Source organism: Saccopteryx leptura, chromosome 2 (genome assembly GCF_036850995.1).
Source record: "Saccopteryx leptura isolate mSacLep1 chromosome 2, mSacLep1_pri_phased_curated, whole genome shotgun sequence".
NCBI classification, from domain to species: domain Eukaryota; kingdom Metazoa; phylum Chordata; class Mammalia; order Chiroptera; family Emballonuridae; genus Saccopteryx; species Saccopteryx leptura.
Genome location: NC_089504.1, coordinates 368831881 through 368903511, shown reverse-complemented (window position 1 = coordinate 368903511; position 71631 = coordinate 368831881). Strand labels below are relative to the sequence as shown.

The window sequence follows — 71631 nt, the reverse complement described above, 5'->3', positions numbered from 1 at the left end:
TTTATCCACTGTGCCACCGCAGGTCAGGTGAGATAGTTCTTTTTTTTAACTTTTGAGGAACCTCTGTTTTCCATAGTGGCAGCATCAATCTACATTCCCACCAACTGTGAATGAGGGTTCTCCTTTTTCCACATCCTCGCCAACAATCATTGTTTATTGATTTATTGAGAAGAGCCATTTTGACAGGTGTGAGGTGATATCTCATTGTGGTTTTAATTTGCATTTCTCTGACAATTAGTGATGATGAGTTTTTTTTCACATCTATTGGCCATCTGTATGTCCTCTTTGGAGAAATGTCCATTCAGATCCTCTGCCCATTTTTTTAATTGGATTTTTTTTGGTGTTAAGTTATATGAGTTTTTTTTATGAATTTTGGATATTAATCTCTTATCAGATGTATCATTGGCAAATATCTTCCTTTGCTATGCAGAAAGTTTTTAGTTTTATGTAGTCTCATTTGTTTATTTTTACTTTTGTTTCCCTGGCCCAAGGAGCTATATCCAAAAAAAATATTATTAAGAGCAATGTCAAAGAGTTTGCTGCCTATGTTTTTTTCTAGTTTTATGGTTTCAGGTCTTATATTTAATCCATCTTGAGTGTTCTTTATGTGGTATAAGAAGGTGGTCTAGTTTTTTTTTTTGCATGCATTTGTCCAGTTTTGTGGGAGGCATACTTTAAATCATAATGTCCTTTTGACTCTTCTATGTTTATATAACATAAAACTGATTTTAAAAATTAGTAACATTAAAAATTTAAATGTTAGAAAAACAGAAAAGGAGACACACAGGGAGAGAAATTCCTCAAGCTTTCCTAACTATTGAACCTCAAGGTTTTAGCAAAGGGCTAACTGTGAGCAGTTCTTCAGCAGAGAAAGAGATGTGGGGACTTGGGGGTGCCAGGTCCAGGGCCATGGGAGGTCATTGAATCTGGGGTGTCTGCATGCCAGACAGATGCTCTATCCACTGAGCCAACTGGTCAGGGCCAGACTCTGATTCTTTGAACCTCAGTTTTCCATCTATAAAATGGGGATTCAGAGATCAGTTAGGTTGTTCTAGGAGTCCCAGGTGCATTGTTGGCCCTGGTAAATGCCCAATGAATTTAGACAGTGCTAACTCTAATTTATAGACCATAGTGTCCTGGAACTTCCTGTCAGCTCTACTAGGTAGAGATTTTGCTTTCCTACTATTCCCCACTGGCTTCTTCATTGTCACAAGGGCCTGAGCTTAGCTCCCAGTACCCCCAGCACAGAGTAGTTATCCCAAGGCATCAGCCCTCAGCCCTTTTTCCCTATCGCTTTCTAGCAGGTCTCGAGGCAAAGCGCCCTGACGTGTCCCTGCCGGCCGGGGGTGTCAGGGACAGCGATTGGAGGTCTGGCATGAGGGGCCGACTGGAGCACCCACCAGTGAGCACTACTGTCACTCAGACCTCAAGTCTTCCCTTCCTATTCACCTTTTCTTTCCCACTTTATGCGTCTCCTCAGTTCTCCTTTGTTCTTGCCTTCCTCTTCTCCAAATCAGCCACCAGCTTGAATCTCTGGATGGGTGGGGGCAGGCAGCAGGAATGTGTGTGTGAGGAGCTGGGTGGGCTGAAAGGACCAGGCATTTCTCTCATTGATCCCCCACCTCTGGCTGGCCCACCTTCTGGTCCTGCTCCCAGTAGGAAGGAGCTCATGGCTTATGCTGAATGAGAAGAAGCTCCTTTTTGTTCCGTATTATTCCTTCCTGGTCCTCCCTTCTTGGACCCTAAGAGACCCACTGGGGCTAGGGGCTTGCTAAGGTTCTTCTGTAAGCAGAACATTTCTGTGTAAGGGAGAACAAATCTTTAGATTTTATGTCTGCAGAATCCATTATCCATTTCTCAAATGAGATCCTTAACGTTTTTCTCAGAAACAGGGTTCCTTTCCCATAGTGCAGTAGGTTGTCCAACATCCTGGGGTTTGGGACATGCTACAATGTTACCAAGGTGGGATGAGGACCATCAGAGGGCTTCTTCTTTCCTTTCCCCAATCCCAGAACAAACACTCCATCTCCATAGGGTAGTGGAGATTGGGGGCGGCAGCAGCAGCAACAGCTGGCCAGGTGCCTCCCCCTGCCCCCACCGCCTGTGCTGCCAGTGCCCTTCCCCCTTGCCTCTTCTCTGTCTGGTCCACAACCCTCAGCTCTAGTGGAAGCTCCTTCAGATTTATATGGTGCTATTTACTGGCCCTCTGCCAATTAGTGACACTTTGAAATTCCCTTATATGATGAACTGCTGCTCTGACAATAAACAAGTCATTAGCTGGGTCGGAGGGCAGCTTCCAGCTGGTTTTGATTCATTGTTTCTGAACCTGCTCAAGAGGCTCATTAAGCTGCAGGGTCCCCCGTCTAAGGCTCAGGAAACCCCTCAAGCTGGGGGCCAAGAGGGCACTGAGTCACTGTCATCTGCTTTTCCCTCTGATCTCCCACAGGCTCATCACCCTACACTAGAGGGGTACTCATTGCCACCACAGCCCTTGCTGAAGACACAGACATAGGACAAAGTCCTCAGCAGGGAGGAGAGTGGAGGAACACAGGTTATGGGGAGAGGAGGCTGGTGGAGAGAAGAAGCTCAGGTGCTGAGGAAAGGAGAGGCGGGCATGGGCGAATAGAAATTCTAGTGGGTGATCTGGGGTACGGACAATCTGGGGACACCTAGTCAGAGCCTGTTTTATCCAGAGAGACTGCCTGATGGTTCCCTTGCAGGTTCAAAAGCTGTTGGACCCAGAAAGAATCTTGGAGGTCTCTCAGGCCAGACCCCTCTCTGGTTTATATGAGTGAAATATGACACCCCAGATGGATGGCATGATTCACAAATCCACCCAACTGCTTAGTGCCCGTGCTCAGGTAAGAGCCAGGTTTAACTTTTGGTCCAAATGTCTACTTATATATGACCTTCACTCCTCCTAAGAAAGAACCAGTCACTTGGAAGAAAACCAGAAGTGTCCTACTCCAGGGCCATTGCCTAATTCTGCCATCCTTCTCCTTTGACCCCTCTGCATGGCCCCTGGTTGTAGGATTCTGCATAGATGAAAGGGTCATGTGTGGATGTTGAAAGTTTTTGTATATTTGAGTGGATAAGGGGGGTTTTGTATATTTAAGTGGATAAATAAGGAGGGGACTTGTGACAGAGCACTGTGCTAGGCACTACAGCAGAAACAAAGATGATTAGATCTACTTTTCAAGAAGTAGTTGGTCTGTTGGCAAAAAACTCATGAACTAGAATGCAAAGCACTATGAAAAAGTTACCAGTATGTAATTTTAAAGTCTTCACGGTAAATTCCACAAGCTGAAGTCATGATGACATCAGAGTGGATATAGCTCTTGGTACTAAGGTTGATGGTTTGGAGCTGACTTGGGGCAGGGGACATGATCTCAATTTTGTAAGTGGCCGACAGCTAAAACTGAGACCTCTGCAAAATCTGGAACCCCGTAAGCAATGTATCCTCAGAGAAATCAGGACTAGAAAAATTTCACTCACTGCCTTAGGGTTGTGACGAGTAAGCTTGTCCTTACTGTGGTTCTGAATAGAACAAAGTCTCCAGTGAGAAACCATATGCTCCAGGTCGAAATTATATGTGACTATAGTGTCTGAATTTCCACTGTTTGGAATTCCCAAGCTGAGAAATTAATGTAAAAATAGGTCCCAGACCAGCCAAACTCCTGGGGTATCAAGACAAGAAAGTGCGAGACTATTCCGAGGAATGTGCCTGGAGCAAAGCATTCTCACAGCACAACAGAATCCTCTTTGAACTTGTACCAACAATAAAAAAATTACAAACCACATGAGGAAATGATATGCCATAAGGAAAGTCAGCAAACATATCAAACTATTTTAGCATTCTAATAACGTAAAATAATCTGAAAACTACTTTAAAACAACTATGTTTAAAGTGATTAAAAATATGAAAAAGAAAAGTCATACAGAAAGAATACGATATTTAAGCCCTGGCCACATGGTTCAGCTGGTTGGAGCATTGTCTCAAAGCACAGAAGTTGCTGATATGGTCCCAGGTCAGGGTACATATAGGAACAGATCCACGTTGCTGTCTCTCTTTCCTCTCTCACTAAAATCAATAAATAAAAAATTTTTAAAAATAATATGATATTTTTAAAAGAAACAGGCAAACTTATGAAAAGAACCAGAATTTTCTAAATATGGAGAAGATTGTTGTTGAAGTAAAAACTCCACAGATATGTCAAATAGTGAATAAGACAAAGCTGAATAGAAAATTCGTGAACTGAAAAATAGATTAGAGGAAATTACCTCTAATGCAGCACAGAAAGATGAGAAAAAATACGAAAGAGAAGCTGAGAGGCATAGATGGTAGAACAAGAGGGTCCAAACTACCTCTATAAGGGGTTGCCAAAGGGGAAGAGAGAGGAGGGAATGGCAATATTCAATTTTCCAGAATTGACAGAAGATATTCATCCTCAGATTGAAGAAATATTGGGAGTTCTGAGGATCCATAAAAATAAATCCACACTTTGAAATGTTATAACAAGACTGGATTCAAAGAAACACAAACAATGTGATGAGGGACTAGCAAGAAAGAAGGGGTTAATTTTGCCCAGGAATGTCTGGGAAAGTTTATGGATCTTGGAGGCTTGCAGGTTGAATAGAATTTTAAGAGGCAGAGAATATGGTGAGGTTGGTGGGGAGATGTAGGAAGTAGAAAAATAAGAAATTCCAGCCAGCCTTAGTTTATAAGCGGGTTTCAACCCAATGTGCTTTGAATTGAGTTACCTAGGCTCTGGATATCTGTGTGTTAACAAAAGATGTCAGGGAGCCGTCTCTGCTCATTCAAACCCAGTCTTCCTTCTTCCTTTTCAGTCCCCGGCTCCATCTCTGAGATCCACTGTGACTCCACAGCCCTGCGAAGGAGCAGGGCACCCGCTAATCTTCCTAGGAGCTCTCATAACCACATTGCCCTCTGAGGCCTTCCTCTCCCCTGGAGGCATATGGAAATTGGACAATCCAACCTTCCTTCTATCTCCTTGGGGTCCTTTGGGCAAAGAAAGGCCTACTCTGAGGCGCAAGGCAGGGGCTGCTCTACTCATCTGGGTCTTGTTAGCAGTGTCGGTGGCTTCAGAGAAACTGCAACTTGGCCGTGGTAATTGGCTCATGAAAGCTGCGCATTGCTGGAGGGGAAGGGGTCTAGTGAAGAAGGAGGACGGGGCTTAATGGGAAGCAAATGCCACGGGGAAGCCTTGTATGGACCCTCCCCCGGTTCAGGAGCATTAGCATTCCTCAGACACCTGCAGGCACTTGGCCCTGGCTGGGGATGGGATGTGTGACTCCTCCCCACTGGTACAGAGAACCGGAAGATGAATCTGGTTCCAATTAAGGGGGCAGGGAGCAGGGGTGGATGTGAGGCAGGAGCCCCTTTCTTGTATCTCTTGAGAGCATGTGGTTTTATTTGGCAGTTGTCAAATTTGGCTTCACCTGATGGCTGTTTATGGTGTTGGGGAAGGAGCACTGGGCTGCGTGAGCAGATGGACCTGGGTCTGAATACCAGATGATCCCTTTCTTGGCTTTGCAACCATAGAAAAAGCACTGACCTTGTGGTCCTCTGCCTTATCCTCTGGAAGAACAATGAGGGAATAACATCTACCCAACAGAGCCCAGACATACTGTAAAGAATACATAAGCAGACCATGTGCAAGTCCGTGGCAAAGTGCTTATCACAGAATAGACATACAAAAAATATTGATTTCCTTCCCCTCTGAATTGTAACTACCTTTAGAGGAAGGATGGTGTCTTATTCATCTCTGTAACCCCAGAAGTGCCAATGCAGTACCAGGCGCACAAAGTGGACAGTTGAGGCCATGAAGAATGAACACCCTATGTACTCATCAGCTCCCAAACTCCTGTACTAGTATGGGTCAAAGGTCAGCTCAGAAGCCTGGGCAGCCGGAAAGGAAAGACTGAGTCCCTGAAGAGTCACTAAAATGAGTGTGGTGGTGAGCTATGGACCAACCAGTGAAAAGACACAATTTCCTTCAGGTCACTTGAAGAGCTCACCCTGTGTGAACACAAAGAGACTGAAGGGTCCCTCTTACAGGGAGGAAACTGTGGCTGGGAAGGAGACCACCTGCAGAGGGATACAGCCTGGCCCAGGGAAAGACAGCATCCTCCGTCTGCTTCTTCTGCCCTCTGCATGCAGGTGCTGTTCTGGGATCAGGGAGAGCTGCCTGAGGCTGGAGGAGGTGAATGGTCTCCAGGCTTGGCACCCCTCCAGCCGGGAAGGCCTGTCTGGCTGGAGCTCCTGTCCATCTGCTCTCCAGCTGCTGCCTGGTCAACTGCAGCATCTTCCAGGCATCTTTAATCTGTCGTCCCTCAGCACCAAACATCTGTAGAGTGGATCTACTGGACGTTTATTTTCTGTTTGTCTTGGGTGTGACACAATCTTTATTCTTCACTTTAATGACTCTTCTCTTTATTATTATTGTCTCAACCACTCTGTTTATTTGCTTTCCCTTGGCCCCAACCACGTTCCCTCTCTTCCCCCAGGCTGACCAGGCCCCGTGCCAACCCTTGCTGCTTCCCTTCCTCCCCAGCTTCAGGACCTTGCCTCTAGCACCCCAGGGCCCTGCCGTCCCTGCTGGAAACTTCACTCAGGCCAGATGTGGCTTCCTCCTCTTCTTCTTCCTTTTTCTCCTGATTTGCCAAGGGCTGCAAGGGGCATAAGGGGAGGAGAGGCTCTCCAGAATCTAGTCTTCCTCTCTCCACTCCCAAGGGGAGCAGGAGAGCAGTGCCGGATGGTACTCTGTCTGGTAGCAGCACTGAGGGTAGTGGGTGATGCTGGGCAGGACCCAGGAGCTTCCTTGCTCTACCCTGCTACAGAGCTAGCTGCACTGGAAAGGTTTGGGTATATTCTATGACATTAAGTATCCCAAAATGCTTTACTCTGGGTTGAATCAAGGCCTCTCTGCTTAAATATTGCCTGACCAGCAATATCTTACAGCTGGTTAGTACCTATGAGCTACAAAAGGCCTTTATGTACACTGTCATTGCCACCCTTTCCACAGCTGTGGGACTTAGGGTTATCTGTAAATGAGGGCAGAGGGGTCTCAGGGTCCAGTAACACTTGGTCTATAAAGGCCAGGCAGAGATTTAAACCCAAGTGTGGGTGTGTGAAGGATGGCTGATTAGCTTAAAAACTGGGCCTGTCTTTCTTCACCTGCCCTCATGTGACCTCATCTCAACACCTGGGAAGAAAACTCTTCTGACAAATAGAATCTGATTGTGGAGACAGTGACCAGCCTGGGACATAGCTCTCTGCTTCTGGAATCATTTCTACCTCTGGTTTCAAGGGGTCATTGAAATTTGACCTCTGGGGTTACCAGAATGTTTATTGGAGGTGATGCTATCGCTCTCACTCTGCAATGGTACTGGACTCTCCGAGGGATGGGAGATGCAAGAGAAATGGACATAATCTGAGGGGGAGGTTTGATGAGAAATAGCAAGGCTTAAGAGCCTATAAAAAATCACCAATCAGCTAGTTCACCTAGGGCCCAGGCCAGATTTTGTGGAACCTGAACATTTATAATGTAATGGTAAATCTTTAAATAAAAAAATTCACACATCTCAACACAAAGTTACCAGGGCTGTGCCTGACCTGTGGTGGCGCAGTGGATAAAGCGTAGACCTGGAAATGCTGAGGTCTCTGGTTCAAAACCCTGGGCTTGCCTGGTCAAGGCACATATGGGAGTTGATGCTTCCTGCTCCTCCCCCTTATCTCTCTCTGTTTCTCTCTCTCTCTTCTCTCTCTCTCTCTCTCCTTTCTAAAATGAATAAATAAAAAATTAAAAAAAAAAAAAAGTTACCAGGGCTGCTCCTAGCACTTCTTAAGGAACCTGTGCAAAGGTCCCCTGTTCCTGAAAACCCACCCTGAAAGAACTTGAGCAAGTTCAGACTGAGCACATGGGCAGATTCTCAGTGTAAGGAATACTTTGCAACAGACCAGGACAGGGGTCCTCAACTGCTAGTGGGCCTGTTGCAGCTGGGCACGTGTTCAAATGCTGGCTGGGCCTTATCCCCATAAAGTCTGCTTCGGTGGATTTGGGGTGGGGACTCGGAGCCTTCATTTTTAACTTTGAGTCCTCCAGAGGATTTTAATAGTGGCCACCTGGGAATCAAAGCCTAAGAACTACGGGCCCAGTCCCACACTATAACGAGGAAGTGATGGAGAAGGGGAGAGCCTCGCCTGAGTCTAGAGCAAACTAGGGACCGAGGCAGAGCTGGAATCTGGGTCCTCTGTTCCCATTCACACTCTTTCAGCCTGCCTTACTACTTCTGATCAAACTTCTTTCTTAAGAAGTGGGTTATTGCCTGACCAGACAGTGGTGCAGTGGCTAGAGCATCGGACTGGGATGTGGAAGACCCAGGTTCGAGACCCCGAGGTCGCCAGCTTGAGCGTGGGCTCATCTGTTTTGAGCAAAAAGCTCACCAGCTTGAACCCAAGGTCACTGGCTCCAGCAAGGGGTTACTCGGTCTGCTGAAGGCCCGTGGTCAAGGCACATATGAGAAAGCAATCAATGAACAACTAAGGTGTTGCAACACGCAATGAAAAACTAATGATTGATGCTTCTCATCTCTCTCTGTTCCTGTCTGTCTGTCCCTGTCTGTCCCTCTCTCTGACTCACTCTCTGTCTCTGTAAAAAAAAAAAAAAAAAAGAAGTGGGTTATTAACATGGGGCCAAGGATGTGACTGATAAGAAGCAGAGAGAGGTAGGCCCTGGCCGGTTGGCTCAGTGGTAGAGTGTCGGCCTGGCGTGCGGAAGTCCTGGGTTTGATTCCTGGCCAAGGCACACAGGAGAGGCGCCCATCTGCTTTTCCACCCCTCTCCCTCTCCTTCCTCTCTGTCTCTCTTTTCCCCTCCTGCAGCCGAGGCTCCATTGGAGCAAAAGATGGCCCGGGTGCTGGGGATGGCTCCTTGGCCTCTGCCCCAGGCGCTAGAGTGGCTCTGGTCGCGATAGAGAGACACCCCGGATGGGCAGAGCATCGCCCCCTGGTGGGCGTGCCGGGTGGATCCTTGTCGGGCGCATGCGGGAGTCTGTCTGACTGCCTCCCCGTTTCCAGCTTCAGAAAAATACAAAAAAAAAAAAAACAAAAAAAAAAAAACCAAGCAGAGAGAGGTAGGTTAAGGAAGGGAGGGAGGTTTGTGGACATGTATAGCTGAGCTTCTTGGGACTCTTGAAAGGTAAGGGACCCTGGGCCCCAAAGCTAGTGCCAGGTCACAGGGAAGAGGACTTTTAACAGCAGGGTGGAATGTCGATGGAATGATGGCTCAGGAAAGCCCTAGGTCAAGGGTCACCATCAAAGAACCAAATGTTAAGGTGAAGCTCTCATTAACCCAAAATACTGACTGGTCTAAATAGGAACTTTGGCCTGGCCTGTGGTGGCGCAGTGGATAAACCTTCGGCCTGGAATGCCAAGGTTGCCGGTTCAAAACCCTGGGCTACCCTGGCCAAGGCACATACAACAAGCGAGCAATGAACAACTAACATGAAGCACCTATGAGTTGATACTTCCCAATCCATGCTCCCCTTTCTCTCCTGTCTCTGTAAAATCAATAAATAAAGTATTAAAAATAAATAAATAAATAAATAAATAGGAACTTTGTGTCTGTTTAAATATGTCAGTGACTCTTTGTTGATGCATGGATCCCTTTGTCACCAGGAGTCACTTCTAAAAACACGCTACCCTAGGAACACCAGAAGTGGGCACTCCACTGCCCTCAGTGACAGAGAACAAGGGGGAAAAGAAGTGGGATGTGGCAGACAGAACGCCTTTGACTGCTGGGCAGAGGTGCCCACAGAGGGGTCCTGCTCCTCATTGCTCCCTCTCAGCTTTATGCCTGTGGGACACATCCCTGCCCTGATCACCCTGCTGGGCCTGGGTCTGTGGGGCTGGCCGGCAGCCCCCACTCTCACCCCCACCATGTGGAGGAAGCCCGCACCCTCCTCAGGTTAAAGGGAAGATGAAATGGCTCAAGGGTTAAAGAGGGTCGAGGAGCTTAATAAACCTGGAGTGTTAAAACGGCTGTTCTTGCCCAGGACCTCTTCACGGCACAGCCCAGGGGCACCAGTCTTGCAGTATTTCGGAGCTAAGCAAGGTGGTTTGCCCTTGAGAGCCTGGTGATTTCCTCTGTGTCCAGGAGGAAAAGGCAAAGGAAATGGAAAAGAAAGGAAGGAAGGAAGGAAGAAAGGGAGGGAGGGAGGAAAGAAGGAAGGAAGGAAGGAAGGAAGGAAGGAAGGAAGGAAGGGAGGGAGGAAAGAAGGAAGGAAGGAAGGAAGGAAGGAAGGGAGGAAGGAAGGAAGGAAGGAAGGAAGGAAGGAAGGGAGGAAAGAAGGAAGGAAGGAAGGAAGGAAGGGAGGGAGGGAGGGAGGAAGGAAGGAAGGGAGGGAGGGAGGAAGGGAAGAAGGAAGGAAGGAAGGAAGGAAGGAGGGAGGGAGGGAGGGAGGGAGGGAGGGAGGGAGGGAGGGAGGAAAGAAGGAGGGAGGGAGGGAGGGAAGAAAGAAGGAAGGGAGGGAGGGAGGGAGGGAGGGAGGAAAGAAGGAGGGAGGGAGGGAGGGAAGAAAGAAGGAAGGGAGGGAGGGAGGGAGGGAGGGAGGAAGAGAAGGAAGAAGGAAGGAAGGAAGGAAGGAAGGAGGAAGGAAGGAAGGAAGGAAGGAAGGAAGGAAGGAAGGAAGGAGAAAGGAAGGAAGGAAGGGAGGGACGAAAGAAGGAAAGAAGGAAGGAAGGGAGGAGGGAGGAAAGAAGGAGGGAGGAAGGAAGGAAAGAAGGAAAGAGGGAAAGAAGGAAGGAGGGAAGGAGAGAGGGAGGGAAGGAGAGAGGGAGGGAGGAAGCAAATTTTCCCGCAGGCATCTGGCCAGTCAGGCTCCAGGCAGGACAGTCAGAGCGATGCCAGAGGAAAGGATGAGAGAGAGCGGCTGGGGGTGGGAGAGGGAAGCCGTCAGAAGAGGCCAAGCCCCTTGAAAGCTGCTATTGTTTGAGGTTGCTGCTCAGAGAACCCCGGAGTAAAAAGAGCTTGTTAGAGAGGGCCAGGCTGGAGACAAGCTGCTCTCAGAGAACCAGTGAACCGTGCGAAATGACTTAAACTAACATCCCTGCCTGCACTGGCTGGGACCCAGGCGGCAGGGCCCTGTGCTCATCAGAAATTCATAGAAGGTGCCCCGCAGCTCAGCTTTCTCTAGCTGCCTTGTTCATTGAGCAGTTTTTTTTTCCAGTCCCGCAGCTCTGAAAAGAAGACAGGGGCTGCCTGATGGGGAAGATCAAGTGGCCTTTGAAAACCTCTCTTGGAGTTTATTAAACCAGGGGCCAGGGCAGGCCAACCTGGAGGCCCAGCCAGGCCTGGCTCCGCCCCCTGGGCTGCCCATAGGGAACCTGGCGTGTTCTCACATCCCAAACTTGGCAAGCCTGTGAGGAGGGACAAGGGAGCAGAGGTGGGTGCAGGGGAGGCTGGCCTAGGGCAACAGCAGTGACTGCAGAGGAGAAGAGGATGGGGTGGGGTCTGGGCTAGGGTGGAGCGCCTGCACCCCACAAATAACACAGGCCTCCCCTCCCTGGGCCCCACAGGACACCCTCGGCTTCCTGCTGGAACTCCTCTCCCAACCTCTCCAGAATGTCTGTGCAAAAGCACACACAAAGGAGAATGGGGGGAGGCAGGAACTGAAGGGTCTCCAGGCTGGATCATACATACCCAGTGACCAAGTTAAGGGCAGGAATGAGGCTTCTCAGAGGAAGCCTCATTTCTGTAATCTAGAGCCCCTCAGAGACAGAGAGGTAAGAGATCACACCTGCTCATGCTTAGTTTGCCACCCCTCCCCGACCCCCGAGGGACGGTGTGTGAGACAACCATCACAAAGGCAGCCGGCTGAAGTGGACACTCACAGGGAAACCTCCCACAAAAGCGCTCTGCCAACTGCAATGCTCAGAGGCAATGCAGTAGACAGACTCGCTCATTCCGCACATGCTCTCTGAGGGGTTGTGAGCCAAATGCTACTTAGGTGCTGGACAGGTGGTAGCCAGCAGTGGACATGTATTGTTAGCGAGGGTGGGAAGTGTAGGAGCAACACCTGTGATCGCACACCCTGGTGAGTGAGCATTCACCAGCCAGGTGAGCACCGTTCTTCCTACTGCGCTGCTCCGTATCTGTGGAGCAAAGAGCAGACCCATGGGAGACCTGTTCTCCACACTCAACCACTCAACCAGGGCAGCTTCCTTCTACCATTTTATATCTTGGGGATCTCAGTAAGATTTCTTTTTTAAAAGATAGTTCTGCTTATTTAAAAAGTTCAAAACCATCCATCTAACCGCCCCCATTTAAATCTTTTTTTGTGTTGTTTCATTTGCTCTGCCCCCTTCCAAGTTTGTCCCAAGGCTACATCCTTGCTTCCTCCTTCCTCCGCCCCATGTCCGATGCCTGCCGCGGAAGGAGAATGATCTTTCTCAAGCTCTGGATTTGGAATCCAGTTCTGTCTCTAACCCTTTTTATGCTTCCTCTTTAAACAAGTTCAAAGTCTTTTAAAGTTTTTCCTAAGAGCTTTATTCTCCATAACCATAGAGAATAAACAGATGGGGATAGTCTGAAGATATAAAGCTCAAGTTCAAAGTCATATATTGTAACTGTCCCTGAACCTTGAATATAGAGTGCAAGGTGTGGGAAACCGCCATGTTTTCCTTGGGCTGCATATTTGCTCCAGAGCCAGGCAGCAACTAGGCAAGTTTGAAGGACTTACCTCCCAAATTAAGGCCAACTCTGCTCTCCTACTGGAAACATGGGCCAACACCTTGTCTTACAGATCTGGGGGCCAGGAAGGACATGGGGATGGGCTATGGTAGCAGTGCTCCTTTAGCTTAGTCTTCTTGGAGTCAGACAGCCAACCAAGTTGGCTCCCGTACCAGCTCTTCAGGTGGTAGCTGCCTGGTGTGCTGTTTAGACAGATCCCAAGACTGTGTTGTTACTATTGTTGCTATTCTTACCCTTCTGAGGGTGTTATTGTTGACTTGTGATATCTGCATGGCACAGGCTGCAGGCGTGAAATCTGTGCTGTTTCCTGCATTCCTGAAAAGATAGGAGAATTACAAATATGGATGCTGTCATAGTTTTTCTGAAAACAACAACAACAAAAAATGAGAACAAATGCTCTGAAAATTGGCCAGGATATTTGAGTTTGGGAACTGTGCCCAAAAGTCGGTACATGTGTTCACTGCATGTTCCTTCACAGAATCATAGTTCTTAAAGCTGGTGGGGAATCCCACCAAGAGAATTACACCTTATTGGTTTCAAACTATTTTTTTTACAGGCTTACAGTGGCAAGCCTTTCTTTCAAGGAAATTTTACACAAAAGCATAAACAAATTCAACACAGTGCTGAGCTGCTCTGGTTGAGATGGGGAGAGCCCTGCCTTCTGTGAGCCTCCTTCCCCTCTACTACCCCCCACCTGCACCCACCATGCCTTCCTTGGGTGCTCCCTACCCTTGGCTGGTTTCCCAGGACCACTGTGCAACCCATCTGAAACTACAAATCTACTTGTCCTTGCTTTTAGGAGCATATTTAAGAATAGTTTTGGAGACCCTGGCTGGTTTGCTCAGTGGATAGTGCATCAGTCCAGCATGCGGATGTCTCAGGCTCAATCCCCGGTTAGGGTACACATAAGAACCAACCATCTGCTTCACTCCCCTCCCTCTCCTCCTACTCTTCCTCTTCTCCTCTCATAGCCAAACTTGATTGGTTTGAGTCGCAGCCCCAGGAGCTGAGGATAGCTCAGTTGGTCCGAGCCATTGGCCTCAGGTGCTAAAAATAGCTTGGTTGATTCGAGCATTGGCCCTAGATGGGATTGCTGGGTGGATTCTGGTCAGAGTGTGTATAAAAGTCTGTCTCTCTATCTCCCCTCCTCTCAGTTAAAAAAAAATTTTTTTTGAGAGATGCAGGAGACCCAGGAATCTGAGTTGAATGGCACAAATGTCCCAGAGTTCTGTCGCATTTACACATGACACACACACTGCTCTTATCTGAGCCTGCACCGCAAACTCTTTACAGTTCCTTTGCTCCCAAGCAATAAACACCCTCCTTCTTCTTTCCTTTCCAACCTTACTCATCCCAGCTGCTTCTACGCCTTGCCATGTATACCCTTATAACATGACCACATGTCCCTTCTCTCTCCCTGACCAGAGCTCAATGGGAATTCCAAGTCCTGGTCCTCAACCTGGGCTGCTTCTTGGTGTTGTGGCCCCTCCTATTCCTCACCATATGTTCACCTCGACTTGCCCTTTTGGTCCAGAGTGACCTTAAACTCTCTGTATATGAAATAAGGAGGGGAAGTCAATGGCAGCCAAGGACTGGAACCCTGCTACAGTTCTGGGACAAGCTTCTGGCTCTGTGCCCAAAGCCCACTCTGCACTCTGACTTTCCCACCTCCTCGGGCTCTGACCCATTCCCGGCTGGGTACACACTCACTTTCTGGGTGCTCCACCTCTCTGGGTTCTTACCCCACCCTTTGCTCTTGTTCATTTCACTCCCTACATTGGCCTCTGTCCAAGCTTCCTTCCTCCATTTCATTTTAAGAGCCTTTCAGAATTCAGTTTCTTCTCAAGAACCTCCCTGCATCGAGGGGAAATAGAACTATTTTCCTCAATATTTCAACCCATTCAAACTCACTTAGCACAAAACCCACCAGTACATGGTGCTGGGCACCATGCCAGGGTTGGTTTATTTTATTCTTGGGTGCTGAGCTCTGGTGTCTTCCTGATTTATTTTGTGGTCTGTGTATCCTCTGCATCTATTCGCATGAGCACGACTCTTTGAGACTCCAGCCCGCAAGCAGGCATTTAATAAAGAGAGTCCAATTGGGGAAAATAAACGGGCCATGTCAAGGGCTGGGTGGCTCGTGTTCGTGGCCCAGTCAGGGACTGACACAGGAGGAGGTGGATGGAGGGGTGACTGGAATTCGGGTTCTTCCTCCTACAGGGAACTTTGAGCCTGTGTTAGCTGGACTTCCCAGCTCCCACACGTCTCTACATTCTGGATTGGGGTCAGGGACACTGCACTGCTTTGCTAACAACCCTCTTTTTATGTCTCCACCCTCAACCTCCCCAAAAGACAGCACGGGGCTGGCTGCAGTTCAGTGCCTGTCAACTACTTCAGTGGGAAGGAAACGTTAAACACTGCAGGCACTGCGTATTGGGCTGGGTAAACTCAGCACACCACAGTTTACTTTGCTGTCAGAAACCCCCAAGCTTACCACAGAGCAGAACCCTGGAGGACCAGGACCCCGCCATCCCTCCCCACCTCGGTCTGCCCACCAGAGGAGAGATCCACTTCTCTCTCTCCAGCCCGAAACCCGTCTGTAGCCCCTTCCTCTGCTCCCGTCTCACCCCGCCTCTACCTCTTGCTTCTCAATTCTTCTCTGCTCTCCTCCTCCTGTCTCTGTCCCTCTTCCAGACTTGGAAGTAGCCCAAGGAGCTCACCACTCGGGCAGAGAGATGGGGGCTAGGGAAGATGAGGTACAGTCTTGTTTTAAGGGCAGAAAGAGAGCAGGAGTCACTCCTTTTTTCTGCCTCACTTTGTGCAGCCCTGGGTTATGAAGTGTTGGTTTAGGAGGCATGGATTCAGGCCGACGTGCAGCATGTGATCAGGGGATTGGGGGAACAGGTGGGCACAGTGAGAGGCTGCTGGGGGGGAGGGCAGTGATTCTGCTTGCTCCATCTCCTCCTGGGTAGGTGCCTTGGAGGTTTTCAGTTGGGAATGAGGGTGTCCCAGACTTTGGACCTAGCTTTGCATGAACTCAAACGTACCTCAACACAACAGCTTCAACCTCCCCAGTGGCCTCTCCCCTCCCCCACCTTTCCTAAGAAATGTGCGACCTGATCCAAGGTTTTCTCTTTGGCTCCACTTGGAAGTGCAAACCTTGTGGGCTTGAGATGAAACATATGCTGCTCTGGAATGTGGCTCCTAGCCAAGGGAATGCTCAGAGGCCCCTGCAGAATTTGCAGCCATCTGCCTGGGGTCGAGTGGGGAAGGGAGGGAAGGGACTGTAACAGACCGTTTGGGGCCAGGAAGGAGCAAAGGAAGTTGAGGGCACCTTCCTTCTCTCCACCCACTTAGGCCCAGTGCTTCTTTCAACACTCGGGTGGATCTCAATGTACTGGATTTCCTCTCCTGGGAAGACCCAAAGCCAGGCTTAGCCTCAGATGCCATGGGCCCAAGCCACTGGCACCAAAGTGAACAGGTGCCGATTAGTGTGGCCTTTTGCATATTCTTTGAATGTTATTCATTTCCTGCCAAAAGATATAAGTAATTCCCCTTGGTCCTGCCATCTTCTCCATAGGACACACACCATTCTCTGCTCTCCTCTCCAGCTCCATGCAGCTTATTGTCCTGATGTTCTGAGGCCTTGCAGACCCTCTCCTATAGCTTCCCTGTCCACACGGGCCCTGACAGCCCAGTTGGACCAGTCTCTGGTGCCCAGGCTGTCCTCTCTGGTATTGCCAGAGAGCCAGTACTCAGGCCCTGTCCTCAGTCCCTACAAAGCTCAAGAATAAATGTGCTCCTTGAAGTGAGGATTCCTGGCCCCCATGCCCTAGGAAGGCGCTGCCCGGACTGTCTGGGACAGCTGCAGGGCCAGGCTGAGAGTCTCTGGCCGGCCCAAATGATCAGGTATGGATGGTTTGTCATGGGAGGTAGGTGGCTGGCCGAGATCCCCACCAACATCCTGGGTCAAAGAGCTCTGCTCTGTGCATTTCTGAGAAACTGCTTTGGGCAGGTGGGCAAGGAGATAAGCTTAGGGAATTCTTGGAGGTTAGAAAAGATCTTGGGAGATTAATTCAACATTTTACTTATTATTATTATTGATTAATGTTTTTAACTTTAGACAAGCTAACACTCACAGGGCCTTGAGGTGAAAACTTTTTCCCGAGGTCTTTCTGTGAGTTAGCCAACAGAGCTGGAATCAGAAACAGAACTCCTGAGTCCCAATTCAGCCCATTTCCCAAGGACACTATCACCCTGGTTGCTCTTTTACGGAATTTTACCATGCCCCCAGAGTGCTGTGCAGGTGGCAGGGGCTCCTGCCTCCCCAGCTTCTGCAGCTTCTGAGGAGATAGGGAGTCACTGCGGATGACTGTTACCAGTCTGTCGACGGGCCCCAGAACCACACGTGGGATCTTGGGAGGGATATGTGTCCTCAGAGAACCTGTTTCCTCATGTTCAGCTCCTGCTACCTTAAACATATTGTGTACCCCACGTTCCACTTCTCGGCCACAGCTAATTAATCAGGAGTAAGTGCTCAAGGTTGGCCAATGTCTCAGCTAGACAACAGCCTTTCAGTTTTTCTGCCTTAAGAGTTTGAAGTAGTCTGACCAGGCAGTGGCGCAGTGGATAGAGCATTGGACTGGGATGCAGAAGGACCCAGGTTCGAGACCCTGAGGTCACCAGCTTGAGTGTGGGCTCATCTGGCTTGAGCAAAGCTCACCAACTTGAACCCAAGGTCGCTGGCTCGAGCAAGGGGTTACTTGGTCTGCTGAAGGCCCACGGTCAAGGCACATATGAGAAAGCAATCAATGAACAACTAAGGTGTCGCCATGAAAAACTGATGATTGATGCTTCTCATCTCTCTCTGTTCCTGTCTGTCTATCCCTATCTATCCCTGTCTCGGACTCTCTCTCTGTCTCTGTAAAAAAAAAAGGGGGGGGGGTTTGAGGTAAAAAGCACAGACTCTACCCATTTAGTTGCTGGGAACTAAACTAAAGCATTATGTTCAATGAGGACTTGAGCAAGGGCCCTGTGATGAAACCATAAGCAAACCAAAACCATGTAGAGAAAAGCTGAGACAAGAGACTGTGTAGTCCAAGAGAAGAAGGAGCTACGAGCCCTGGTACTTCACTTATTTGGAATCTCTTTTTCTCTACATAGTTGTCCCTTTATTCACTTTTTATAAGTGAATAGATTTCTGCCTCCTATGACCAAACACATTTTGATCAGAAGTGATGAGGGAGGGAGCATTTTAGCATAGAAGTCCTCAAATAAGCCCAATTCAAATAAGGTTGAACAACAGCTGCTAGTGGGCAAGGAACACTCCCATTGTATGAAGGCAGAGATAGGACTTCAGAGGCTGGAGTACTATGGCTGCTGCTATGCAGTGTGATGTCACTAGGGGAGAACTCAGCCATTGGCTGCTGCTACTTCCCTCCATCTTCCTTTCGGGGAAATGCTCAAATGTTGAGAGGGTATCCTAAGTTAAGACATCCTCTTTATCCTGTTTCACCTCCTTAAGAATGTACATAATAGAATGAATGAAACTCATGCCTGGTGGGGAACCATCAGTGTGTCCTCTGCTGTTCTACAGGCATCTCCTCTTCTCTCCCCTAGAAAGCTCTGTGTATGTGTACACGCGCGCGTGTGTGTGTCTGTCTGTCTGTGTGCGTGCGCATGTGCACTGGAGAATGGTCAGGTGGGGAGATGATGGAAGGGTGGTCAGACGTTTGCCAGAATGGAGGTTTGAGGGGACACAGACACAATCACTCCACTTAAGTTGGCTCAAGGTCTCCAGGGTTTAGAAAGGAGGCAACAGACCCATGAGTACACTCCACACTGGCTCCAAGCAGAGAAACCAGTCCACCTCAGGACTTCCAGGCTCCCTCCCATCTGGAAGACAGAACTATATCTTGCAGCAAAGCTACATCTGCTAGCCAGATGAGCGGTACCTGTAAAACATCCCACATCAAGACTTCTGGGGCTAATGCCTCTTCCAGAGTCTGCTGACAACAGGAAAAACGATCCCAGAGCTGTGTTTCCCAGAGGACTCAGGGATTCTTGCCCTTGAGAACAGAGCGGGAGTCTGATGTCTGCAGACATCCCAGGAGGGATGGTTGCAGTGCAAGATGACCAGGGTGGACAAAGATCAGGGAACAAAAGCAGATTCTCAGAACGGGGTCCCTCCCTCTCTTGTAATAAAATCCCTACCATTCACTGAGTGCCTTCAGCATTCCAGGCCACTTCCAGACATTACTTCATTTAATTCTCACAACCCTGTAGAATCAGTATTCTTCCCCTCCTCTTGCAGAGGGGGAACCGCAGCTCTAAAAGAGGAGAGGGTGGGGAGGTTTTCCAAGATCACAGGATTGCCATCCTGCCTGCTGCGTAATGTCTGAGTGACAGGGAGCCACCTGCCAGATACCAAGAGACTCTGGGGCAATCCTGATACAACTGAGCTCAAAGAGAGAAAATCAGCCCCAAACCTTAGGCATGGCCCTCTTGGAACTGAAGATCTAAAGAGAAAGACAGGCTACAGCAGAGTTCCTGAGAGTAACATGACTATCTTTTTTCATAAACACACCAACGTGTGACTGTCCAAACCACGTGCAGGCCTTTAGCCCGCCCTGGGGAGCAGCGTGCTGTCAGAGCCACTGCTGCTCCATCAGTTGGTTCCTCACTGGCTCTGGCTTTTGGGGCTATGGCACATTCCTCCGAAAACCTTTAGTTGTGGTACATCTTCCTCTCTTTCCCCTGAGGCGTATTGCTTTGGAGACAAGAGCCAGAAATCATTTCAGATTTGGGTTAGTAGTCAAACTAGGTTGTATTCTTTGGAGTCCAAATAAAGTGTAACCCTCATGCAGAAAAGTGCCCGGTGTTGTGGAGAACAGCAGAGCCCTTGGGGTTCGGTTGAGAGATGAGCCCAGAAGTCTCACAGCGACTGAAGCGCAAGGGTGCGGGGGGACCATGAAAAGATCTGAAGGTTCTTCATAGGGAGAGACACAAGCAAACCCAATCAGGGCATAAGTCAAAACACACATGGTCCCATAAAGGGGCCTGGGAAAGATGCCACAGTAATAAAAAGGGGAAATGCAGAGGAATGTGTGAAGAGGGAGCCATTAACAAAATGGAAATGCCTATAAACTAAGTTCAGCAAGTGCTGTCCCCACCCCCCATCATGGCTCCAACTTGTCCTTCATTAGACTCAAGAAAAGTCTTAAGAATCAGCCTGTCTGTGGGGGCAGCAGCGCGGGGGCTGAGCACCTGGCTCATGTCTCTCCTCTGCTGGTCCCCTGCATGTCCCCTGCCAGCCGCTTCTCCTCCACATGTCTCTGGGTCCAACTGCCCCTGAATAGCAGTATTCCTCCCGGGAACATCTTACAGATGCTGCAGCCTTCCCAGGCCCGGAGCTTGGTGCAGGGAAGGGGTTCGAGGGGATCTGGGTGCAGGAGGGCCGTGTTTCCCCTCTGGTGTATTCTGAAACAGTATTTCTGTAACATAGTCATTTTTCCCTTCAGATTCCCAAATTGGCCTTGGGGACCAGCCAGTCAGCTGGCAGCTGGCCAAAGCCTTATCATATTTCCAAGCCCCAAACAAACAGGAAATGGGGTTAAATGGTTAGCTCTCAGGTGGAACTTCCTGAGACTCAATAATCAAAAACCCAAGCACCAACAGCAGTTTGGAGGGAAGAAGACCAGTCCCCTCTGGAGGAGCTCCTGTTCAAGGAGTAGTGCAGAAGGCACCGACTGACCTGAGCGTGAACACCAAACTGACAGAGAACATCTGCAGAGGTAAGTTTGCTGGCAGAGATGATCAAGTAAGCACCTAGTATTTAGGAAGCTGGAAAGAAAAAAACAGAGATGAATAGACTAGGTAGAGTCCTATAACATCACTCACAACAGTTCTGGGAAGAGGATAAATCTTATAGCAGAGATCAGAAGCCAAGATAAGGATTGGGATTGCTATGGAAATGGAGCGGGGGGGGGGGGGCACAAGAGGGGAGGCAAAATTTGAGCTTGGGTGACAGCATTTGCCATGCTTGGTAATGGAGGGGAACAGCTGAGCTCAGGAGACAGGCAGTGGTATATGTCTCTGTGAAGGGGAGAGTTCAAATTAGTGCAAGTTGGGTAAGTTTGTGCAAGTGCTTTGACTGTGGGGAGGACAGTGTTTAGGAGTCTCTATTGGAGCGATTAAATACTGAAAGAGGTGACTTAGCAAGCCACAAAGAGTTCTGAAAACTGAGCTGTACTCCTGTCTCTGTGCCTGGAAGCAGAGATGCAGGCACACCTGATCCATGGGGGTCCCTCCCAGCCTAGGAAGTCTGAGATGAAGGTATAATGCTTTCATGTCCCATCCCTGACTTCTGGTGTTGTGGACAGGTGCAGAACTGGATTGACTGTCCTTGCTTGGGACTCTGTGTTGATGCCCAAGGAACAGGAAGCAGCTGAGATGCCTCCAGTTAATACTGCAACCCGAATACCCCCTAGAAGCAGGCTCAGCCAGGACCTGACAGAATCTGAATTGTTTGGCTGAACAGCTGGGAGCAGCTGCAGGACCTCTGGGTGTCCCCAAGCACAGCAATCACGACCTGCCTTCAACGTAGCTCACAGACACCCTGTGAGATGAGGAAATTGCCAGCCTGTCTGGTGTGGTACCAGGGTTGGCCAGTAATCACTGGTCAATGAGAATCAAGGACAGAGGCTGTTAGGAGCTCATGTTCGTACCTAAAAGAGATCACAAGGACCTGTTGTGGAAGGAGCCAGGAATGAAGGGAACTGCTAGGGTGGAACTAGAGTAGAGAATCCTGCTCTCATCTTTGGAAAAGCTAGCTAAGTGCTCCCCACTCCCAGCCAAGCTCCAGATGGCACTAACGTGCAACAGACAGGCATTTTCCCAATAGTTTGAGAAACTGTCCTCCCCCACCCCAACCAGAGGGAGTCCATCCAGGAACTGAACCAAAGAATCACAGAGTTTTAAAGCTAGACATGAGCTCAAATACCCACCAATTTATCACTCTCTCTTTGTAATGCCTAGAGAAAGGGAGGTATCCTGCTCAAAGGCACAACCTTCACTGCTGGCAGAGCCAGAACTTCAAACCCGGATCTCTTGTCTTGAAGGCCAGTGGTCAGTCCATTGCTACTCTGGATGAAGTCACTCAATCTAGCTTTCCAGAGGATGGCCTGGGTGAAGACCAATATGAAAGGGGCAGGAATTGGGCAATATAGTGTACACATTTCAACACAAAGTGATCAGCATACAAGTCAGATGCAAAAATAAAGGCGAATGAGCGTTGCAGTTTTGGAGGAGTGAGCAGTGGAGGAAAGAGAGTGGGGGTGAGTCACAGGCCCTGGTTCACGTGCCTGTTCCACCACTTGCTCACCAAGTAATTATGAAAACGTTGTCTAATCTCTCTCAGCCACAGTTTCCTCATCTGTTAAATGGGGCTAAAAGTACCGTAGAATTCTTGTCAGGAGTAGCATATGGAAAAGTACTTTGTACAAAGGAATGGGCTGAGCCTCTTGGCAATTATTAGGTGTAACTGTGACTCTGGGGATTCCCAAGGGTTGGGAAGTTGAGTGTGGAGGCTGGAGTGGTGATAGTTGGATTCTCCCAGTTCTCTGAGCTTCTCAGTCGAAGAGGGGAATTTCCCTCAGACACGTTCAGATTCGGCAACAGGAGCTGAATCAGGTGGGGCAAAATCCCAGGCCTGGGAGAAGTTTGGCTAGGCACTGAGGAGCCTTCCCAGCCTCTGGTTTCTGCCCTGAGGGTCCTGGCCATCCCCGAGAGGCCCCTCTTGCAGAGGGAGTGAAGTCTGCTACCTCTCATCCTGAATAGGGTCCCTCTCAGCTGTCCGAGGGCGAGAGTTGGACTCAAGAGGCAAGGAAAAGGGGGCCGCCAGCTACATGGTCACATGCATCAGCCACCGGCACTCGCCACACAGGAATCAACAGCATTCTCTCTGGCAGGCCTGATGGCACTGCCCTCCTGGCTTGTGGTACTTGCCTTGGGTGAGAAGTTCTGGGTCAGACATTAAATGAGGGGTACAGCGTGGGGTACATAGAAAGGGAAGGGTTCGGAGAGGGGAGGTCTCTCTGTGATCTAGCCCAGAGCCGTGGCTTTTCATAGGTAAAAAGCCCTGCTGTGCAGGCTGAGGTCATTCCTGGCACAGCTTCCCTCACTGCAGACGCCTGCAGGTCTGTTTTAATATCTGCAGCAACCACATTCCTAAGCAGGGTGGGTAAGAGGCTTTCTGGACAAGACTGCTTTCCATCAGAACTTATTCCAATTCACCAGGGTCAGCTTTTTGAGAGAGAGCTGGATTTCTTTTTTTTAAGGAAGAAAAAATTCGGTGAGAATGACTACATGCAGGAACCAGAAGCAGAGCAAGGTCCTGAGGACCGAGGAAGGGAGGCAGAAGAGGACAAAAGATCCAGGCAGTGGAGGCTAAGAAAGAGCCTGCCTTTGGGGTCCGGCCCAGCCAGGCCATTATCAGACCCTGCCATCCATCCCTCCACTGAACTCGCACTTGGCTTCTGTTCTGTGCCAAGTGCTGTGCTAGAAGACAAAGCAGTTTATTAGTTGTCTGTTTCTGGGTAACAAATTATCATAAGACTTAAAACAATACATGCTTATTATCTCATGGTTTCTGGGGGCCAGGAGTCTGGGCACAGCTCGGCAGGGCCCCCTGCTCATGGTCTCACAGGCTGTAATCAGGTTTGACTATGGCTGGGGCTTATCTGACACTCAAATGGGAAAAATCTTTTTCTAAGCTCTCGCGGTATTTAGCAGAACTGAGTCCTTCAAGGGCTGTTGGACTGAGGGCCTCCATTCCTAGCTGGCTGTTAGCCAGAGGCTGCTCTCAGGTCCTTGCCACGTGGCCTCTTCTACCTGGCGGCTTTCTCATCAAAGTGTGCAAGCCGAGAGGCGAAAGAGAGAGTCCCTAGCAAGGGGGAAGTCACCATTTTATGTGATACAGCGACAGAAATGACATCTCATCACTTTTGCCACTTTTTTTAATGTTTATTTTATTGATGAGAGAGAGAGAGAGAGAGAGAGAGAGAGAGAGAGAGAGAGAAGAACATCAATCTGCTCCTATATGTGCTCTGACCGGGGATTGAACCGGCAATCTCTGTGCTTTGGGATGACACTCCAACCAACTGAGCTATCTGGCCAGAGCACTTTTGCCACATTCTATTGATTAGAAGCAAGTCACAGATCCTGTCCACACTCATGGGGAGGGCGTTACACTGGGCTGTGAATATCAGCACACAGGGACTGTCAGGGACCACTTAAACTCGGCCTGGTGCAGAGTCAAATTGTTGCCTGCCCTCAGGTAACTCAGAATCAACAATAATAATAGAATAATAAAGGTAAGTCAATGCAGTCAATGCTTATATTGTGTCAGGAATGATGCTAGGTGTTCTAATATTTTGTTTTTAATCTCTATTAAGTGATAGATATGTGAATTCCAAACTGCCCTCTTGATGTTCCGCTTATCTGTCAGACCTCACCCTTACTGGACTAATGACCCTGAGACAGAGGAATTCCAAAAAAGCTGAGAAGCCGCCCCAAGGAGGGGCTCCGGACATACCAGGACTATTGATTCAACACCCACATGCTCGAAGCCCCCCAAGGAGAAGCATTCCAGACATACCAGGACTTTTGCCTCAGTATCCCCTCAGGCTCTCCCAAACACTACAAAACTCGCCCCTAGTCTGTAACTGGTGCTCTTCTCCCTCAAGAGAAGTGCCTGGCAGGGTTCCTTTCTTCCTTTCAATAAAGCCTGTTACTCTGGTCTTTCGGACTCCCATGGATTCTTACATTAAGTAGGTACAATTATTGTCTTCTTTTTAGGTGAGGAAACAGACTTAGATCATAGTAGTGAGAGATCTAGGAGTTTCTGAACTCTAAAAAATCAGACTTCACAGGCTCTGCTCTTACCCCCTTCATGATCTACCTCCCAGATAAATGGTGATCCACCATGGCGCACGCTGTAACAGTCCCTCTGGGACACTGGGGAAGGCTTCTCAGAGGTGGTAACTGCACACAACAGCACAGGACCCTAGAGGGAGTGCAGGGAAGAGAAGAGACATGATCCTTTGCTCTTGAGGAGCCCTTGAGGCTCAAGTGGGGACCAGCCCCAAGGAGCCGTCTCCAGGCACTTGCTAGGAACAGTGGCAAGTGCACACTGAACAGCTGTCTGAGTGCGCTCTGAAGTGATGTGCACTCCAGTGGCTGTTTAGATTAGTTTTCTAATTGGCTGAGTGTTAGCAAAGCCTCTGTGTATACAATGGGAATAATTAATCTTGTCTATTTGTATATCCACTCATGTTCTGTCATTTCCCATCTTCTCAGCTGTCTGCTTCTTACTGTTGGTTTTAGAACCAGAGAGGGTTTGCGTCTATGGGACTCTGTCTCTATGGCCCCCACACAGGTGGGCATGGGCAGCAGGAGGAGAGCAATGAAGAAGAAGATTCCAACAGCGCCCACCCTTCCTCAGCTAGGAGTGCCCATCTTACCTCCACACGTATTCAGTCATCAGGACCTGTACATTTGCAGGAAGTGGCCTTACATATGTCACGTCATAGCTTCACGACAAACTTGGAAGTTTGGCTTTTATTATTCCAAAGGAGAGACCCAACAGAGAGAGGTTAGCTAACTTGCCCAATGTCACTCACACAGCTAGTAAGTGGCTGAGCCAAGACTTGAACTTAGGTCCGCACTTTCCTGTCTGTCAGTCTGACGAACCCACCCAGCACAGTCATGTGAAGCCTCCCCTTTGCTGCCTTGTCAATCTCTCCGCCTGCTTCTCTCTGCCTTTCAGGGCCTTTCAGTGCTGGCTTGCCCCCCAGGCACCCATCTCAACTCTACTATGGAGTATTGATGCCAGGTCCCCTGGCTCCCTCAAACAGCCCCAGTTTGTTGATCCCCCCTTTGATCAGATTGTAGGCACCTTTGCAGAAGGCACCAAGGTATCAGCCTCTCCCTCCATACACCTAATTCAGGTACAAAGCAGGGATTTATGCTTTGATTTATCATGAGAGAGGGAAGTTGAAGCTGAGGCTGGGAGGACGTCTAAGGGTATGAAGCAACCCTTAGACGTTTCAGGTGCAGAAACAAGCACTCTTACTGAGGAGGCTCCTGCCTCTGTATCTCCCAGCCACTTCTTTCCCTGGAACCTTATCTTAGGCCTCCAGGTGTCTGTTAACGATTTTCTTTCCTTTGTGACCTAAGTGTGGTCAGATTTCCTCCTTGTAATTGTTCCAAGCTCAGTCAGTCAGACATGCACTTAAACACATACATCTGGAGAGTGAGCAGGGGAACAGGAGTTCTGTGTATATGGTCGTGCTCATGACAAAGACTTGGCCAGGAGAAGGTCCACGCTTCAGAACCCTCAACAAACGGCTCTGACATGCCCAGATTTGCTTTGGGGATTGTCTTTCAGAGAATTATAAAAAAGATGACTATAGAAATAAAGTAAACAGGAAATTCAAGAGGTATTGGCATCTCCAAGCCTACCAATCTTATATATAACTACAGCTATGATTAATTTCAGTACTTTTTATGTGCCAGGCTCTTTACAAATGCTCTATAAAACTGCTCTTCAAAAATTCTATCAAGGCCTTGGCCGGTTGGCTTAGTGGTAGAGCGTTGGCCTAGCATGCAGGAGTCCCGGGTTCGATTCCCAGCCAGGGCACACAGGAGAAGCACCCATCTGCTTCTCCACCTCTCCCCCTCTCCTTCCTCTCTTTCTCTTCCCCTCCTGCAGCTGAGGCTCCATTGGAGCAAAATTGTCCCAGGCGCTGAGGATGGCTCCATGGCCTCTGCCTCAGGCGCTAGAATGGCTCTGGTCGCAAACAGAGCAATGCCCCAGATGGGCAGAGCATCACCCCCTGGTGGGCATGCCGGGTGGATCCTGGTCGGGCGCATGCGGGAGTCTGTCTGACTGCCTCCCTGTTTCCAACTTCAGAAATATACAAAACAAAACAAAACAAAACAAAAAAACAAAAAGAAAAAGAAAAAGAAAAAAAAATTCTATCAAATACAGTAGTATCAGCACCCACCCTGTTGGAGACCGTGGCTCAGAGAGGTGATGCAGGTTAGGACTGCACAGAGGGCACGCGGACCAGGATGTGAACCCGGGCTGCCTGACCACGCAACTCTGCCCTTAATCTCTGAGGCCAGTGGGCGGCCTCACAGCTAAACTGCCTGTTCCTCCTCTAAGGCTGGGACTTGTGGTAAGAGGGAGAGAGAAAAGAAGTGCAAGGCTGCTGTTCCTCCTCCTTTTCCAGGAAGGGCCAGCATCTGGGTTCCTCCCAGCCCAGCATGGCCCTCTTCTTTGCTGCTTCCCAGGAGTGGGCAGCTGGCAGGAGGGCTGCATATTTGAGGTCCCAGCCTGCCAGTGTTATCTCAGGGAGTGTGATTTACGCTCCTCTATCTTATCTCAACCTGCTCCTCTATCTTATCTCAAGCCGGCCCTGGTGATGGATTTCACCTTCGGCATTTGGAGTGCAGTTGGAGTAGCTGATCCAGCCCAGAGCACGCCAGAAGACAGATTGAGCAGGAGACATGTAAAGCCAGGAGCCGCCATCGTGGCCATTCACATGCAGGTTCGCATTGGATTCGGACAGTCGGTAAAGAAACCATGGAGCCAAAAACTGGTGGGCCATAGCCTTTAATCCTACCTTGCACCCGGCGGGCAAGTAAAAATACACACTGGGCTCCAAAACCCAGTCACACTCAGTGCTCACAAAGCCACTGACTTATCCGAGTTTCCTAGAATCAAAGGTTTCTAGCTCACCAACCTTATTCTCCTCAGTTCCCCATCTCCTTCCTTATCCCAGATACAAACTCTACACAGACTGGCATCTCACTCAGTACTCCGCCATCTTGGCTGCTTCTCCTGGCCTACTCCACGTGGCCTCCTTCTGCTGCTCTCCTCTGCTCTCTCTTGCTAATCTCAGGAACCAAGCGGCAAGTTCCCGTTCTACCCCTATTTTATAGTGTAGCTTCACAACCTTTAATCCAATATACAAAATAGGGTAGTCTCTAATACAAAGTCACTTCTCTGAGGCATGATTGGATTGTACCACCTTACACCAAAAAGGGTAGGAAAGGCTTAATCCCAAAACCAAGCCCCAGGCTACAAGGATTCTGCCTGCCTTTAGCCCACCCCAACACACATTAATATCACCTGGGCAACGGCCTCTTTAACAAAGTGAGCATAATACATTTTATCTGCCCAACAAGACAGCACGGGCTTAGATCTGGACACACCCACTGCTGGCCTCCCCAGCTCAGGTGGAGAGAGGAGGACGTGTTCAGGCTGGGTGAGGGGCACTATCCCCTGCGCTGGGTAACTAACACTCCTTTCCCCACATTTGGCCTTGCTTGAGGTGCTTTGGGGGGAGCGGAGGAGGAAAAAGTAATAATAGTATTGATGTAGCACTCTCTTCTTTGCTATGATTGTTGGTGTAAAGCCAGGGACTGCCACCGCCATTATGTTCATTCACATGCAGATTATCATTAAATTCGGGCAGACGGTAAAGAAAGAGTCGGAGGATGGTGGGCCATTCTGTTTATTGGTGTTCCACCAAGACAGGCAAGCCACAAGAGAAGCCAATGGAAACGCAGAAAACCTGCTTTCCCATGGAGGGCAAGGGATCCGGGAGGAGAGAAAGAAGAAATCCTCCCGCATCTCTCCGTGGAGGGGGCAGAATCTCCCTTCCAGTAAACATTAGCAAGACAATGGCCCCTTCCAATCAGGAAGGCGACCTGCAACCTCACAGACCACCATATCTGGTGTTGCCCAGCCCCCAGTGCAAACTATAATATAAGTGAGCAAACATATACTTCATATTTACAAACTTATTTGACCAACAGTTGGTTGTTTTCTTTTAATTCCATCTTCACAACAACTAAATACAACAGCTTTTGTATTCCCTTTTTACAGATGAGGAAACTGAGGGTCAGCAGGGCTAGGGTCACTGTTGGTCAAATAAGTTTGTAAATATGATATATATGTTTGCTTGCTTATAGTTTGCATTGGGTGTGGGGGACAGGCAGTAAGCAGGCAGGGTCATTATAGCCTAAGAGTCATTATAGCTTAAGTGATTTTGTATCAGAGACTTCCTTGTTTGTATATTGGATTAAAGGTTTTGATTTCTACACTATAAAATGGGGCAGAGGAGCCCATGCTGGAGGAGAGCAGGGAGAGCAGAGAAAGGCCACATGGAGGAGAGGAGAAGCAGCCAACATGGCGGAGTGCTGAAGGAGAAGCCAGTTTGTGCAGGGAGAAGGAGATGGGGAACAGAGATGAATAAGGCTGGTGAGGTAGAAAACTTTGATTCTAGAAAACTCATATAAGTCAGTGGCTTTGGGAGCCCTGAATGGAAAGGGAAGTGTTTTCCCACTGTGTGTATTTTTTGCCCACTGGGTGCAAGCTAAGATAAAGATGATGGCCCACCAGTTCTTGGCTCCTGTTGGACAGATACAATGAATTATGCTCACTTTGTTAAAGATGGCGCTGCCCACGTGGAGGCTGTTGCCCACGTGATATTAATATGTGTCTCTAAGGGCTGTGGGCAGGCAGGATCCTTGTAGCCTGGGGCTTAGTTTTAGGACTAAGCCTTTCCCACCCTTTTTAATGTGGGGTGGTACAATCCCATCATGACTCAGATAAGTGACTTTGTATTAAAGACTTCCCTATTTTGTATATTGGATTAAAGGTTTTGATTTCTACACTATAAAATGGGGGCAGAGGCCCTGGCCGGTTGGCTCAGTGGTAGAGCATCAGCCTGGCATGCAGGAGTCTGGGTTCGATTCCTGGCCAGGGCATACAGGAGAGGCACCCATCTGCTTCTCCACCCCTCCCCCTCTCCTTCCTCTCTGTTTCTCTCTTCCTCTCCCACAGCCAAGGCTCCATTGGAGCAAAGTTGTCCTGGGCGCCGAGGATGGCTCTGTGGCCTCTGCCTCAGGCATTAGAATGGCTCTGGTTGCAACAGAGCGGTGCCCCAGATGGGTGGAGCATCACCCCCTGGTGGGCATGCCGGGTGGATCCTGGTCATGTGCATGCAGGAGTCTGTCTGACTGCCTCCCCGTTTCCAACTTCAGAAAAATACAAAAAATAAAAAATAAAAATAAATAAATAAAATGGGGGCAGAACGGGAGCTTGTTCTCTCAGTTCCTGAAATTAGCATTAGAGAGCAGAGCAGGGAAAGACCATGTGGAGGAGGCCAGGAGAAGCAGCCAAAATGGTGGAGTGCTGAGAGAGAAGCCAGTTTGTGCAGAGTTTGTGCAGGGAGGAGGAAGGAGATGGGGAACAGAGGTGAATAAGTCTGGTGAGCTAGAAACCTTTGATTCTAGGAAACTCAGATAAGTCAGTAGCTTTGTGAGCACTGAATGTGAGTGGGTTTTGGAGCCCAGTGTGTGTTTTTACTTGCCCACCGGGTGCAAGCTAGGATTAAGGATGATGGCCCACCAGTTTTTGGCTCCGTTGTTTCTTTACCGACTGTCCGAATCTAATGTGAACCTGCATGGGCCAGGCGACTGTGATGGTGGCCCTGGCCTTGTATACTGGCTTTACAGCTCTGTTGTTTCTTTCATTACCGTGTGTCTGAATCAAATGTGAACCTGCATGGGCCAGGCAGCTGTGATGGTGGCCGTGGCTACTGGCTTTACAGTCACATAGACAGGTGAGGAGGTGGGTGTCCAACACATATCTTCTTTTTTTTTTTTTTTTTTGACTAGATTATTATTTTATTTATTTATTTATTTTTATAATAATTTTATTTTTTTAATGGGGTGACATCAATAAATCAGGATACATATATTCAAAGATAACAAGTCCAGGTTATCTTGTCGTTCAATTATGTTGCATACCCACCACCCAAAGTCAGATTGTCCTCTGTCACCTTCTATCTTGTTTTCTTTGTGCCCCTCCCCACCCCCTTGCCCTCTCCCATTCCCCCCTCCCCCCCGTAACCACCACACTCTTATCAATGTCTCTTAGTTTCACTATTATGTCCCACCTATGTATGGAATAATACAGTTCCTGGTTTTTTCTGATTTACTTATTTCGCTTCGTATCATGTTATCAAGATCCCACCATTTTGCTGTAAATGTTCCGATGTCATCATTTCTTATGGCTGAGTAGTATTCCATAGTGTATATGTGCCACATCTTCTTTATCCAGTCATCTATTGATGGGCTTTTTGGTTGTTTCCATGTCCTGGCCACTGTGAACAATGCTGCAATAAACATGGGGCTGCATGTGTCTTTACGTATCAATGTTTCTGAGTTTTTGGGATATATACCCAGTAGAGGGATTGCTGGGTCATAAGGTAGTTCTATTTTCAGTTTTTTGAGGAACCACCATATTTTCTTCCATAATGGTTGTACTACTTTACATTCCCACCAACAGTGGATGAGGGTTCCTTTTTCTCCACAGCCTCTCCAACATTTGCTATTACCTGTCTTGCTAATAACAGCTAATCGAACAGGTGTGAGGTGGTATCTCATTGCCGTTTTGATTTGCATTTCTCTAATAGCTAAAGAAGATGAGCATCTTTTCATATATCTGTTGGCCATTTGTATTTCTTCCTGGGAGAAGTGTCTATTCATATCCTCTTCCCATTTTTTTATTGGATTGTTTGTTTGTTTGTTGTTGAGTTTTATGAGTTCTTTGTATATTTTGGATATTAGGCCCTTATCTGAGCTGTTGAAAATATCATTTCCCATTTAGTTGGCTTTCTGTTTATTTTGTTATCAGTTTCTCTTGCTGAGCAAAAACTTCTTAGTCTGATGTAGTCCCATTCATTAATTTTTGCCTTCACTTCTCTTGCCTGTGGAGTCAAATTCATAAAATGCTCTTTAAAACCCAGGTCCATGACCAACACATATCTTCTGACCTCAACTCCTGTTATCTTTCATGAAACATGAAGGAACAGAGAGTTTTATCTTTTGGAAATGCAGCTCCCCTACCCTTCCTTTTTATTTTTACTTTTTCAAAACCGAGTTGTAGCTCAGATCAGGGCAGAGTCTTTTGCCATGGTGAACTCAAAGGAAGGAGGCATGGCCTGCAGGAAGGGTGTTGAGCCAAGGTCTGAGTGAGGCAGAGAAAGTCACACTTAGGAGGGAGAAGGTGGGAAGTCAACCCCTTTCTCATGCAAAGGGTTTCAACAGTGAAACAGTTTTTCAACAAAGAAGCATTGAAACCCTTTAGTGAGTATCCTGCTGTGGGTGACAGACACATGCTCTTATAAAACCAGAACTCATTGAGTTTCCCTGTGTGCCAGGAATGAAGCTAGGAAACTTACTTATTTGATCTGATTTGTATAATAGTCCTATAAGGTGGATTTCACCATCTTTATTTCAGAATAGGCTGAGCTCAGAAAGATTAGATAATTTGCTTATGGTCTCACAGCTGGTGAGCTGTAGAACTCTAATTCAAACCCAGGTTATCTGACTCTAAATCTGTTAGTAAACTAGAAACCTTTCTTTCACATGTATCCTGGCATATGGGGGGTGGGAGGCCTCTCCTCCAGCCCCACAATGGCTCCTTATAGACAACAGCCTAACTTGGTAACCCCTCCGTCCTAACCCACCCTGCATACATCCTGAAAATTTAGGGGGAAAATAGTGTGGGCATTGAGAAAGAATGTATCTGCTAAGAAGGACTGTGGTTGCAAACTGCCCTTCTGAATAAAACTCTTCCTCTTTCTGCACCCCAGATTGGGGACTTTTGTTGACAATATGGATAATTAGCAGGAGGGGGTTCTTAAATTTTGGGGTTCAAAACCCACAGGGGCTATATTTACAGGCTGGCCCAAAGCATACAAATTCATTGAGCAGGACCCAGAGACAACATTAAGGAACAGATTCCTTGAGGAAGGAGGAATTGGTCAGTTGGGTAGTGTAAAGCCAGTAGCCACAGCCACCATCACAGCCACGTGGCCTGTGCAGGTTCGCATTTGATACAGACACACGCTAATGAAACAACGGAGCCAAGAACTGATGGGCCATTACCTTTAATCCTAGCTCACACCCAGTGGGCGAGAAATACACACAGTGGGAAAACACTTCCCTTTCCATTCAGTGCTCTCAAAGCCACTGACTCACCCGAATATTCCTAGAATCAAAGGTTTCTACCTCACCAACCTTATTCACTTCTGTTCCCCATCTCCTCTCTCTGCACAAACTGCACAAACTGGCTTCTCCTTTAGCACTCTGCCATCTTGGCTGCTTCTCCTCTGCAATGCTAATAGCAGGAACCCAGAGAGAGAGAGAGCCCCTGGTCTGCCTCATTTTATCATGTAGAAATCAAAACCTTTAAGCCAATATACAAATAAGGAAGTCTCTGATACAAAGTCCCTTATCTGAGGCATAAATGGGATTCCTCATAAGAGTGCACCACCCCACATCATGCAACAGTCAAGGGTGTGGGGAAAAGCTTAGTTTTGAAAAGATTTTAGTATTAAAAGGGTGGGAAAGGCTTAGTCTTAAAACTAAGCTTTAGGCTATAATGACTTTGCCGGCTTACAGCCTGTCTCCCACACCCAATGCAAACTATAAGTGAGCAAACACATATATCGTATTTACAAACTTATTTGACCAGCAAGGTAGGAACTTGCTGGTGGCTATTACAGAGGAGGCTATTACAGAGGATGCATTGTTACTAAACTTAAGGAAACCTGGGTTCTAGCCCCAGCTCTGTCACTCGCAAACTGGGACTCTCGGACTAGATGCTTCTTCTCCAAGAGCACCAGTTTATTCCTTTGCAAAGTGAAAGATTGGACTGACATTATAAGATTGCTTTCACTTCTAACATATTGTGAGTTTTGAATCATTAGTGCACCCCACCCCCATAAGTTCCTGTGGGAAAGATAAAGGAGGTTAGAAAGTTTGACCTCCACACAGGATGATTTAGGGGCCAACCCACCTAAAAGCTGAAAACGGACTAAATGGCATTAGCCAGATCTTTTCCAGCCTGAGCAGCAGCTGGTTTGTGTGTTTTTGTTTTTTGTTTTTTTTTTGTTTGTTTCGTATTTTTCCGAAGTTAGAAGCAGGGAGGCAGTCAGACAGACTCCAGCATGCGCCTGACCAGGATCCACCCAGCACGCCCACCAGGGGTCGATGCTCTGCCCATCAGAGGTGTTGCTGCATTGCGACCGGAGCCATTCCCACACCTGAGGCAGAGGCCATGGAGCCATCCTCAGTGCCCGGGGCCAACTTTGCTCCAATGGAGCCTTGGCTGTGGGAGGGGAAGGAAGAGATAGAGAGGAAGGAGAGGGGGAGGGTGGAGAAGCAGATGGGCACTTCTGTGTGCCCTGACTGGGAATCGAACCCAGGACTTCCACACGCTGGGCCAATGCTCTACCGCTGAGCCAACCAGCCAGGGCCTTGTGGCTGGTTTTAAAGTGGATATAGTCCCCATTCCCTTAAAGCTCGTCTCCGTAGACAGGTTGACGTGGCCGTCGGAGCTGCTGGAGAAGCTGCCGTGCGCAGAGGCAGCTGGTCCTGCAGGAGGATGAGCGCCAGGGCACCTTCACTATTGTGGGATTTCAGCTCCCAGGGGCAGGCCATCTGCCACCCTGGCTTCATTTGCACTGTTCATCTGTTATGTCTTTCTTGGTCGTTGAGCACATTCAGGCAGTTATGGTTAGATTCTAATTATTTTTCTAAACTCACAAAATCCCCATAATATAGCAAAGGAGTCAGCAAAGAAAAAGAAGAAAAGAGAAGAGTTTCTAGAAATATGAACTCTAAGTTCACATGCACTTCCCATCCCCATTTGTAGGACAGCTGTTGTGGTGCTCTATTCACCCCCAAGCCCCAGCATTACCTCAAGGTTCTCAGTTCTTATACTGGCGCCCCTCCCACCATCGTTCCTTTGAGAGACTATGGCCTGGTGATCAAGGAGTGGAGAGCGGCCAGCTACTGCCACCCGACACAAAGCTTCATCGTCTCTGTCTAGGCTTGTCCCCTCTCCATTCTTGCAGTGGGGTCATTCCTTCTTCTTATCTGAGGTAAGAGCAGGGCAAGTAAGGGCTAGAAAAAGACTTCTCCCTTACATGGCTGATTAGAAGGAGTTTGGGGTCTGAGTGAGCCAGCCCTCACCTAACCTAACCTGGTTAGGTGGCTTCTTGTTTCTCCCCCAGGAGGTTGCCATAGTCTAACTGCCCAGCCCTAGCTTGAGTGGTGGAAGGAAATTGGTATCTGTAAATTTTTGTTGAATAAATGAATGAATGAGAGCTTAGAGAATTGACTGAAGTTTGAGCAAGAAACAGGAATACAAGGCCAACATCGTTTAGCTCATCAAATGCCCTTGTGGCCCTTGGGAAGAAGAAAGATGAATATGGAAGGGTCAGGAAAGGATGAGTTTAAATTTGAGGCACAAACAACATGGAACTAGATAAGTCAGACCTGAAAAAACCTTAGTCATCTGTAAGGCCAGGAGGCACGGCCACCACTACAGCCGCCTGGCCCATGCAGGTTCGCACTGGATTCAGACAGACGGTAATGAAACAACAGAGCCACGAACTGGTGGGCCATCATTTTTAATCCTAGCTTGCACCCAGTCGGCAAGTAAAAACACACACTGGGCTCCAAAACCCACTCATTCAGTGCTCACAAAGCTACTGACTTATCTGAGTTTCCTAGAATCAAAGGTTTCTAGCTCACCAGACTTATTCATCTCTGTTCCCCATCTCCTTCCTTCTCCCTGCACAAACTCTGCACAAACTGGCTTCTCACTCAGCACTCTACCATCTTGGCTGCTTCTCCTGGCCTCCTCTACGTGGCCTTTCTCTGCTGTCCTCTCTAATGCTAACCTCAGGAACCAAGAGAGCAAGCTCCCAGTCTGCCCCACTTTATAGTGCAGAAATCAAAACCTTTCATCCAATATACAAAATAGGGAAGTCTCTGATACAAAGTCCACCCCACATCAAAAAGGGTGGGAAAGGCTTAGTCCTAAAACCAAGCCCAGGGCTACAAGGATCCTGCCTGCCCACAGCCCACCTCCAACACACATTAATATTACCTGGGCGACGGGCTTCCATGTGGGCAGTGCCATCTTTAACAAAGTGAGCATAATATATTTTATCTGCCCAACATCATCACTTCATCCAAACCTTTATTTTTTTCAGGGACAACACTAAACTCCAAGGGGTTAGTAACATTAGTGACGTCCAGAAGATCACAGAGTGAGGACTTGGGTCTCTTGACTATGTTGTCCCTGACAAAAATGTTAATCTCTTCTTTTCCACATTTACCTCAAATTCACTCATTCCAGAAAAAGCAACTGCCACCTAACTTGGGGATCCTCTCATTGGGGCTTCTTAATGCTAATGAAGTGTTCTGACATTACCTTGATTTACTGTCCTTGGGGTCATTTTGGCCTTTGTCTTGTGACTTCAAGGCTGCCTTCACTTGACATAAAGGATGGGTAAGGGTAGCAGAAGCCAGCCATACTGGGCCAGTTGTACCCTAGGCTGGCCCCATGAGAGGTCTGGCCTGGGTGACTACCATGGTGCCTAGTCTGGCCTCCTATTTGTCCTGCTGGGGACTCATGCAGTCAGTCTTAAGCGGAAGTGCTCAAACTTTGTCCAGTGATCAGGGCAAGGACATGGACATGCATTTTACCACTTTATAATGGCTTGGGTGTCCCCAAGGGCCAGTCTAGGATTTTCTAACCATGTTTACAGTTAGAAGAAAATGTAATGCATATGTATCTGACTCACTGATCTCTACATTATTTCAAAGTTTGATTTCTGGAAATGGTTTGATATGTATATATACTCTGCTTATTTTTAACATTTGGATTGGTGAATTGGCCAAGACAAAATAAATAGTTATCCTGAGAGGCAGAAGGGAAGTTCAGGTAGAGGCAAGACCTGCAGGCTTCTTCCCAGGCCTGGCTAGGGACAGGAGGCCCAGCATGGCAGGGAGCATGCCTGCACCCAGAAACACACCTTAAGCAATGTAGCCTGCAGCTTCCCTTCTGCTTGTACTTCTGGGGCACTGAGCCTACTGAGGAAAATCACCCAGATGGGAAGATGGTGTCACCACAGATCTGTTACATCGGACCTCTGATGCATTCCCGAGAGTACAGAGCGATCCCATTGGGTGAGTCCACGAGGCCATTCCAGACCTTCACCACTCTTCTCAAAACCCAGAACCTCTTTCTCAACCATTTTTTGTTTTGCAGAGAAAAGGGAGTCCTCCGGGAAAGAATTTCCTCTCCACAACCCTTTTACCTCAGCAACTCTCCCTCTCAGCCTAGGTGATTTTTGAAGGGCGGCCAGCTAGAGCTCTCTGCTGTCCCAGGGACATCATCCCAGCCGCCCCACCCCACCCGTCTGCCAGCTCTGCTTCCTTTGTCCTTGCTTAGCTGCTGTTGTTTCCCCAATTCTCTGCCTCATCTCTAATATCCAATCAGTCACCATGTCCTGCCAACCTGACCCCTTAAGCACCCATCCCCTCTTCCTGAGCCCCTTTGCCACCGCCCTAGTCCAGGCTCTTACTTCTTGACTGTTGCTACAATCTCCTCTCTGGTTTCCCTTCAGCCATTCTTGACCATGCTCAATCTGTACTACATAGCAGCAAGAGGGATATTTTTATAAAACAAAGCTTGTTCATCACTCCTTTACTTAAAATTCTTCAGTGGCTTCTCATTACTCTCCAGATAAAATCTAAATTCTTCAGCATAGCAAGAAAAATCTGTGTAATCTGGTTCCTGTCTGTCAGTTGGTCTCGTTTCTCCTTCCCACTCCGCCTCACTATGCTACAGCAACACTGAAATTCATTGTTCTGACTCCCAGACACAGCAGGCCTTCTCGCGGCGCTGCGTCTGTGCGCATGCGCCTTCCTCTGACTGCGCCGCTCTTGGCTTGTCTGCCAGAACACTCCTAGTCATCCTTCCAGGTGAGATTTATACACCGTCTCCTCCTGAAGGCCGCCTCTGGTTTCCCAGGTGGTCTCCACTCCACTCCACGCTTGCCTCCCTGCAGTTATGTACTATAACAGCTAATTTGAAGAAGGAGGCTCTGCCCACCTTTGCCCACCTCTTTTTTTTCTGGACTTTAATTTTTATTACTTATTTGTTGATTTTAGAGAGAGAGAGAGAGAGAGAGAGAGAGAGAGAGAGAGAGAGAGAAGCATTCATTCGTTTTTCCACAGCTGTGCATTCATTGGTTGCTTCCTATATGTGCCCTGACTGAGGATCAAAACTGCAACCTTGGTGTTTTGGGACAACTCTCTAACAGACTGAGCTACCCAGCCAGGGCTCTCTACCCATCTCTTTAAGTGTAAATTTCTTGAGAGCAGTGCCCATATCTTTTCATCTTTGTATCTCCTATACAAAGCACAGAGCCTACCATATAATAGGCACTTAATAAATTTTAATTAGTAATCATGCTTATTTTTTTATTGAGAACTTGAAATAAAGCCAAGGAAAGTGCTAAGCACTTTAACCTCCATTATGTCATTTAGCTGACACAATTACAGTTATCCTATGAGGTGGGTGTCATCCCCATTTTGACAATGAGAAGACTGAGACCAAGAAAGTTTAGGTAACTCTCCAGCACAAGTGGCACTGAAGAGATGTGAAACCCCATCTTAGTGAAGCATAAATGAGTGCGCTCTGCGCAGCCACCTACACCAGCCAACAGTCAGCATGTGGATGCTGGGCCATCAGGAGCGGCCCCATGCTGTCTGTCACACCCCAGCCTGCCCAGTGCTCAGGCCTCCGGTCTGCACTGCTGAACAAGATGTTTGCATACTTGGCCCAGCCAGTCTTTTTTCCCATATCAAAATCCCACAGGCCTGCTCAGACTTCCCGAACTGATGATACCCGGTCTCCTGGCTAAGAGTTCTGCTTCCTGAGCATGCTTATAGCCAGCCGCACTTAACAAGGGTCAGTTTCTCAAGCTCGTCTGGCCAGTTGTTCTGCCATGGGCCGTCAGCCCTGGTGTGCATTGCAGGACTGCACTCTAGTCCAGCTCCAGTGTGACCGTGTCCCCAGTAGACCCAACACTGTTAGCATGCCAGACCCCTTGCCCAGCACCCTCCTTGCCTTACTCTGAGTCCCCTTGCCCTGAGCTGAGACCTTGTTGTCTGCTCACACTGACAGCAGCTCAGGGATGAGACAGAGAAGAAAGGACTGGTCAGGGATCTGCTGAGCCTGAGAGGCCAGGTAGGTCTACACCTGGTGTCCTCATTGAGAGCTCACCCCGGAACTCTGGAGCCACAGACCCACTTTCTGTGCTTCTTGGTCACTGTTTCTCATTACGTCAAAGTCACAAAGCAAGTACCAGTCACATGCCCTTGATTGACAGGACTAACATTTTGTATTCAGCTGTTATTTCTGTTAATGATCATATTTACTTGATGAATAAGATTTGGACTTCAGGAATATACTATGGCCAGATTGATCAGAACAATGATAATGCCTCAATTCTTATGTCATTTTTATTATGATGCATTTTCACACGTATCATTTTGTTTCCACTTGGTTACTATGGCTTTTTTTTTATTTTTATTTTTTCATCTAAAAGTGGAGAGTAGAGCTTGGACTTAAAATCATGCCACAGTCGGCCTGACCTGTGGTGGCACAGTGGCTAAAGCGTCGACCTGGAAATGCTGAGGTCGCTGGTTCGAAACCCTGGGCTTGCCTGGTCAAGGCACATATGGGAGTTGATGCTTCCAGCTCCTCCCCCCTGTCTCTCTCTCCTCTCTCTGTCTCTCTCTCTCCCTCTCTCTCTCTCTCCTCTCTAAAGTGAATAAATAAAAAAAAAAAAATCATGCCACAGTCATCCATCACTGCTGAAGGCACAGTGCTCGAGCTGCTAGATCCTTAATAGACAGCGTTTCATTCATCTTTACAGCAACCACAAAAGATGGGCATTATCCCCATGTTAGAGACAGAGAAGGTAGGTAAATTTCCCAGTGTCCGCAGGTGCCAAGACCGGAAGCTGGGTCTGCCCAATGCTGGCGCATGTGTGCTTCTGCTGTGCTGTGCTGGCCGGCACTAGGCCTGGCCTCGTCTGCGACATCCCCAGGTGTGTCCCACCGTGGTCTGTGCTTCATGTCAGATTAAACACCACCCCTGCCCTTGGGCTGTCTTGATTTTCTAACGTATTAAACACAACTTCCTGGTATTAACCTTTAGTCCCTTTGACCTAAAATGATTTTGCCTTTGTTGTTCCTCTACTGGAACACAGGTAACAATTTCCATCTGACTGACTGATGAGGAATTGCTGGCCCTTAGTTGTGAGCTGGATGTCACAGGAAGCCATCCTTCCCCAGAAGAAGATAAGGTGGCTCCTGGGAAGTTCCAAAGGAAGGGCAAGGCCATGTGGCAGCATGTGAGAGGTCTCTTCCTTCGTGTCACCTAGGCTGTGTTGAGAACGTCATCCCAAGACTAGCAGGAGCAGTGACTTTCTGAGAATCTGCCATCTGGAATGTGCTTGTCCCCTTTAAACTGTCCTGACCATAAGGCCACAAACTAGTGAACATAACCCAAAGATTAGCAGGGGAAGGGTCTTTGGTGGGGAAGTAGAAGGAATTCCTATCAAGAGTTCTGATTCTGCCTCCTATCAGGGCCGATTGTCAAGTCACCTCCTCTCCCAGGGCTTCTGTTTGCTGAGCTAGTTACCGGAGCACTCTGAAGGTCCCCTTGTTTCCTGGATGTTCCAGTGGTCCCTCAGGGCTGGCCTCATGGCTCCTAGGAGAGACCTCCCACCCGCACAGGCTTGTGGAGCACAGGGGCAAACCTCAAGCCTGGTCTAGATCTCCGTGTTTCTGGGGTCCCAGACTGTCCCGGCACCCCGGCAGAAGGTGGCAGTCCCAGTCACAATGTTGACGGTAGCTTGTGTGTTTGAGGCTGGGGCCCAGCGGGGGCCGTGGACATCAGGGAGCAGCAGGAGTGTGTGTGAGTGAGCGTGTGTAAGCGTGCAGTGTGTGAGTGTTTATTTATTCTAGGAGCGGTTGCTAAGTCAGGGGTGTTTGCCAGCAGAGAGCTGCCTGAGGGCCGTGTTTGTTTACTTAGCGGAGTGCAGGGAGGGCGGGGCAGAGACAAGTGCAGGCTGCGGAGAAGTAGGTTGAATGCCCCCCTTCTATGGGTACTGCTGGTTCTGGAGAGCCCCGCTCAGGAACATGAGCTCTGGTTTGCCTTCCTCATCGGTGGCTCTATTCCTGACCCCTGCCCCAGTCGGGCCCCTGACCATCTCCCCTTTATGCAGGGGTGTCTCCTGGCCACAGGGCCCTGAGAGAAGGTAGAGGAGAAAAAGGAGGGACAGTGGTCAGAACAAGGAGATTTGAATCTGGGCTCCACGGACTAGTGCACTGCCTCTGGCAAGTCACTTAATGTCGAGGGGCCTCGCCTGGTCCACCTCATCTCTAGAATGAGGTGACTTGAGAGCTCCCTTAGGGCTGTGTGGTTGTGTCTGTCAAGGAGATGTGGAAATACACCAGCTCCTCCCCCTCCGGTGGGCCCAGTCAGCACAGACCTGCTTCTCTAACTCAGTCCCGTTCCTCCCCGCCCGGAGTGTGCTCAGCCTTCAGCTCAGCCTGGGCCCGTCCTGCAGGCGTCTGTGCCAGGCTGAAGACCACTGCTCAGGACCCACCCTCTGTCTTCCAGGATATATAGTAATTGTGTATTCCCTGTCTACAGGACAGAGAGAGTGTGTGAGAGAGGAGAAGAGCTGCCACTGACCCTCCTGCTTCCCAGTCCTCCCTCACCACAGGCCAGGAAGGTGTATTTCCCCGGAAGTGGGAGCTGGCTGACTTTCAGGACTGTACTTCCCAGCTGGTGGCCCCAGGGACGCCCCGGAGGCTCTGCCACCCTCCCCCGCCCTGAGGCCACAGCACTGCGTTTGCTAGTCTGTGAGGGAGCTCTGGCCCCCAGACACAGGCTGGCTGGCGGCCAGCGTGGGGTTCCGGCTCCTGCAGCAGCCAGCAGGGTGGGAGGAAGGCCCTGTCAACCCCCTGGGAGAAAGTTCCTTGGCAAGCAGAGAAGAGAGGCTGCCTGCACTGGCCCTCCCTCGGGGCCACAGAACAACTTATCCCCAATCTGCCAGGCAGGCCTTGTGCCTCCCTGTTCTGCCCATGCTCCCAGGGGCTTGGGCGGGGATCGCAACTAGGCATTTCAGGAAAGGAATCTATAGCTTACCCCTGTTTCTCTCAGAAACCCGGAGGAATTAAGAAGTAAAAGGGTTGGTGGCACTTGGCCCCTCAGGTTTCCGGCCTTCTCTGGCTCCCATTAACCCTTGGGTGTTTCTGACCGTGTTTGGAGAAGCAGCCAGGACTGCCGGGCTCAGGGCCACCAACTCCTCCTCCTCCTTCTGCCACCACCACACCACCCACCTCTGCCTCCAGAACACTCAACACACACACAGAGTCAGTCTCCTGCCACCGAGGCTGCTTGTTCTGCTGGTGCCACAGAGAAACAGATGAAGAGCTGGAAAAATCACCCCAGCGCCAAAAAGAATCAGTGTGGAAAAGCAGGGAGAGAGCGAGACCAGTTACAGAAAAGGCTGCCCACCGGGAGGTGGCGCTCCACCTGGCAGACCTTCTCTATCCTTCCCGGGAACTCGGGCTGGGGCGGGGCAGCCGTGGTCTACCTTTCTCCCTGCTCACTCAGCCAGCAGCCACCTACGAAGGTTACCAGACCCCACCCTCCAGTGGTCCTGCCTTGTGCTGGATCTGGTAAATGGGAATACTGCCCTCTAAGCCAGGCCCCCCTCAGGCTGGGCTGTTACTGAGTGAGCTAGTCTCCAAGGGCCAACCTAGCATCCTCCCCACCTCTTTGTCTCTCCCTTGCCTCCATCCACATCCCTTGCAGCATGGTACCGAAGAAAGATTTTGAACTTGCCATGTGGTGCGATGTATTTCACTCTTCCCAACAGCAAAGAGGAAGCAAATCTAGTCTCCTTTTAGGAGATATCTACTTTCCCAAGGGAGATGGTACCAGCCACCTCAATTGGGCCTATAGGGTCATTTAAGGGCTGCTTCCAGGCCTGGCTCAGTGTGCTTGAAGCAGGCAGGGCTGACACTGTAGTCTGAGGAAGGATAATCAGTGGATAGAACTGACCCTTTGGCCCTTCCAGGCCACAGCATGGTTCTGGCATGTCCAAACCAAGTAAGGTCCACTGTGTCCAGGTGGACCATTTCCAAACCCTTTTCTATCACAGATCACTTCCCAGAAACTTTCCAAGATGGGAACTCACAACTGAAGCTGGTTGTTTAGATCGGAAAATCTGGGTATAATGTCATTAGAAAAGCCAGAGTCTCCTCACACGAACCTTTGCCTACAACCTCTCCCTGCTCCCTTGGCTCGTCCACTTGTCTCTGCCTGAGTCACGACAGCAATCAACAACGTGGACACAGAGCCTCACAGTGTGCCAAGTGCTCCCACGGGCCCGGGACATTTACTCCGCCTCATGGAGACAAGCTGTTGTCAGCTCCACCCGGGGAGCTGTGGGCCTGCCCGGGCTGCACAAGCTGTAGGTGGCGGACCTGACTTGCACTCTTGGGTTCTCTCCCTGGAGCCCTTTCTGCCAGCTACCCAGAGACGCACAGGGAGCTGGAGCCCTCCAGTTGTTGGCAGGCAGGAGGACATTGACTTGACTGGCTTCCAGCTGGGCCTTGCTTGGTGGCCTTAGCCCTCCCAGATCCTTGGAGCAGAGGGGCTGGTGAGGAGCTTTCTGAGAGGCCCTCCTCTCTTCTCTGACTCGCCCCACCCCCACCTCCTTCGCCTTCCCAGTCCCCTTCTTGTGTCTGCCAGGTTAAAGCTTGTCTTCTTTCTCAGGGTCACCTCCCCCAGAGAACCCCTGCTCCTCCTGTGTTTCTTTCCTCTCCCCCCCACCTCTCCCTTATGTTTATGCCTGTGCTTTGGGAGAACAGGCAGGGCCACCTGGTGAAGGTGCCAGGCTCAGGGCACTTGCCTCCTAATGCTGCCTCATGTGCCTCATTTTAGCTTTGGCTTCACCATGGAACCTGAACTCCTTTAGTATGTTTTTCAGATTTGTAAAGAATCCCCAGTACCCTCCCCAGTTCTCAGACTTTCTACATGACCTTGAACAGGAATTCAGACTCTGGACGCAGAGTCTGTGGAGCAGAAGGATACCGGAGCCCAGATCTAGACCCAGGAAGGCAGAAGTGAAGGGAGAGGTACAAAATGTACCCTTTTTTCCTAAGCAAGAATCTGCCCAGGCCCAGCCAGTTCCCTAGGGCAGCTGTTCTTTCCCCCTCTATGACCTTAGAATCCTCACCCCAGGTCTCTCGGGGAAGGTGATTGAGCAAAAGCCCAGTTTATCCCAAATAATGCAGTGCATACATTAGAGGGGGTGGGGAGGACGTTTTATCCAAAACACATGCTGTTGCTGCTGTTCTAGTTATCTTGGACATTTCCTGCATGTTTGTCACCATGGCAACTGACTCAGCACGAAACCTTGTTTGCTGGGCCCTGGGGTCCAGCATAACAGCCATGTGGTGTCAATTTGGGCCTCTCGGTATTTTCTGTCTCTCTGTCTCTCCCAGCTTATGTCTCTCTGTCTTTTGTCTTTGTCTCTGTCTCTCTTCTGCCTATTTCTGCGCCTTTCCATTTTCTTTTTTCAGGACGGAGCTGCTCCTGTATTCCTGGAAGATGCACTGGAGACAATGTCCTGCTCTGCCTGCCCCAAACTTTCACTTGGCCACTCCTGACAGTCCCTGGGCAGGCAGGTCGCAGAATGGACAGGAAGCCTCACTGTGTGGACAGCGCGGGGGTCAGCCTTGGTGGAGAAAGGGCTCTGCCAGGGACTCGTCGTTTGTCTGGAGTAAACCGGTGCTGCCCCCCTTCTGATGGCCCCATGGGGAGAACCAGCTCGGGTTCTGGGAGCCCCGAGTTAGAAGAACGTGGCTTTCCCTGTGTGCAGGACTGTAGCCTCCACTCTTCAGAGCCTGTGCTACCCAAACTGTTAAAGAAGACTCAAAATAGCAGAAGAGAGTAGACAGCTAAAAGTCATGTGAGAGAAGCAAAGAAAAGGTGAGGCATTCCCAGGAAGGGAGAAGCCTGGCAGCCGAAGGGCAGCGAGGTCTCTAGGTGCCCTAGGCTCCCTGGGGCCCTTGCTGCTCCTAGTCCTTTCTTGCAGGGCTGTGACAGGGCCATCCTCGACAGCAGTGTCCCTCCATGGGGACACCGGGCAACAGAGAGGGTGTTGACAACAACAGTATGTAAGGGAGCTGGGCCAGCAGTTGGGAAAAGGCAGTGTGAGCCTACGAAATGTAAATAGGCAGCTCCAGGGGGTGAGGGCGTCTCCTGGTCCTTCTCAACCCAGGTTTGGTTCCCTTCACACCCAGGAAGCCAGTTCTAGACACTTGCTTTCTACCGAGTTTCCTGCACCCACACCCTGTCCGAGGGGCCTTTCCAGACCATATTCCCAAATGCCACACTTGTCCCTGGCCATGTTCTTTCAGGCCTGCCCCCTCCCTGAGTGAAGTAGGCCCGGAAGTCGGGATGGATGCAGATCTCCCGGCAGGGCTGGCAGCCCGCAGGGCTGTTAGAGGAGAGAGGAGGAGGGAAGTGGCTGGGAACCTGCTGGCTGAGTCAGGAACCAGCCTGTCGTCATCCCTGTCCGTGCAGCCCCAGGTGATGGGACCTGGAGTGGGAAAGCAGAGGCTGGGCTAGGCAGCCATAGGGCAGGGCCTGAGGGCAGAACCCTACTGCCGGTGCCCAGCAGCCGCGAGGGTGCAGCAACTCAGCCTGCTTCGGGCCGGTGCCATTCCAAGGAGGTGCAATCCTGTGATACGACTGAGCAGCAAGAAGACAGGAAGGGCAGCAGCATGGCTCTGGGGTCAGCCGACGGGCGCACGGGTCCTCTGGCTTGGGGTACTACAGTGACCAGGGAGTCTGACCAGGCGGTGGTGCAGTGGATAGAGCGTTGGACTGGGATGCGGAGGACCCAGGTTCGAGACCCCGAGGTCGCCAGCTTGAGCACGGGCTCATCTGGTTGGAGCAAAGCTCACCAGCTTGGACCCAAGGTCACTGGCTCAAGCAAGGGGTCACTCGGTCTGCTGTAGCCCTCCGGTCAAGGCACATATGAGAAATCAATCAATGAACAACTAAGGTGTTGCAACGAAAAACTGATGATTGATACTTCTCATCTCTCTCCGTTCCTGTCTGTCTGTCCCTGTCTATCCCTCTCTCTGACTCTCTCTCTGTCTCTGAAAAACAAACAAACAAACAAAAAAAAAAATGAAGAACTACAGTGACCAGGGGCCAGTCATAGGGGGAGGGATTGAAGATTAGGTATGTCAGGGCTCCAGCCATCTGGGAAGGATTCAGGTTGAGCTCCAGTCCTGGCGGGGATTTGAAAGGCCACAGGAACCTGCAGCAGGGCCCAGAGAGTGGATGCTCAGGGAGACCGTGCGGGGCGGCCTGAGAGTGCTCGTGTGGTGAAGAGAGCACCGCTATGCAACCGGACAGACGTGGCCAAAGTTCACCACTCAGCCTTGGCAACCGGAGAACTGTCTGGACCTCAGGATTCCCGTGTAAGACAGAGAAAATACTGGTTTTCAGGTTCTTATAAGAAGTAACTAAGATATTCTGTGTGGAGTTCCCAGAGCAGTGTCTAAAGTCACATAGAAGGTGCTTGATAACATTTTTCCTTCCCTGGAAAGGGGGTACTTTCATACATTTTCCCTAAAACTAATCTGCTTCCTGTTTCTGCTGAGATTGGAATAAAACCTGTCTGGGACTACAGTGGTCGGGCCTGATGCTGGTAACTGAGAGGAGATGTCAGGATTTGTGAGCCTTGACAGCAGGGGGGGTGGGACGGCGGCCCCTCTCCCCAGGAGCACAGACGGCCACTGTGCATGGGAGTAGTCCAGTGGGGTCCCTGCCAGTGCACCAGAAACCAAGCCAAAGGGTGCAAATCAACCCCCTCTTCATGGGGGCTGGGCAAGTGAAGGGGAGTGCCTTCTCCCAAAGCTGTGGGATGCGCTAAAATCCAGGGCAACAACCTGGGGCTATAAGGCTAGAGAAGAGAGTCCCAAAGCGGCAGAAGCCCAGCACACGGCGAGGCTGGCCTCCCGGTGCAGGCAGCACAAGCCTGTGTGTGAAGCCCCGGATGGGCAGAGTGCTGTGTACATGGGACAACAGCTGTGGCTGGCTGCAGAGTTGTGGGGTTCTGGCTTTGCCTGCTTGTGCCTCCAGCTCCGAGCCTGGACCAGCCAATGTGCCAGGCTGGCCAGACACATGCTGGGCCATTCCCACCTCAAGGACATTCCCTCTTCCCAGTGCTAAGGGTCCAGCTGCATCCCCAGCTCAACCAGAGCCCAAAGCAGTCAGCTTTCATCCTCACACCACACTGTTACCTGGAGTGAGTCAGCACCCCTCTTTGGGCCTCTGTTTTCCTATTAGACTAATGACACAATGACACTTTGAAGGAGGGAGCAGGTGTTCCTACAGAGGGGCTAGGCCTGAGATACAAAACACAGAAAACAGAAGAAGGGCAATGAGGTCTGACGCCTTTCCAGGGTTCCAGCTCCCCCCACAATGGTCTGTAAGGGATTCAGATGGAAGGGAGGGACTGTCTACTCCTCCCTGTCCTCAGTCCTCCCCACAGAGACCACAGCTCTCGACCCAACTGTCTCCTCCCAGTGACTCAGGCTTTGGCTGCCCTCCTGCCCACGCCCAAGGCCAGGTCCAGTGCCCCATAACAGGAAGGGCTGTGGTGGGGGCAGGGATGGAGGACTGCTCCCATCAGCCCCCTCACCGGTGACCTGGGTGTGCGAGGAGAGGTCTAGGTAAAGGGGGCCTGGCTCCTTCTTGGTTCTGTCACCCTGTGCTGCCTCAGGAATGTGGATTTGGGCTGCGGTGGGGATGGGTCCTCCGCCCTCTGCACTGAACACAGCAGGCCACTTGTTTCTCATTAGCAGGCTGTGGGACATCACATGGAGTGGATGTGCATTTTTGTCTATTTGCTGGAACAGTGGGTAGATAGTTGTGGGGTTGCAAGGGCTGAGCCAGGGACAGGGCCTGTGGGACTCAGGGTAGGGTTGTGGCTAAGTGGGGCAAAGCCATACGGGGGCCAGAGGAAACCACTGTCCTTGCTAGAGCCCAAGGGCAGCGACAGCTATGCGTTGATATGGGGAAAAGGAAAAGGAGGAACTGCTGACACGTTGTGAGGCCAGGAGCCGCCATCGTGGCCATTCACATGCAGGTTCCCATCGGATTCGAGCAGACGGTAAAGAAATGGCGGAGTTGGAGGATGCTGGGCCATTCTGTTAATTGGTGTCTCACCAAGACAGGCAAGCCACAAGAGAAGACCAGGGAAAAGCAGAAAACCTGCTTTCCCCATGAAGGGCAAGGGATCAGGGAGGGCCCTGCAAAATGATGTTAGCAGGAACTGAGAGAGAGCAAGCTCCCAGTCTGCCCCACTTTATAGTATAGAAATCAAAATCTTTAATCCAATATACAAACAAGGAAGTCTCTGACACAAAGTCACTTATCTGAGGCATAATGGGATTCCTCATGAAAGTGCACCACCCCACATCATGCAATCAGTCAAGGGTATGGGGAAAAGCTTAGTCTTACAACTAAGCCTTAGGCTATAAGGACCCGGCCTGCTTACAGCCTGTCCCCCACATCCAATACAAACCATAAGCGAGCAAACATATACACCAGTGGTTCTCAACCTTTCTAATGCCGTGACCCCGCAATACAGTTCCTCATGTTGCAGTGACCCCAAACCAAAAAATAATTTTGGTGGCTACTTCATAACTGTAATTTTGCTACAGTTATGATTCGGAATGTAAATACCTGATATGCATTATGTATTTTCCGATGGCTTTAGGCGACCCCGCTGGGGTCGCGACCCACAGGTTGAGAACCGCTTTTATACACTGTCCGTAAAGTCATGGTGCACTTTTGACCAGTCACAGGAAAGCAACAAAAGATGATAGAAATGTGAAATCTGCACCAAATAAAAGGAAAACCCTCCCAGTTTTTGTAGAATGATGTGGCAGCATGTGTGCATGAGCAGATGATGATGTAACAGCGTGTATACAGCGGAGCAGCCCACAGCCATGCCAGTCAAGATGTGGACAGTACAGAGGAAAGTTCAGTGTGTTCTGTGGCTCACTAAATTCGAATCTGTGACCAAAATGCAACGTGAATATCAGCACATTTATAACAAGGCGCCACCACATAGGAATAACATTACTCGGTGGGATAAGCAGTTGAAGGAAACCAGCAGTTTGGTGGAGAAACCCCGTTCTGGTAGGCTATCATCAGTCAGTGAGGAGTCTGTAGAGGCTATACGGGATAGCTACCTAAGGAGCCCTAAAAAATCTGTGTGTGAGCCCACATCGAACTGCACTGAATAGGTATGAAACTGGGAGAGTTTTCCTTTTATTTGGTGCAGATTTCACATTTCTATCATCTTTTGTTGCTTTCCTGTGACCAGTCAAAAGTGCACCATAACTTTATGGACACACTGTATATCATATTTACAAACTTATTTGACCAACACACGTGATTATAGTTATTGTAATATATAATAGAGAATAATCACAGAGGAACTGTGAGTGTGCTTGCTGGTCCTAACTGGTAATAATAACAGCTAGTGTCCATTGAGAACCAGCCTGTGGTAGGTGGTTCACGTATATTATTTTTTTAATTCTCACAATAACTTTGTTTTACAGAAGAGGAAACTGAGGCTCAGAAAGGTTAAGTAAATGACCTTATTTTCACAGCAATAACGCATTAGAACTGGAACTTGAACACGGGTTAGCTGATATTCTTGACATCTTTCCATTATGACACGCTGCTTCTACCGGGGTCCAAGCTTTTTGTGCCATTGACACAGTCTGGTAAAGCCTATGGGCCCCTTTTTGGAATAATGATTTAAAAAAATATATCAGATCTAAAAAGGTAGCCACTTATATGAAAATATAGTTGTCAAAATATTAAAAATGTGTAATATATGTGCATCTTTATTAATACAATAAATAACAAAATCTAGTAGCTATCATAATTTCAAAATAGTGGTAAATGCAAATAATATTTTGTGATATTGGCAAAAACTGCTATGTGACTTCTACTGGTTACAAAGTCACAGGTACTAATAATACCTGTATTATTTTTAAAACGTTTTTTCATTGATTTGAGAAAGAGAGAGGAAGGGAGACAGACAGAGAGAAGGAGGGAAGGAGGGAGGAGAAGGGAGAGAAGCATCAACTCTTTGTTCCACTTAGTTGTGCACTCATTGGTTGCTTCTCTTATGTGCCCTGGCCAGAAATCAACCCATGACCTTGGATGATGCTTTCCGCACAGAGCCACCAGCCCGGGCAATACCTGTATTCTTATGTGAAGAAATACTAAGTTCCAGTTAGAGGGCAGTGAAAATAAAGGTGTAATTATTTTCCCCACTGAAGTTCTCAGCCCCCCAGAATTCTATCTATGGACGCCTCAGGGGACTCGACCCCAGGTTAAGAACCCCTGCTTTGGAGGGAAGTTACTACAAACTGTGTGTTGTAGGGTGTTGGGCAAGCTCCCTAGAAACCTTCTTTTGTGCAGAGGGTGGCAGAGGGTGTGCAGACTACTTCCAAACCTGGAACCACATGCCAGCTGGTAAATCCCCAGGGGCTCCATGGCCTAGCGCCTTGTGACCTACTGGGGGTGGCTGGACTTATCAAATTAAAATACAGAGGGCTCAGTTAAATTTGATGTACAGATAAATACTGATTTTTTGTGTGTGTAAGTATGTCCTACGCAATACTTGGGACATAGTTATTTTATTATTTTTCAGCTGCTGTGCAACAAATGACCACAAAAATAGCAGCGTAGCGACACCATGTTAGCTCACTGCGCCTGTGGTCAGAGGCCAGGGTCTGCCTCTGGTTCCGACTCTTAGTTTCACAGGCTGAAATCATGGTGCAGGTGGACCGTTTTCCTTCATGGAGGCTCTGGCTGAATCTGCTCCTCAGCTCAGTTGGGATGTTGGCCGATTCACTTCCCTGTGGTTGTGGGACTGAAGTCGAGGTTCTCTTGCTGGCTCTCACCAGCAGGGCCACCCACGGTCCTGGTGTGCACACCCCCCCCCCCCCCGACTTCAAGACAGCGCACAACGAAGGAGTCCTCCTCTGCTTCAGTCTCTGGCCTCCCTTCTGCCACCCGCCGGAGAAAACCCGTTGCTTTTGACGGGCTTGCTGTGATCACATTGGGCTCATCTAGATGATCTCTCTTTTCTACACAGCGTAGCGTCACATGCTCTCAGGAGTAACACCAACACACAGAAGATATGGGCCATCATAAAATTCTGCCCACCACACTTACACCCAACATTTATTTGTGGTTTCTCTGAAGCGCCGCTATCTGGGGGTCCTGTGTGTGCCCGGCACCTACCTAGTGGTTAGGGCTTCTGTGGACGTTGCCCCATGACCAGGGTCCACTCTTCTGTTCGTGACCTCAGTTTTCCCTCAGAGAACTCAGTGTAATTATTTACTACTTACACTGAATATGAAATAGTATGAATACATATGAATGGGTCCTACCCACCATGGGGCACAGCAGGCACCAGAGTCATTCTCTGTTTGGCGGGGTCTCAAAGTGTGGAAGTGGAGCCTGACATATATGTGGAGGAGAGTGTTACTGTGGCACCGGCAGGGACACCAGCAGAGGGGGTGGCTGCTACTTCAGTGAACAGGGACTGAGGACAGGTGGGAACTCTCAGGGCTAGGGTACTTTAAACAGCATCTAAGGACCTGGATAGACAAAGAGGGCGTGGATGTTTTGAGCAAAGGGTTCAGCACAAGCAAAGCCCATTGGGGAGGGGTCCTGGAGCACACTGGGGTGGCACATGGAGCTGCAGGACAGGGCACCTGGCATCTTGGGGAGAACATAGTACAAGGGAGAGGCGGGGTCAGACTGGAGGCCTTGCAAGTTTCATTAGCAGGGGTGGGAGAGGCCCCGACCCCGGACTGCTGAGTTGGGAAATGAGCTGCTATGGAAACGATGTAGCTTCCTTGGCTCTGGCAGCACATGAGGCTGTGATGGGCAGTGGGGAAGCCGCCTCACATGTGGACAGAGCGCAAGGAATCCTGGGGCTGGCTTTACCAGTTACGCATGGAGGCACTCTGGACCGTGTTTAGAACATGTGAGGACAGCAAGGAGCCAGGGAAGCTGGAGCAGAGTAGGGTAGGTCAGTGTGTGTGTGTGTGTTTGTGTGTGTGTGTGTGTGTGTGTGTGTGTGTGGCAGATCACATAGGGAAGGCAGCACGTGACCTGATGTGAGTATGAAATGGCAGCCGAGCTGCTCTGCCAGGCAGTTCCTTTTGGCCACCAGAAGCACGTGGACTCCCACAGCACCGCATCGCATCGCAGTGTCTATCTACCAAGAGTGCACCCTCTACTGTGGAGACAAGAGGAGGCAGTATGGAGTGGGGGTAAGAGTCTATCTGGGCTTGAGTCTTCCTGCCAACACTTCCCAGCCTAGAAAGTTACCTAAAGCCTCAGTTACCCCAACAATAACATTGTAATGACCATACCTTCCTGATGGTGTGATCCTGAAGACTGAGTCATTACGAATTGTCTGGCACAAAAAAACAGTAGCTGCATTTTTATTCAAACAATAGTAAGAGGTAACATTAAACTCCTCATTGAAGGGTACAGGTGACAGTGGCTGTGAACCTCTTCATGGCAGGGGAGATGGGTTGGTCTTCAATGTGAGCAGGAATCGGGAGGTGCAGGTTGAGGGGAAAGTAAGGGATGAGGCCTGGAAAAAGCCCAGAGGCAGGATCAGAGGATGCGTTCTCCACAAAGACACACAGGTGAAGTCAGCGTGACATCTCAAACAAAAAGCGCCAGAAGCTTGGGGAAAGGGCAGGGTGCTGGCGGGCGCCAAATCAAGCTGATGGGAAGGTCAGATTCTGAAAAACACGAACATCAAGTGTCTCATTGCAGGTGACGGGAAGTGGGAGAGGGACTAGATTGGGTGGTTGGGAGGGGGAGAGCATGGAGACCCACAGCCTGGCTCAGCCCTTTCCCATCTCCTGGCCAGAGGGGCCAGGGCAGGAGCTCAGCAGGCGTGCTGATGCCCAGCACTGCCATGCGGAGGAGGCAGGCCTGTGTTTCCCCAGACCGATCTTTCAGGGAGCTGGCCCCTCAGTCTGGCAGACCAAGAGATGGGACAGAAGACAGAGGGGCTGTTCCTCCTCAAGGCATCATGTCCAGCAGAACTCCAGCCAGGGCCACCTCTCTGAGGGGCAGGAGCTGGGTTGGGGAGAAGAGCGGAACTGGCAGGGCTCCACTTATCTCCCAGGACAGCCGCTGAGTGGAAGTGACAGGGACTGCCTCTGGGGGTGTGTGGTCTCTCTTCCCACCTTAGGGTCTAGATGAGAGGAGACAGTCTAGACCCCACATTTGGGCCTGTGTAGCCTATTATGCTCCAGGCCAGTGATTCTCAGTATGGACACACCAAGTTCCCAAGTGTCCCTGGAGGTTGTAAAGATATTTTAGTGTTTATTTTTTTAAAATCTCAAATAAATAACACATTTTCTGAAATAAGACTGCCTTCTACCCATCCTTTAGATACCAACTCAAATGTCATTTATCTAAAAAGCTATCTGTGACCTTTTATATAAGTCAGGTTCCCAGCAGGACAAGATGGCTTATTCATATGGTTTGATTGAGGAGAGTCTAAGAAAGAACAATTGATAAAGCCATCGACAGGATTGAGGGACAGTAACTAGGGGTGAAACAGATAGCACCAACATATCAAGCCCTGATCAACCCTAGGCCTCAAGGGACAAGGGGAGGGGACAGTCATTGGCTCTCTACAAGACCTGTAGGGATAGGAAGGGGCTGCCTGGTAGGTGCTGTGGTCTTCAGTGGGGGATCACAGGCAGCAACCTATGGTGGCTGATCAGGGAGGGAGCTGACCTCCCCTCTTTGGTCCAGGGCCTCCCACTGGCAAAACCCAATGGGAAGCTAGAGGGAAGAGGACTCCCATTAATATAGTCCTCGAGTCAGGCCTTGGGGTATGTAGAGCAAGGTGATATAGATGTAGAGAGGATCTGGGGAGACAGAGAAAGAATATCTAGCATACCTCCCATGTTAGTCTGTGCTCTCATATTACTCTGTTTGGACTGCCATAACCAAATACCATAGACTGGGTGGCTTAATCCACAGAAATTTATTTCTCACAGTTCTGGTGGCTGAAAGTCCAAAATCATGCGGCTGGCCTATTTGGTTCCTTGTGAGGACTTTCTTCCTGCTGTGTAGACAACCCACTTTCTCACTCTGTCCTCACATGGCCTTTTCTTAGAGCATGATCATGAAGAGAGAGAGAGAGAGAATGCTCTTGTGTTTCTTCTTATAAGGGCACTAATCCCAATATGAGGGTCCCACCCACCTCAGCTTACCCAATTCCCTCCCAAAGGCCTCACTTCCTATCACTTTGGGGGTTAAGGCTTCAACATAGAAGTTTGGAGAGATACAAACGTTCAGTCCATAACACCTTGGCAAGATAGTGTTTGGTGTTTCCGGAATCTGCCAACCAATCCTGTGCTTACCTAGACTATAGCGTTGTCATACTCTATTGTAACTGGCCATTTCTTTGTCTGCATCTCTTACATGAGTTACTTTTTCTCGAGTGCAGGGGCTGTGTTTTACTCATATGTGTTCAATAAAATGCATCAAGAAAAATGAATAAAAATGTTGCTCAGTCTAAACGAAACATCACCTTTCTTTGCTTTGGCTAGAAGTAAATCATCTCATTGTGGCAACAACAGTTAACGCCTGCAATCCGAAGCCCGGATCACCAGTTTCTTAGGCCTGGTTAGTGCAATACTAGGCAACAAAGTTAATTTGTAATCTAATGACTTTAATTAGATTAGTAAACAAATCCTTCAAAACCATTGATGAGGCGAGAATGAAAACAATAAAAGGAGTCCTTTGTGCTGAAAATAAATAACCTCCATCAGTAATAATGGGTGGGCCAGTCCAATGGCATTCACATTTCTTGCTTAACCCAGAGTAGGACAAGGCTTGGTCTTCTCAGGCCAATTGGTCTCCCTATTACAAATGGCCTTTGTAGAGCAGTCCCTGTCTGCCTCTGTCTGCACTGTCCCTACAATGCCCAAGCCACCAATCTGTACCTCTTAGAACACTGTCCGTGTCTTCTGGGTGTGATGTGGTAAGCCACCCCCTTTCTTTCCTGTGCCTAGTCACAAGAACATAACATAAGCTTTGACATCTGACTTGCTGGTTTGAATCTTGGCTTTGCACTTCCTCACTGTGATTTTGGATGATGTACTTAACTTCTCTGGGCCTCAGTTTGTTTGCTTTTTCTCTCTCTCCTTTTCACTAAAAAAGAGAGAGAGAGGGAAGGACAGACAGGGACATACAAACAGGAATGGAGAGAGATGAGAAGCATCAATTCTTTGTTGCTGCACCTTAGTTGTTCATTGATTTCTTTCTCATATGTGCCTTGACCAGGAGTTTCCAGCTGAGCCAGTGACCCTTGCTCAAATCAGCGACCTTGGGCTCAAGCTAGTGACCTTGGGATCATGTCTATGATCCCATGCTCAAGCTGGTGAGCCTGTGCTCAAGCTGGCAACCTTGGGGTCTTGAACTTGGGTCTTCTGCGTCCCAGGCTGACCCTCTATCCAGTGCCCACTGCCTGGTTAGGCTCAGTTTTCTCATTTGTAAAACTAAGATAATTGTGAGGATTAAAAAAGATGTGGTAGTACTTCAGCCTGGACTGCTGCTCCAGCAGCCTAACAATGCCACCACCATTTTGCACCCTGGCCAACCCCATCTCCTTTTCTCTACCAAGTAATACTGGATTAGGCCCTTTCTCTGCTCAGTGCCTCACAATGGCTTCTTATTTCACTTAGATTACAATCTCGGCTCCTTTCAGGGCTGGGAAACCTCCCATACCTCTCACAGCAGCCCTTACATTCTCTGCTGGGACTGTCTTCTCCCTGGTTCCCTGTCATATTTCAGATCTCAGCTTAAATGCCACTTATTCAGAGGAGCCTTCCCAGAGCTGCGGAGTTGCCTGCCGCAGCCTCGTGGTAGCCCATGCTTTTTGGTCGGAGCAGTCATTGCAACTGGGGAAAACTCATTGCAACTCATTGTTTGATGGATTAAGGCCAGTCTCTCCACTCCTCCGTGAGCCTCAGGAGAGCAGGAGCCTGGCTGCTCTGTCTGCAGCTGAATCCCCAGTGGCTGGGCAGTGCTCGCTGATACATGCTTGTTGAATAAATAACAAAGGAAAAGGTCTTTCCTGGAATGCCAACAAGCTTGCTGGGGAGACAAAGACTGACATATAAAACTGTTCAAAACAACACAGGATAATTTGTGTATAGCTGTCTTCAGATAGCTTGGCCTTCACTCTTGGGGTTTTAGGAATTCAGAGAAAGGAGGAAAGGGTATTAATTATCTCACGAAGACTCTGCTTGAGGCCACTCATTCCAGGAAGAAGGGAAGAAAGCAGGAAAAATCACGCTTGTCATGTACCTGCAACATGCCAGAAGCCCATCATACAATACCTGCTTTCATCTCTGCAGCCATCCCAGGTTTACAAATGAGAAAACCGAGGCCCAGAGAACTAAAGTAAGTTATCCAAAGTCACACAGCAACTAAGTGGCAGAGTCAGGCAGGTCAGATGTCAAAGCCTGTGTTCTTATAACTAGACATAAGAAAGAAAGGAAATGGGTTACCACGTTACTCCCAGGAGACAAGGGCAGTGATTTAAATGGGGCTTATAACAGCAGCATCTTATCTATGGTAACTCTAAAAGTTGGGCTTGTTCTGATACTGAACCCAGGTCTTCGATGCCACTTGAGTACATGGAGTATGAGGTTCTGAGTGTCCAAAAACAAACAGGGCAGTTAGGTTCACCCCAGAGCAGCTGCAAGCCTTTGGAGATGGCCCCAAATTGGACAAACCCTCAAATGAGGGGTTGGGCATAGCTCCCAGCATCTGACAGCGGAAGGAGGCAGCAGAGCTGGGGTTTCGGAGATTTCTTTGTCCACTAAGACCATCTGCAGACTGTATAAAGGTATAGGTAAGGAGCTAGGTGGTGTGGGGTGCGTGGTGAGTCGGGGGAGGAATGGGAGAGGGCATTTCTGCCAGGCTGACCTCAGCTGTATAACGTGATCAGCCTGTCATGGTTCTTAGCCCTGATTTGGGAAGAACAAAGAGTTCAGGCCCCCGTGCCTTCTCCAGCCCAGGAATGCAGCTGGGGCCCGGCTGTGACCAATCTGGAATGCAGGTTGGGAGCGAGGCGAATGCAGTGTGTACAGCGAGGCTTTCATGCATTGATGGGAGCCAGACTCACAAAGCCAGGCTGACAGGCCCCTGCGCCTCCAACTTTGATATCCCAGCCCTGCCTCAGGGGGGCTGTGCATCCCCAAGCTGTCTGGCCCCGGCTGCCCTGTTGTGGCCCTTGAGGTGGTGGTGGGGTGGGGAGTAGAGGGTTGAAATCCATATCTCCTCCCTCCCCACCAGTGTTCCCAGGTACCAGCATCTCCTTGTCCATCCCTCTTTATCTCGGGACATCTGGGAAATAGATGGGGGTGGGGGAAGGGAGTTGCTGCTGACCTTAGGGCTGGGAAGATGAATGCACAGACAGACAGATGTCCCATGAGAGATGCTGCCAGGCCGCAGGCAACCACTGCTGGAACCGGTCACAGAGACCCCTTGAGGCTACCCCGTCTAGGGAGAGGATGCTGTTGGGGTTGGGGGTTCTGACTCCTGGGTTAGAAGGCTGAATGCTTTCTACATTCTGAAGCTCCTTGCCTCCCCTTCCAGCCCCTGCATCTATTTCCAAAAGCCAGTCTTATCAGTGTGGGGTCCTCCAGCCCTGCCCTTCTCTGCCCTCTCAATTATCCACTGCCCCCTGCTCCCTCCTCCATGCTCCCTGCTCTTCCTCTCTTCCTGGGTACCAATAGCAGCAGCAGTGCTCCACAGTTTACAAGCCACATACACCAAATCATGTGATCCTTAGAAGAACCCTATGAAGTAAATACCCTTATCTTCTTTTTATGCAGGCAGGAAAAAAGGAAGGGAGAACAGGGAGGTTTTTGGAGGCAAGAAATTTAAGGATATTGGGTGGCATGCTCAATGGATGGGATAGTTGTCTCCTGTGATGGCAGGAGAGGGGATAGGGAGGATATCAAGGTGCCAGGAGCTAAAATGATCCATGACGTGGGGACTCGGAGCTTGGAAGTACTTACTGGAGGCACCTATCAAACATCTGTGGACTATTTAAATGCGTCCTGTGTTCTGCCTCCTTCCCCTGCTTGTGTTTGCTCTTCTGGAAAAGACCTGGACGCAACACTGTGATGCAATGACTGGGGATAGCTTTCAAGGACGCGTCTCTAAAAAGCTGGTTCTCATGTTAGAGATGCAATTCCAGGGAGGAGAAACTGGGGAATCTCCACTGTGAGAACAGTCCAGGGAAAAGGACAGGAGGGCCTGACCAGGTGGTGGCGCAGTGGATGGAGCGTCGGACTGGGATGCAGAAGACCCAGGTTCAAGACCCCGAGGTTGCCGGCTTGAGCGCGGGCTCATCTGGTTTGAGTAGAGGCTCACCAGCTTGGACCCAGGGTCTCTGGCTTGAGCAAGGGGTTACTCGGTCTGCTGTAGCCCCACGGTCAAGGCACCTATGAGAAAGCAATCAATGAACAACTAAGGTGTCGCAACGAAAAACTGATGATTGATGCTCATCTCTCTCCGTTCCTGTCTGTCTGTCCCTGTCTGTCCCTCTCTCTGACTCTCCCTATGTCTCTGAAAAATAAATTAAAAAAAAATAAAGTTATAAAAAAAAAATGACCAGAGGACAGCTTTCCCAGAGAAAACTCTGATTTCCAAGGGCTCCGAGGCGCCAGCTGGGATCCACCAGATGGAGATTTTGACGGAATGTAAAGCAAGGGTGGGAGGAGCCCTGGTGACCCCTCTGTAGTCACTCTCCTTGTCACATGATGTTAGAAGCACAGAGTTTTTAGAAATCATCCAGACTTTTGGTTTAAGAAAACAATCTGCTTCATCTCTGCTGCTCTAATGTGGCTCTATTCTCCTCGGACAGCTCCTGGGCTGCTGTCATTCCAGAGAGAAGGGTAAGCTCCTCTCTCCTGCACCCAGTGTGAAATATCCTGGTGCAGCTTGAGCGGTCTGGCCATCCCAGGCCAGGGACCAACGAGTCTGGCAACATAGCACATATTTGGAAAACACACGAAAGAATGCAGGAGGAAACAGGTCACCAGGACAGAAGGACAGCTCAGACATTGTTTCTGTGTGACACGTGAGCTAGGCGATCACTCCAGTTGAGTTCACTTAAAGCAAGTTCATTACAGCATTTGGAAACAACCTGTGTATTTATTAATAGGAAAACAGGTGAACAGATTATGGTGTCTTTTAAGGAATTTTATGCAGTTGTGAAAAAGATTAAAGTAGAACTATATATCTGTAAACGGAAAATATCTAAAATACATTAAGTAAAGAAAGCATGTTTCAGAACAGTCCATAGAGTATTACCTCACTTCTGTAAAACAGACCAAAACCAAGATCCTATGTATTTAAAATTCACTTTTTAAAAGCTTGAAAAACCATACACCAAACTGTTAATAACATGGCCTCTATATACTTACCCATTAATTTTTTTTTTTTTTGCCAATGGCACATATTGCTTTTGTATTAGAAAATGAACATAACTGGAAAATAAAAGATCCAATGCTCCTTATTCTGTAGGAAAGGAATATGCAATGTGCACACATGCACACACACACACACACACACACACTCACACACACACACACACACACACACACACACACACACACACACACACCCTGGAAAATAAGTTCTCAGAACCCTGATCTTCCAATACCCAGGAGGTGAACTTTCCTCAAGTGTCTGTCCAGTCAAGCTGCAGGGACAGGAGGGTGGAGGGGTATAAGGGCAACCCAGGTGTCCACGAGGATGGAGCTAAAGTTCAGGTTGAGGAATGGGTGGGTGTTGTTTCTGTGTCTTGCTGACGCTGTGGATGGATGCTTCCCTGTAAGCACACACTAGTTGGTGGCACACATCTGAAGGCCAGGAGTGGGTTAAGCCAAAGCCTTTGTTGGAGAGGAGAGACCAGGGTCTCCTGAGACGTGAATTCAGCTCAGTGGCTCCTAGTGTTAATGAGAAGTGAGGAGGCTCAGGTCTGAGTCAATTAGAGTTTCTATCTGAAATGTAAACCAGGTTCTTGACCAAATGCCCTCTCTCCTTCATCTTGGTCCTGGAGTCCCGGAGGAAGAGAAAGAGAACAATTCAGCCTTTGGAGCTCTGCCTTGCGGAGGCCACAGCTGTTTGCTTCTGGGGCCCTGTCCCACGTGGGGAGCACCAGCAGCTCAGCCAGTCCCCTTCCTCGCTCCCAGGTTCCTGACACTAATCCCACAGCAGTCACGATTGCCCATGCTAAGTTCCTCTAGCTCCCTAGGGATGTGCAAAGAGAGCTGGGGGCTCTGATTGGCCTCAGATAGTTGAGTAATTATGATAGCAGGAGCCCCCAGATGCCTGAGATCCTCCCCCTCCCCCTGCCATGTCTCCACAATTCACAGCAGTTAGGTTTACAATGTCCATCCAGACTGCTGTGGTTTGATTCCATTATCTTCTCCACTTTTTCAGGGCACCCCGAGTCTCCTTGTCACAAGCTTCCCTCCCAATTACTCCCAGACCCTATCTCTTTATCTAGTCTTACTTGCTCTGAAATGAGAGTAATTCCAATTCCAGCATTTTATGGTTGTATGACCTTACAACACTTGTGACAATTTCCTTAATAAACCTTTCTGGGCTCAGTTTGTCATGACATAAAAATGGGAGTCAGAATGAGGTACAAATGAAGTGATACAGGTAGAGCCCAGTCCATGGCAGAGCCAAGTGTCAGGTCTTTCTCCCCTGCTCCTCTGCCCTAATCCCACAGTCAAGGAGAGGAATAACAGAACCTGCTGAAGGACAGGGAAGCAGCTGAGCAGAGGAGACCCTCAGGGAGAAGGCGTTTACCAAGAGAGAGGGAGGAGGGATTCTGGCTCACCATAGACGTATATCCCCAAAGAGGAGGGGATGGGTGGTCTGTGCAAGAGCTCTCCCAACAGATGTGGTCAATTTTCTCAGTTGCCAGGTGGTAAGATACAAGATCACAGGAGAATGTGCAGCGTGTTACTGAACTCAAGGAGCCCGCCACTTGGGGTGCTCTATTAAAAAATGAGGCATGGTTGTTGCAAAGTAGTTTTGGAGATTCATATCCAAAGCTCTGTCTCCCCAAGGAAGGCCTAGCCATTGCTTATGTACAATATTTGATCAATTACACATTGATTTCTTCTTTGCAGTTAGTTGGCTGCTTTCATCTGGTTGAGTTCCTGTCAGCTCATTCTATTTATAGTGACATCTACAAAATACTATATTACACTTGAACATCTAGCAAGAATGACATTTTAAATTTATTTATTTATTTATTTATTTATTTATTTTATTCATTTTTAGAGAGGAGAGAGAGAGGGAGAGAGAGAGACAGAGAGGGAGAAGGGGGGAGGAGCTGGAAGCATCAACTCCCATATGTGCCTTGACCAGGCAAGCCCAGGGTTTCGAACCGGCGACCTCAGCATTTTCAGGTCAACGCTTTATCCACTGCGCCACCACAGGTCAGGCCAAGAATGACATTTTTTAAAAGAGAGAAAGAAATACTGTATTTTTCACTCCATAAGACGCATCCCCCCCCCTCCCAAAGTAGAGGGGAAAATGCCCGTGCATCTTATGGAGCGAAAAATATGGTATTTTATTAAATATTTTAACACACCATTTGTTTCAGAATATCTTTTTTCTTATTTTCCTCTTTAAAACCCTACGTATGTCTGGTCCTGGCCAGTTGGCTCAGCAGTAGAGCGTCGCCCGCCGGTGGAGGTTCCGGGTTCAATTTCTGGCCAGGGCACACAGGAGAAGCGCCCAACTGTTTCCTCTCCTTCCTCTCTCTCTCTTCCCCTCCTGCAGCCAAGGCTCTATGGGAGCAAAGTTGGCTCGGGCACTGAGGATGGCTCCATGGCCTCTGCCTCAGGCGCTAGAATGGCTCTGATTGCAGCAGAGCAACACCCTAGATGGGCGGAGCATCGCCCCCTGGTGGGCATGCTGGGTGGATCCCGGTCGGAGTCATGGGGGAATCTGTTTGCCTCCCCCCACCCCACTTCTCACTTCGGAAAAAGAAAAAAAAATCAAAAACAAAACAAGAAACCCTAGGTGTGTCTTATGGTCAGGTGTGTCTTATGGAGTGAAAAATACAGTAATATTTAGAACTGCCCAGACCTTGAGATCCTTGTCCTGTCTAACACACGTGCAAGTTACTAAGAGTAAGACAAGCGTACACTAAACCAGATTATAACCAAAAAGGCAGAGTCATGAGCTCTGCAGTTAGACCATCAAAGGCCAAGTGTGAAGGGAAGGTTTGAGCCATCTTAGCTCATGATGGAAACAGCATGGGGGAAGTAGTGCCAGGTACCCACTGTGTGACCTAAAGCAGGTGGCTTCACGCTTGTCTCCTCTGGAAGGTGAGTGAGGTGGGTGCTCCAGGGCAGTTGTTTTCCAGCTGTGCTCTGAGGAGGGCTTCCTGCTGCCCACCCACCAGGGATCGACTTCTACATATGAGGCTTTTGAGCCCAAAACATGTTTGAAAATCCCATTGTGAGCAAGGAACAGGTAAAGTGATGAGACAAGAAGTTTGTGCATGAGAAGGACTCATGGAGAAGAAACAAATTTAATGAGAATGAAAACAAAAGTCAGTGAGTTTGTTGAAGGACAAGGCTGGTGCGCAGGCCTTGGGTCAGATTCGCTCTGTTCTGCATTCTGGCTGCCACTGCATGACTTTAGGTATGGCTTCTTCTTCTTCTTCTTCTTCTTCTTCTTCTTCTTCTTCTTCTTCTTCTTCTTCTTCTTCTTCTTCTTCTTCTTCTTCTTCTTTTTACAGGGATAGAGAGAGAGTCAGAGAGAGGGATAGATAGGGACAGACAGACAGGAACGGAGAGAGATGAGAAGCATCAATCATCAGTTTTTCGTTGTGACACCTTAGTTGTTCATTGATTGCTTTCTCATATGTGCCTTGACCACGGACCTTCAGCAGACTGAGTAACCCCTTGCTCTAGCCAGAGACCTTGGGTCCAAGCTGGTGAGCTTTTGCTCAAACCAGATGAGCCCTCGCTCAAGCTGGTGACCTTGGGGTCTCAAACCTGGGTCCTTGGCATCCCAGTCCAAAGCTCTATCCACTGTGGCACCGCCTGGTCAGGCAGGTATGGCTTCTTAATGTGTCTCAGTTTCCATACTTGCAAAGGGACATAAAAATGCTTCTTTATAGGACTTCCATGTGGGTTAAACTAACAAATACACGGAAACCTTGTAAGTTATTAACGGAGGGCTGGCATATGGAGAGAAGTCTCATGAAGAAGAAAGGCAGACCCAGAGGGAAACCTAGAGAAATGTCACATCACAGGGGCGGGGACATGTGTGCAGAGAGGGGCATCTCAGGTAAGCTCTTAGGTTTCCAACCCCACCCCAGGTCTGTCTCTAGGACGGTGTTACCAGAGTCATACTCGTCCTTGAACACACATATACACACAAGTGACTTCTTGTGGGGAGGGTCTTTCTATGCTCTCCATCCTAGTGTGTTTTGTTCACTATTTGCTGGACACAGTGCTGACAGCTCTCCATGTGTTATATAATCTCTAGACATCCCTGAAAAGCAGACAGATGCTGTAGAGTAGCTACATTTTACAGATGTGAGCATGGAGGCAGGGAGAAGTTAGCTACATAGATAGTACAAGTGAAGCCAAAATTTGAACCCAGTCATTACAGAACCCAATATCATTACCACTGGCCAGTTCTGTAAGTCTGTATTCAGGTTTCCCAGAGACAAGGGAAGGCTCCGAAGGTGGCTACCAGGATTTCACAGCGAATGACCCCAGATAGTGTATAGTTTGTGTTCACATGTTTAATATAGTATCTGACATCATAAAAACTTAATTGTTAATGTTATTGTTATTGTTACCATCATTATGACTGTTTCTTGGCAGGCAATATAGAACAGCAGAGTTCACGTTCAAGAATAGGCTTGAACTTCCAGTTAAAGATGGCAGATTAAACACACTCTTTAACTTTATTTCTCCTGAAACCTCATTAAAACAAAATAAAATGAACAAAACAAAAAAATATATAAAGCCACAAAGACATAGGAAAGGAGACAACAAAATTCTGGGGGCTAGAGAGCACATTTAATAAATACCATATTAGCCTGATCTGTGGTGGTGCAGTGGATAAAGCATCAACCTGGAAACGCTGAGGTTGCCGGTTCAAAACCCTGGGCTTGCCTGGTCAAGGCACATATGGGAGTTGATGCTTCCTGCTCCTCCCCACTTCTCTCTCTCTCTCTCTCTCTCTCCCTCTCTCCCCTCTCTCTAATGAATAAATAAAATCTTTAAAAATAAATACCATATTAGCTTGACCAGTGGTAGCAAGAGTTGACCAGGGATACTGAGGTCCCAGGATCAAACTCTGAAGTCGCCAGCTTGAGCACAGGCTCATCTGGCTTAAGCTCAGGCTCACCAGTTGGAGCTTGGGGTAGCCAGCTTGAGTGTTGGATCATACATGATTCCAGAGTCATTGGCTTGAGCCCTAATGTTGCTGGCTGGAAGCCCAAAGTCTCTGGCTTGAGCAAGGGGTCACTGGCTTGGCTTGAGCTCCTCGTTCAAAGCATATATGAGAAACAATCAATGAACAATTAAGGTGCTGCAACTACAAGTTGATGCTTCTCATCTCTCTCCCTTCCTCATTCTCTCTTTCTCTAAATAAATAAATAAATAAATAAATACCGTATTAATGAGTGTAAACTGTCCAAGCAGGCCTGAGAAAGTTAAATCCCAAATCAGACATGAGCACCTCAAGTTATATCTAAGAATCCCCCAAAACTCAGGAATTACTGACATAAGATACTTCTAGAAAAGGGAGGCACTAAAAACAAGAAGATTGGTTGAAAGTTTGCTCAAAAAGCAGGTAGACCCCAGATTCTTCTCCCTACCCCATAGTTCCATTCCTAGCAAATACTAGACCACTCTAGAGGGGGAGCACCTTCTCTAGAGGACCCAAAACAGTTTCTAGACTGAGGAACATTATGCACAGAGATACATGAAAGCATCAGAATGAAGTGCAGGTTTGTATATCGAGCGTTGAGACCGTCAGCCTTCTTCCCCTGAATGGTGCAAACCAGGCTTCTAGTCTCCAGGCAGGAGACCAGATAAAGTTTCTCTGGGAAACTTTATAAAATGACCTCAGAGTTTCCCAGGGGATTGGCTTGGCCAGATCACCCGACAGTGAAATCTGCAATTGACAAACTTGACCCACACGCTGACAAGCAACACTGTTCAGCCTTTAGCACTTGGTCAGGAGCAGTCAGCCAGGAAGCACTGGACTTTTGAAGACAGCTTGTAACATGGAAAACAAAGGCACAAACGAACAAATAAAAGACAAAATAATTGGAGAAAATGAAATACGCAGGGAGAAGAAAACTCATATACTTAGCAAGATGTGATACTGCTTCTAAAAGGTGAAGATGGGACGCTATAAAGAAAAAAAATTCACAGGGAACAAAAAAAGAGCTCTTGAAACTTAATTTATGATAAAAATAATTTTTTTTAAAAAAAGAAATCAACAGATGATTGAAAAACAAGTTGAGGAAATTACTCAGAAAAAGAAAAGTTAGAAGAAAGGAAAAAAAATAGAAGATGTATTCAGGAGGGTTACCATTCAAATAATAGGAAATCCCAAAACAGAGGAAACAGGTTAAAAATAATAAAAAGCAGAATTCAAGAAAATTTCCCTAGTCCTATATCTATGCATTTCCAGATTGAAAGAGCCCACTGAGTTCCCATAGCAAAAATGAAGAATAAAGCCCACACAGACAGGCACATCATCGTGAAATTTCAGCATATTAGAGGCAAGGAGAAGATTTTACACGGTTCCAAAGAGAATAAACAGGCTTCATACAGAGAGATCAGAATAGCAATAGACTTTCCAACAACATGAGGAGCTGGAAGACAGTGGAGAAAGGCAGCTACCATACTTCCACCAGAATTTTCTATTCATCTACACTCTCAGTCAAGTGTGAGGATAGAATCAAGACATTTCAGATATAGCTCCAAATTTTATGTTCCATGCACTCTGCCTCTGGAAGCTGTTGTGAACAATAGCTCCACAAAAGTAGGCGAAAAACCAGGAAAGCAAGATATGAGGAAAGAAAGGCTTGTGCAAGAAAAAAGGGAAGCCCCAATGAGAGAGTGAAGGGAGGTCCCAAGTCAACAGCTCTGCAGCCGGCATCAGGGCTACCCAGTCCAGACCAGCTCCCCTGGAAGCTCCAGCAACAAGCTCTTTGAGAAAGTGAGAGGGACTGCTGCTTGAAACTGTCTCTCAGCCTCTTGCCTTCCTCCCCGAACAACGTGAGCTTCAGCACCCGCTCCAGCTTCTCCACAAACTACCGGACCCTGAGTCGCTCAGCAACCCACTAGGCTGGCCAGCAGCACAGCCAGCGTCTATGCAAGCACTGGGGCTTGGGCTCCCGGACCTCCGTGTCCCACTCCACCAGTGTACAGGGCGTGCAGAGTGGCTGGGGTCCAGGTCCAGGAACCCGGCTGCAGGGATGGCCAGGGGTCTGGCAGGCATGAGGCATGCAGAGCGAGAGGAAGACTGAAGACCCAAATAACTGCCTACCTGGAGAGGGTGAGGAGCCTGGAGGCTGATCATCAAAGACTGGAGAGGAAAAGGGACCCCTGGTCAGAGACTGGGGCATTATTTTAACACCATTGAGGACCTGAGGGCTCACATCTTTGCATGTTGTGCAGATTGACAGTGCCCGTCCTGCTGCTGACTCAGTCAAGTATCAGGCTGAGCTGGCCTTGCACCAGTCTGTGGAGAGTGATATCCATGGGCTCCAAAAGGTCACTGATGACACCAATATCACATGGCTACCATTGGAAACAGAGATCAAGGCTCTCAGAGATAAAGGAGGAGCTGCTCTTCATGAAGAAGAACCATGAGGAGGAAGTAAACAGTCTACAAAACCAGACTGCCAACTCTGGCTGAACCGTGGAGTTGGATGTCCCCAGCAGACTGAGGAAAGCACCACAGGGGTCCCCTCACACACCCCTTAGATAGAAGCTGTTGAAATGACACTCACAGAGCTGAGGTGTATGATCTAGTCGTTGGAGATCGACCTGGACTTGATGAGAAATCTGAAGGTCAATTGGGAGAACAGCCGGAGGGAGTGGAGACACGCTATGTCATGCAGATGGAACAGCTCAACAGCATCCTGCTGCACTTGGAGTCAGAGCTGGCTCAGAGCCAGGCAGAGGGGCAGCACAAGGCCCAGGAGTATGAGGCCCTCTGAACATCAAGGTCAAGCTGGAGGCTGAGATTGCCACCTGCCACCACATGCTGAAAGAAGAGGAGGACTTCAATCTTGGTGGTGCCCTGATCAACAGCCACTCCATGCAGTCCATCCAAAAGACCACCCTACAGGATTATAGATGGCAAAGTGGTGTCTGAGGTCAATGACACCAATGTTCTGAGGTGTTAAGACAGCAGAATTGGGGCCCCCTTGGGGGGCAGGAGGCAAATAAAAACTTCAGAGGTAAAAAAAATAAATAAAAGAAGGAAAGAAAGAAAATAAAAATGAGAGAGATAATACCTAAGGAATTTCAGCATTTAAGATGACTGACAGAATGGTAGAGCATCAGCCTGGTGTATGGAAGTCCCAGGTTCGATTCTTGGTCCAGGCACATAGGAGAAGCGCCCATCTACTTCTCCCCCCTCCACCTGTTCTACTTTTCTCTCCCCACAGCCATGGCTCAAATGGGTTGAGCACGTTGGTCCTGGGCACTGAGGAGGGCTCCATGGCTTCTGCCTCAGGCGCTAAGAAGAGCTCAGTTGCTGAGCAATGGAGCAACACCCCAGATGGGAGAAGCATTGCCCTGTAGGGGGCTTGCTGGGTGGGTCCCAGTTGGGGTGCATGTGAGAGTCTGTCTCAGCCTCTCTACCTCTCACTTAATAAAAAAAAAAAGATGACTGGCAGGTGATTGGGGAGAATTGGGAATGAAATTAGTAACAAATACACAGAAAACTAAACAAATAAAACCAAAACAATGTTTGACTCCATGAGGAAAATTTAGCATAAAAACGGAAGCAATTATTATATACTATGACTTGGCTGTGAACAGCACATGATGGCATAAATATTGAATGTTGATCTAACCAAAATCATGGTCTAATTATACTGGGGAAACAGCAGCTGAGTGGGGCAGGAAGAGCATGTGTAGGGAGATTTGGCAAAACAGAGATAAATCCTCCTCTTCCAAGATGGAGAATAAAGCAATGTGTACATTAAGGAAACTTAAGAAATACCTAACATGGAAAATTTTAGTAATAAAAAGAAGTAGTAATGTAAGTTTGCTATTTAGTAAGGTAAAGACTCAGTAAAAAAATAAAAAATAGTAAAAAGAAGAGTTGAGTAAGTTACTCCTGAGATTTCTTATCAAGCCTTGCAGAACTCTTGTTGTCTTTAAATAATGTACAAGAAAAAATTGATTTTAAGAAAACATGATGAAGGACAGAGGGAGGAGCAGGAGGGAAGATAAGAAGAGGGGAGGTCAGAGATTCCAGGAAACACTGGGCTCTGCAGTCTTAGGGCAAATTATTTAAATTATTTAATTTCTCTGAATTTCTCCTCCAAAAATTGGGGTAATAGTACATGACTCAGTGTTGTTTTTGTCTCAGATATATAGTAACTGTTATTGGAATCACAGACAGACCTACCAAAGAATTAACCCTAATTTTCTTTGCTGGGCAATGGAGATAATCACCTGCCTCATTAAGTTGTTAGGAGGTTAACTGAAGTAACTAAGTTAAATCTCAAGTTCATTTGGAACTAGGCAAAATATGACTTCAGGAACACCTCCAACATAGTGCCCAGTGACGACACTCATGCATAGCATTTACTTGATGCAGTCTTTGTGCTAAATGCACCACATGGGATCATCTCCCATCTTAACAGGAGAATGTTCTTAATTACCAGAACAGCTGGGGAAGCAAACAACAACCATCCTAATGCATGTGAGTCATCACATCTGGGCCACAAAAGAGACCCCCAAGACCAGAGGGAGCATGCTCCCTGGTGCTGTGCACAGCATCTATTTATACCTTGCCCACTTCCAGAAAAGGTTAGTGATGCTATAACAAGAGTAATTCAGGGTTGAACGACATAAGACTTGTCCCTGTAGTTGGTTAAAATATCATCCCACAGTTGGTTAAAATATCATCCTGATACACCAAGGTTACTGGTTCGATCCCTGGTCAGGGTACATACAAGAATCAACCAATGAATGCATAAATGAGTGAAACAAATCGATATTTTGCTCTCTCTCCCTTCTTATCTCTCTTCCTTTCTCTCTCTCTCTCTTTGAAATCAATAAACAAATTGTAAAGAAAGAAGCCCTGGCCGGTTGGCTCAGTGGTAGAGCGTCGGCCTGGTGTGCAGGAGTCCTGGGTTCGATTTCCGGCCAGGGCACACAGGAGAGGCGCCCATCAGCTTCTCCACCCCTCCCCCTCTCCTTCTTCTCTGTCTCTCTCTTCCCCTCCTGAAGCCAGGGCTCCATTGGAGCAAGGTTGGCCCGGGCACTGGGGACGGCTCTATGGCCTCTGCCTCAGGCATTAAAATGGCTCTGGTTGCAACAGAGCAACGCTCCAGATGGGCAGAGCATCGCCCCCTGGTGGGTATGCTGGGTGTATCCCGGTCGGGCGCATGCGGGAGTCTGTCTGACTGCCTCCCTGTCTTTACTTCTCTCCCAGCAAGTCATTTCTTGAGATTGTTTCCTCGCTGGTAAGTTGAATCTGATAAGAAGATGGACTTTTTATGTGGTTATTATGAAACTTGAATGATATTATGTACATGTACATACTGTATATATGTGTGTGTATGCTCTTTAATGGCAAATTATTATTTTTAAATAAAAAACAAATCCAAAAACAAACAAACCAAATCCAAACTTAGTAAGGATAGACTTTTAAAAAGGATTGTTGCAAGGCTGGAGGAAGGAAAGGGACAATTGTCATAGGGAGAACACTACTGGCCCTTAGGTCTGCAATTATCTCAGATAGTTTGGCAAAATGGGATTTTATCTTATAGTGAGAAGTAAACAAGGCTAGAAAGACCCATGTATAGGGAAGAGACAAAATGCGTCAGCAGATCAGAGAGTATTTTATCCTGAGACCAGCCTGTTCTCGGGATGGTTGTCTGCTGGCTGAGGGTGGCCCCAAGTTCATGGTTCTGGAAGAAGGAGAGAAGCTTAACTGAAGTTCTATTAACCAGCATTTTGTTCTCATTGATCATTGGGGATGAGCATTCACATAATTATTTATGAAGTAAAGAAAGGGGATCCCGAGCCTCTGCGTCTGGTCTTGCTACATGTAAACAAGGGGGGCCTCGAGGGGGCTTGTCTCCACCACACGGGAAGGGTGGCTCCTTACTGTCAGACATTCTCTGGAACACAGAAGGTGGGGGGATTTCTAACCGTCGCTCTTCTCCAGGGTCATGGGACTCAGGTAAAATCTGACACGGTCACTCTGCAAATGCTACACGGCAGTAATAATAATAGAAGTAGTAGAAGGAATAGTAATGGCAGTGTACACATATAAAATAAGGCTTAACATAGAAATAGAAAATCAAAGCCGTATAGAGAGAAAGAGGAAAGGCTTATATTGGATTTAGTTTAGTTCTAGGCTTCCTGGCAACTGAACAAAAATTGAAATACTATGGCTCTCTTTGATAAAAAGCAAACAAGTATAGAAAATTTGGTGCTAAATTTTAAGCCATTTTTCATATCCTAACACATTATCACAAGATACTGAATGAACAAGATCTTTCTTCAATTAAGTTTTTTTCAAAACAGGCAGAATTTTTATGATAACTTATAATAATTTTATCAAAAATCAATAGTAAGATGTTAGCATCAACACATTGTTTTTTTTGTTTTGTTTTTTGTATTTTTCTGAAGCTGGAAACGGGGAGAGACAGTCAGACAGACTCCCGCATGCGCCCGACCGGGATCCACCCGGCACACCCACCAGGGGCGATGCTCTGCCCACCAGGGGGCGATGCTCTGCCCCTCTGGGGCGTCGCTCTGCTGCGACCAGAGCCACTCTAGCACCTGGGGCAGAGGCCAAGGAGCCATCCCCAGCGCCCGGGCCATCTTTGCTCCAATGGAGCCTTGGCTGCGGGAGGGGAAGAGAGAGACAGAGAGGAAGGGGGGTGGGTGGAGAAGCAAATGGGCGCTTCTCCTATGTGCCCTGGCAGGGAATCGAACCCGGGTCTCCCGCACGCCAGGCCGACGCTCTACCGCTGAGCCAATCGGCCAGGGCCAACACATTGTTTAATGAAAGCATTTTTCCAGGAACTGAACTTCAGAAGTCTAGAAATACAGGGATGGGCAAAAGTAGGTTTACAGTCATTCATATGGAAGAACACATGCAGGTTATGATTACTTCAATAGCTTTATTAACTCTGTGTTTCATGTACTCGCAACTGTAAATCTACTTTTGCCCACCTCTGTATAATCTCTGCTGATGAGCACCATAGTTTCTTTTTTTCTTTTACCCTGTTCTCATCAGAAATGGGACCAGCTTTTAAATGCAGCATCTCTAATCCTTATGACAGCCTGCCCAGTAGGTGAGATGATTCACTTTTTATGAATCAGAAAACAAAAAGGTTACATGATTTTGCTAAGACCACAAAGCTGGGAGCTGG

The 71631-nt window shown here is 48.5% G+C and overlaps 1 pseudogene; it reads left to right on the top strand.

Annotated features, from left to right (window-relative positions):
* Positions 1-45269: 45269 nt before the first annotated feature.
* LOC136392426 (keratin, type I cytoskeletal 18 pseudogene) lies at positions 45270-67410 on the top strand (annotated as a pseudogene).
* Positions 67411-71631: the final 4221 nt, after the last annotated feature.